This window comes from Dromiciops gliroides, chromosome 3 (assembly GCF_019393635.1).
Source record: "Dromiciops gliroides isolate mDroGli1 chromosome 3, mDroGli1.pri, whole genome shotgun sequence".
Taxonomy (NCBI): domain Eukaryota; kingdom Metazoa; phylum Chordata; class Mammalia; order Microbiotheria; family Microbiotheriidae; genus Dromiciops; species Dromiciops gliroides.
Genome location: NC_057863.1, coordinates 270,620,265 through 270,692,353, shown reverse-complemented (window position 1 = coordinate 270,692,353; position 72,089 = coordinate 270,620,265). Strand labels below are relative to the sequence as shown.

The window sequence follows — 72,089 nt, the reverse complement described above, 5'->3', positions numbered from 1 at the left end:
CAGAAAATAAATCAAGCTCATCATTGGCAATATAATTTATACTGTGCATCACTGCTACCACTATCAATGTGGTCAAGCTAATACAAAGAAAACTGAAACTTTCTATACGGCCATATGGATATACTTATCTATCATGTTTTACATGTAAGAGAGCTGTTTAAAAAAGAATACTTTAAAGGACGATCAAAAATTTGGAATAAATAATTCTGAAATCATTAAGATGCTGAACGCTAAAAATTTCTGGAAAAAAATCAGAATCAATATTGTTAGAAACAACGAGACTAACAAGACAATGAAGCAGAGACAGATAAGGAAGCACTTGGAGAAGTTAAACATGAAAGTATATGCTGGACTGCTGTATACTTTAAATCATATCCCATGCTGTTATGTGAACTCCTTAGAAATTCCGTAAATTACAAGCATGCTTTGCACCTCTTGATATAGAGATGATACAGAGACGTATTTTCAGACATGGCCAATCTGTCAATTTGTTTTACTTGACTTTATTTGTTAGAAGGGAGGGTTTCTATCTGTGAGTGAGTGAGTGAGTGAGTGAGTGGAAGAATGAAAGAAGGAAGTTGGTGAGTAGCAGTGATTGAGATTGGACTGGTGTTTTTATTGATGCAGGGAACTCCCTGATGAGAAAACTCTCTCTACCAATGCAAGGCAGCATCTTCTCTGCAACTTAAAGTCTTAGAGATTTTCCTAAGACTCTGAAAGGTCAAGTAACCTGCCCAGGGTCACACAGCCAAAATTCATTAAACATGTGACAACTGAGATCTTTCTGACTCCATGGCTAATTCCCTATTATTATACCAAGTTGTCTCTACAGAGAATGAAAAGGAGGAAGAAGAGGAGGAGGAAGAGACTGATAAGACAAACAACAGAAGAAAGTTCAGAAGGGGGCACAGACAAACATGTCAGTTTACTTTCTATTGTGTTAAATAAACTACAAAATGGAAGCTCAAACTTTTATATATAGTCCTCTTTTCTGCTCTTTATATATTAAAACGTTCATTTTTGTTGGTGTTAAGTTCCTAATTTCTTTTAAAAAAAGTTTTTAAAAATTTCTTAAGGTCCTAATACAAAACTTTGCTGTGCCAAGAATTCAGCTAGTCTGCATATCAAATCATGTCTTTCACATGCAGAAAAATTCACAGAACATTTTCCCCATGGTAACAAGGAAATCCTATAATGTTGGTGTTATCCTTGTCTCTTCCATACCAGCAGTAAAACAGGCTTTTACTATATGTTTTAAGCCAAACAACAACAAGAAACACACACAGAAAGAGGGAATAAGAGATGTCAGAAGAATGGAAAACAAGGAAATGTGATACAAGTATAAGCATACTTTCTCCATCTGGCCTGTGGCATTGTTTTCTCCCTGCTCACCCACTCCTCCCTTTCCCCATATGTGCTATCTCATTTAGAGGGCCAACTCTTTTTCTTTGTGGAAGTGGGAATGGCAGAAGTAAGCAGAGGAGGATGGGAGTAGTAGAAGGGATTTCTCTATAAAGACAGATAATATTTAATGCAAGTCCCTGACATTATGGGGTAAAACAGGAAAAATATGGTTAAGGTAGCATAGAATCCTCTCTAATTATTTCTACCACAGCTCTCCCTCCCCCAGCCCAACTCATGCTTGATGATACACTTATGGGTTGGGCAGGTTTCAGGGGATAGCTGACTACTACCACTGCTCTCAAGATTTGAAGGGTGCTGCTGTGGTGATAGGCTTCCAAGATGGCAGTTAATGAGCCCCCATTGGTGAGGTTTCCATTAACAGGCAGTCAGTAAACTCACTTAGCTTTTAGAAAAATGTATTTATTAGAAAGGTATAGAAAGAAAAATGTTAGTACAAAACATCCCCCAATGCACCCCCCAAAACCTCATACTTACCCTCACACATTTAAACATCCCTTCTCTGATTACTCCTTCCTCCTACTCCTGGTAGAGATGCAAGGGTTTGACCATACCAAGTATTACTGAGCCTGGGATCTTCTATCACTAAAACCCTCACTTGATCCTTCCAGGAAATTCAAAATTTTTCCAGGGATCTTTGAAACATAGGGAGTTGAACTGAATGTTCAAAGTCACTTCTCAATAGGACAAGTAGACCAATTTAAAAAGAAAAAAAACCTTCAAAAATTCCCAAAGAAGTGTGGGGCTCCCAAAAGGGATTAAGCACTTGGGATTGATTAGTTTAGGTTTCAAGGTCAGCAAGAAAACTTTATCCTATGCACCTGCTATCCATAAAAATATTAGACTAGCTGTCTGAATTTATATCACAATAAGGCAAGCAGTTTAGGGCTGTTTAAAAGTAAAGAAAAGAGAAAAGAAACAAAAATGAACATTTATGAACCAGAAGTATACTCTAGAGAAATAGGCACCAGTATTTTAGGGATGCAATATCCATATTACTGATGTTAGCTATCATTTTCATAATGGATATAATAATACAAAAGCTATTAGTATATAATCATTCAAAAAGCAAAAAGTTTTCTTTAAAAAACCTATCTTATAAAGGAAATAGACTGTCTAATTATAGTAAAAAACTAGAGAAATAAATAAAGTTTTCTCCAGTGGATACCTGCAAAAAATTATAGTGTACAAGGACAAGAGTCCCACATGGAGAACTTCTCCATCAGGTTCTAGTAAATGTGAAGGACACTCACACTGTACCTTGACCCCCAAACAGTGGTATAATTTTGGTCCTCTTCAAGAATAAAGGACAGCAACCACTAAGGAATATTTATTTCAAAAGTATAGTAAGAACAAAAGTACAGATATTTCCCTCTAACATTGCAGGGACACCTTTTCCACTATCCCACCTCTATCTCTGGAGAAAATTAGCTAAGAATTAGAGGCAGAAAACCAAGACCCAACATTTGAACTTTGGAGAGAAGGGGTCCAAGTTCTCTCCCTTTGCATCATGGTTTCTCACCAGATATCATCAGCAAAGGAATCAGACCAAGAGCAGAGGCCCATCAAAGAGAGCCAACTAAGGCTTTTTGAAGGCACTCCCAATTGCATCTCTATATCTGCAGCCAATTAAAAAGGCTGTTATTCATTTTGTGATTAGCAGACTGGAACTAGTAACAGAATGTCCGCATATGATCCAAAGTCTCTCCAAGGTACTTCCATTTACACCCTCTGATGACTCTCCCAGAAGCAAGCTTCCCAACCTCTTAAACAGAGGGAGTTGCATCACATTTATCATCTCATTTGAATCTCATGTTTATTTTGTGGGGTAGGTACTACAAGTATTATCCTCATTTTACAACTGAGGAAACCAAGGCTCAGAGAGGCTAAATGACTTGCTCAGGAAAAATATACTGGGGAGGGGGGGCAGCTAGGTGGCACAGTGGATAAAGCACCAGCCCTGGATTCAGGAGGACCTGAGTTCAAATCTGGCCTCAGACACTTGACACTAACTAGTATGTCACCCTGGGCAAGTCACTTAACTCTCATTGCCCTGCCTCCCCACCAAAAAAAAAACTAGACTTGAAATCATGAGATCTGGGTTAGAATCCTGGCTGTAATGCCAGCTATATCATCATAGGCAAATTATTTCAACTCTTCAAGCCTCAGCATGTTTATCAATAAAACAACAGTTAGAATTATTGCCTTTTTCAAATTGTTGTAAGGAAAGAGATTTATAAAGCTTAAATACTATATAAATACTTTGAGATATTCTCAACAATGTAGATATAACCCTCTGAAAGTACTTTTTTTGGCACAGAAATGAGGGTTAAGTGATTTGCCCAGGGTCACACAGCTAGTAAGTGTCAAGTGTCTGAGCCCGGATTTGAACTCCAGGGCCTGTGCTTTATTCACTGTGTCACCTAGCTGCCCCCTGAAAGTACCTTTTTTTTTTTTGTAAGTGAGGCAATTGGGGTTAAGTGACTTGCCCAGGGTCACACAGTTAGTAAGTGTTAAGTGTCTCAGGCTGGATTTGAACTCAGGTACTCCTGAATCCAGGGCTGGTGCTCTATCCACTGTGCCACCTAGCTGCCCCGAAAGTACCTTTTTTAATTCACTATTTGAATGGATGGATGAGCTATCTCCCCAAAAAACTTCCATGGAAGAACTATCTAATTATTTAGAGGTCTTCTTCCAGGTCTTTTAACTTTTTGTGGGCAGTAGTGTGGCATTCAAACCACTTATCTCTTGTCCCTTACTCTCAGACCATAGGTGGCCTTCCTCCTTTTCCTTTCATAAATTTCCTTGCTCTTTTGTGTTATATCACCATGATTTATTACTGTTCCCTAACTGGTCACTATCAGTACAATTTCTTTTTTTTTTTTTTTTTGGCGCGGCAATGGGGGTTAAGTGACTTGCCCAGGGTCACACAGCTAGTAAGTTTCACGTGTCTGAGGCCGGATTTGAACTCAGGTACGCCTGAATCCAGGGCCAGTGCTCTATCCACTGCACCACCTAGCTGCCCCTAGTACAATTTCAATACCAGCTATGAAGGGGGAAAACATTACGAGGATCCAAAGAGAAAGGAAGAAGAAGAAAGGAGGGAAAAGAAAATGGCTGGGAAGCCAAGGAGCTCCACATGTGCTTTGCCTTTTCTTCCTACCAATGTGAGGCTTTGTGGCATTGGTGCAGCAGCACTTCTACAGACATTGAAACACTTCTCCATGTGTGCTGATGTGAGATTTTGGATTTGACATGGTTGTACCTTGCCAACTTTTTGAGATTTTGCCTCTTCCAGGTGCAAAAGATTTCTGAAGAATCTCCAATCAATAGCAAGACATAGAGTAGCATTGTTTCTGAACTTCTGATGGTCAAATTGTTAGCCCACTGACACAGGATCCCTTAGATTGGGTGCCAGGCTGATAGCAGGAGGATAGGATCAGGCCTGACTGAAGTAGAAATCTTCTATTTTGGGGGTAGTTTGACTGAGGTAATAGATTATGAGAATGTTTGCTGTTCAATGTATTTTCCTGATATTTACCTTGAATTTCTATTTTAAGTAAATCGTCCTTTTTTTGGTACTACCATAATACACATCATGTACTTAACACTGGCTGGTCCTGGCTGGGGATGGAATCCAACAAAGGGAAAATGGAAACTTGGAGCAGTAATTGGAGTAGGTATAAATTCAAACTGGGTAAAAACATTTGGAGGTAACCTAAAGGGATATTGGATAGATTGGATAGATTGGATGGATGGATGGATGGATAGATAGATAGATAGGTAAGTAAAACTATATGTGGTCACCCTTGGGGTTTAATCATATATTTGTTATATAGAAATTAGAGGTTACTGCACCAGTTTGGGGGCATTGAGCATTTATTAAAGCATATTAAGTATTAGTAAAGAAAGCACACATGGATGGCTCTGAAAGATAGGAAAGCCTAGCTAGGAGAGAGAAGAAAGAAAATGGGGAACCCTAGTGGGCTGTATCTGCTCTCAAAGTTTTCCCTGGACAAAGAGAGTGTCTTTGCAAGCTTGCTGCAGTCAGGAGGAGACCCCACCCAAAGACATTGTTAAAAGCTAATTGGCTAGCCTAACTCAAATCTATTGGTTGACTGGATTTGAGGGTGGTTCAGTGCAGTCCTGCTCAGAAAACAAATCCTCTGGTGGGAAAAAGGCTTTCGGGTAGGTGTGGTTTTGAATGAGGTAACTTCCTGAGTCAGGCCCTGCTCTCTCAGCCGGGATCCCTGGGAGTCCCAAAATCCTTATTATTAATAATTTGCTTATAATACACACCACACACACACACACACACACACACACACACACACACACACATATATATATATATATATATATATATATATACACTTAAATGCATAAGAGTTAGGCTTAAACTGGCTGGTTACTCTTTCTACAAAACTTGGCCCCTTGAGACAAAACTTACCTTTTGGAGAGAGGGAAAGCTTGTCAATATCAAGACCTTGAGAACTGATAGACTATTCCCATGGAGCAAAAAACCAGCTATGGTTTATTTTCCTAGTCTGATACTAACTAGGTGTTGTGAAGGGCTTAAAGAACCCTAAACACCTCATACTAGGCTCTCTGAGCTGCAGACTGAATGGGATATGGAAGAGCCTCTTTGGGTGGGGGGGGAGTTACACTTCAGTTGAGCACTCCAGCTGAAGTCAGTAGTTGGAAACAGAAGTTCTGCCTATCACATATCATAACCCAGCAGAGGTGGGTTAAGAGCAATGAGCAGTAACCATGGAACCAGAGACCACCAACAAGCAAAGACCACATGAGGTCAACAGGGAGCAACACCCATTACCTAGAAGACATTATACCACTAGAACACATTACTCACTCCATAAAACAAGCCAGAAGCAGGCCTGAGGGTGGTATAGAGGTAGAGAGGTCAGCAGGTCAGTAGGAGAATTAGGTATATTTGACCAGTGACCAGATTAACTTACAAGGTTCTAGGGGAAACTGAAGAAATGGTTACACGTGTAGTAAGATGGTAATACTAAAATTTACCAATGTAGCATGTGCCTTGCATGTGATTGCATGTAGACAAGCAAGAGAGAGGATGGAGAAGGAATGTAAGCTGGATCAGGGAATTGATGTGGCATGGCTCCATGTGACCTGTATCTATGGAGGCCAAGACACTGATGACAGATGTGGCCTGAATAGACTGAGATGTTATTGAACTAATTTCTGTGGACTGTAGGTAGCAAATTCTACTTCTCATCCTGGATCACCATTTTGGAGTCATCCTTCTATCTACACTTTATGGAGAACTGAAAGGATTTGCCTACTGATAATGCATAGAATTTGAGACCCAAACCCTCAAGTCACAATTCTAAGACTAGTGCTTTTTTTGTGGGGCAATGAGGGTTAAGTGACTTTCCTAGGGTCACACAGCCAGTAAGGTCAAATGTCTGAGGCCGGATTTGAACTCAGGTCCTCCTGAATCCAGGACTTGCACTTTATCTACTGTGCCACTTAGCTGCCCCCAAACCAGTGCTTTTTAAAAAATCACTATATTCTGCATTAATTATATAATATATATTTTTGTGTTAATATAAATAATAATTAATCAACATTATATTTGTATGTGTATGTATATATGAATATACATGTATGTGGATATATATGTATACATATACAGTGTCTACTGTATATAGAGTACTATTAGGCACTGGGGGAGATACAAAGTTGAATTATCCTATAGTCATCTCAAAATTAGCTTTTCCAAAAGAGAACTCAACATCTTGCACCTTGCTCCTTCCTAACTCTGATGGTTATATCTCCCCCCTTTCTCCCCTGTGTCTAGTACAATGCCAGGCACATAATAAGAGCTTGATTTGTGCCTATTTCTTGATTGCTTGATGGACAAGGAAAATGCATTTTATTATGGTACAAAGTAAGGGTAAAGAAACTGAAACATGAATTTTATTCATCCAAGAAATACTAAATGTACTAAATAAATGGACTAAGTGGATGGAAATCTTATTATATATTAGCTAATGCAGCTGAAGAAACTTTTATCCTAAAGGTCAACGGAAATGAGTTTCCCCTAATTCATCCATGTTAAATGAGAATGATACGAATGATACAGAAGCTCAAATCAACCAATGTATATAATTCCTAGTATGTGCAAATTCCATACTACTGCAAAATCCAGCATAGGATATTTGTAGAAAGGACATTTCAATTTTAATTTGAAGTGGGGAAGAGTACAGGATCTAAATTAATTCTAATATACTTTGTAATATATTCATCATAATGAATTCAAAGTGAATTTCCATTTTTGCCCTCCTCTCAGTAACGTGACAATGTCCTGTCTGCAACTGCCCCTGGGTATAAACAATCATTGTGTCATTTAATTAGATATTCTAGATGCTAGTGTGAGGGACATATGTCTATTCCCTATAACAAATAGCAAGAGCCTGCCACATGCTTTCATGCTCCTACTATATTGAAATAAAAACAGAACAAGTGCAAGCTCTCCCAAGGACCTGTGGCCCTTGGACCGTTTGAATACAATCAGCCTGTATTCATGGATTGGTTACAGTTTATTAACAGCCTATGAACTTCTCATCTGCTCCTGGAGACTCGTTAGGATTGTCACCTGCAACTGCTGGACCATAGTTTCATCGCTCTTCAAAAATAAATCTGTGTCAGAGCCGATTTGCACATACACACACTTGTATTTTTCCACCACAAAGAGCACTGTATTTTGGAAACAGCAAATGGTTCATATTGAAAGGCAGATAAACTTTTCAACTGATTGGGATTGTTTGGCACCCATTTAACTCTCAGCATTGGGGGTAGGGTAAGGTTGGAGGTTGGATTAGAAGCAGAGATTAGCCCATTGAACTGAGCCAAACCAAATTTGGCTTATTTTAACAGATTCAGGTTTCCTTTTAAATTTTTGTTCAATGTAAGCAGAGAAGGCAAGGTAACAAATAAAATTAAAAGGAAAAAATAAATTTTATCTCCATTTTATTTGCTATTTAAAGATTGTTTTTTAAAATGAAAAACAATTCATCATTTAATGACTATTGTTTACTTTCTGAATGTTATGGGTAACTTATTTTACCAGGTAACATTTCTTAGGAAGTCCATAATCTTCAAGTGATCAGAGCAGCTCTTTCCTGAACAGCCAAAGTCACTAGTTACTTTCATTTTTGTGTATTATAGGATTTAGAACTAAAAGGGACCTTAAAGATGATCTAGTTCAACTGTCTTATTTTATGGACAAGGCAATTGAGGCCCAAAGAGAGGACATGATTTGCCCAAAGCTATGTAGGTTGTGAGAGAGACAAGATTTGAACCCATGTCATCTGACTACTATGGTCTTTCCTGTATACAATACCGCTGTCTACTTTTAGGATTGAAATTGGAATTCTTTCCATTGAAATAATGCTCATGATTGATGTAAAACTCACTTTAAAATGCCACCACCAGGGGCAGTTAGCTGTCACAGTGGATAAAGCACCGGCCCTGGATTCAGGAATTCCTGAGTTCAGATCTGACTTTAGACACTTGACACTTACTAGTTGTGTGACCCTGAGCAAGTCACTTAACTCATTGCCCCACAAAAAAAAAAGCACCACCATTTAAGCAATTAAGATGGCATCCTTATGTTTTATTAACCCATTGTGTTCTATTGATATTTCAAAATGATGAGAGATTCAGATTCACTCACTAGTTTTCATCAGTGCATTACAGGCATATGAATTTAAATTTGAGATCATCAAGTCAAATGTCAATAAAGGTCTCCTTTCCCTACACTAAAAAGAGTAAAGAAAAAGATGGAATCACAAAATCTTAGACCAGGGAAAAACTCTTACCTGAGGTTCAAGTCTCCTCTACAACATCCCTGAAAGGGATCATTTAAATTCGGCTGGTAGACCTTTAGAAGTGGAGAAATCATTATCTTATGAGTCAGGGCACGCTATTATTCTCATTGTTAGGAAGGCAACATGTTCTATTAAAAAAAGGGTTGGAGGATAGAGCACCGGCCCTGGAGTCAGGAGTACCTGAGTTCAAATCCGGTCTCAGACACTTAACACTTACTAGCTGTGTGACTCTGGGCAAGTCACTTAACCCCAGTTGCCTCACTAAAAAAAAAAAAAAAAGGGTTGGAGTCAGAGGCCCTGGGTTCCAATTTTATCTCTACCACTCACTACCTGTGTAACATGAGTACTCCTGAGGTATCCCAAGTATGAGTTATCCCTTACATTGTATCATGACCACACAGTGCGTGGTTGTCGTTGTCCTTGTTGTTGCTGTTATTGTAAATATGTCCAGATTATGAAGGAATTCAAATGCCAAATAGAAGATTTTATATGTGATTCTAGAGGTGATAGGGGACCACTGGAGCTTACTAATTGTCAAAGTGAGGGGATTAACATGGTCAGATCTGAACTTTAGGAGGATGGCTTTGGCAGCTGATTGGGGCATGACCTGGAATAGGAAGAGACAAGGCAGGCAGACCGGCCAACGGGCTATTGCTATAGTCCAGGTGTGAGTTCCGAAGTCCTACACCAGGGTGCTGGTAGTATCAGAGGAAAGAAAGGAGCCTATCTGAGAGATGTCATAAAGGTTAAACCAACAGGTCTTGGCAACAATTGTACACAAGTGGTGAAATTGGGGAATCAAAGATGACTCATGTTTTTTCCAGTTCTCCAGGTCTCACACATTCCCTATATTTGTATTCCTTAGGTGTGTCCACTCTTCCTAGTGATGGTATGTGTATTTATGGGAAACATTGACCTAGGTTAATGCAGGGAGGGGAATTTTCTATTGCTGCTTTCTTGGTGTAATATTTCATTAATAGGGGCAGCTAGGTGGCACAGTGAATAGAGCACTGGCCCTGGAGTCGGGAGGATCTGAGTTCAAATCTGGCCTCAGACACTTAACACTTACTAGCTGTGTGACCCTGGAAAAGTCACTTAACCCCAATTGTCTCGCCAAAAAAAAAATTTCATTAATAGATTATATAATATTATATGTAATAATTATATAATAATGCAATAATATTTTATTATATGAATAATATATAATACATTATAATAAATATTATACTAATATTTATTGTTTATATTATACTTATCTACTGTGAGAAAATAATAGGGTTTGGGGAACACCCAAAGGCCCCCCCCCCAGGGGATTGATTAGATTAAAATTTATTGGATTGACTGACTTCCCTGATTAACTCACGTAAAATTAATTCAATTAAAACCACACCTGCAGGGGCAGCTAGGTGGTGCAGTGGATAAAGCACTGGCCCTGGATTCAGGAGAACCTGAGTTCAAACCTGACCTCAGATACTTGACACTTACTAACTGTGTGACCTTGGGAAAGTCACTTAACTCTCATTACCCCACAAAAAAAGAAAGGGATGGAAAAAAATATTAAGAATGTAAAAGAGGGGCAGCTCGGTAGCCCAGTGGATAGAGCACCAGCCCTGGAGTCAGGAGGACCTGAGTTCAAATCCAGCCTCAGATACTTACTAGCTGTGTGACCCTAGGCAAGTCACTTAACCCCAATTGCCTCACCAAAAAAGGAAGAAGAAGAAGAATGTAAAAGTACCTTTGGGGCAGCTAGGTGGTGCAGTGGATAGAGCACCAGCCCTGGAGTCAGGAGGACCTGAGTTCAAATCCAACCTCGGACACTTAACACTTACTAGCTGTGTGACCCTGGGCAAGTCACTTAACCCCAATTGCCTCACCAAAAAACAAACAAACAAAACATACCTGAGTGGCCCTCAAGAGGGTATGTTCTCAGAGGGTGTGAACTCTGACCTCAACACAGAACCACCCTCAAGTCCAGTGAACCAATGGATTTGGTTGTTGCTAGCCAATTAGCTTGAAGCAGTGTGTAAGGATGGCCTTTCCTCTGGACCCAGAAAAGGCTTCCACAAGCAGTTACTCTCAGTTAGACTCTCTCAGGTGCTCCTGATGGCAGAGGACTCAGACGAAGAAGCAGGCCAGGCTGAGCTCTATTTTTCCTCTAGGCTAGATAGGCCTTTTCTGAATTTTCAGAGACATGTGCACTCTCTTTACTAATATTTAATATACTTTAATAAATGCTTAATGCCCCAAAACTGGTGTTAAAGCTTCTAATTTATAAGTAACAACTATATTAGGAACCCCAATTAATTTTCCCCAAACTTAGGACAGAAATAAGGCAACCACACATATACATACCAAATGTATTTGTGATTTATAATATAATTATATATTATATCTAACAATCTATAATATAAATTCATTAATATTTCATAAATTGTTTTTAACTGCCAGACCCTCTGACTGATTGAAAAAAAGTAAACACTTCAATGGGCCTTATGAACTATGATCCTGAGTGACTATGGATCCACAAAGCACTGTGAACTTGAAAGTACCCTGTCTGAGGTGGCCCATTTGGGGAGAAGACAGAGGTCCCAAGTATTACACAGAAAAGGCTTTAGAAATCAGACTAGATGCCATGGAGTACCTATAATTTAGAAATAATAATTGACATTCATATAGTATATAAAAGTTTACAAGACACTTTATATACATTGTCTTATTTGATCCTCAGAATAGCCCTATCAGGTAAGTATTCTTGTACCCATTTCATAGATGAGGAAACAGAGACCCAAATGGGACAAGTGAATTGGCTACATCATACAGTCAGGCCACATAGCTGGAATCAAAAATTGGATTTGTAACCCAGATCTCTCTGGACTCTTCCCTTTACATCAGACTACTCTGCAGGAAGAATAGTAGCATTTAAGTGGCCCAGAAGTCAGTAATAAGATCCATGATCTTAGATATCAATTAACTACACTGCAGCCCAGCTTCCTCATCTAATAAAATGAGTTGAACTAGATGTCCTTAAAGGTCTCTTCTAGCTCTAAATATATGATCCTATAAATTCTTATGATCCTATGGATTTTCCAGCTTTGGGTCCCTATACAATCTAGGGACAGGCATGCTATTATTCTCATTGTGGACAGTATGAAAGCCTGGAAAGTATCAAATATTCAGCCCATATTTGTTAGTTCTATTTTATATGCATTCTTGGTTCCCTTTTATATGCTTATGTATTCCCATACTTTGTATGTACTTTTAATTCAAGTCTTTGATGGATCTATGATCTTACTGGTATTGATTGGTAACCTCTTCATTGGTACAGATCACAACTTATCCATACCTTCTCATCCTTTGTGATAATGATTATGTTCTCCCATAAACACTCAATGAAGGATCTACTCATTGCACTGGAGACCTTCTTCCAGATCTTTTAAAATTTAATTGATATTAAAGCAACATTTGAGAGGCCCATTTGTTAACCCTGTTTTTGTAGACTCATCTCTTTTGTGATCACACATTTCCTATATATTATGTCACTTCTTGGGCACAGGGGATTGTTGGTAATTTGTCTTCACTGTATAAGGGTGGAGTTTAAGCTACCTCCTTTTAATTCTGATACCTTAAGGTGAAATTACTTTTCAATTGAGTGTGAACAGGGCCTATACACTTCTTTGAATCAATCAAAGCCATTGGGTGAGAGACTGGGTCTCTCACGCCTTTAGTTATTTGTATAAAAAGAAGAAATCATCTTAGGACTAAGGAACAGAGATTCTCAGGTTCTGGATTCTAGAAGTAGAAAGAGGCATGGCCGTTCCAGAACACCTTTGGGGAGCAAAGGAAGGACTGAGTGGTGGAAGAAAAGGGAGAGATCTAGAATACTGGATGCTAGACATCTCAGAACAGAGGATTCTAAGGTAATTCTCAAGAAAAGGTAAACTCTTTTGCAGGTCCTTAGATACCTGTTTATTCATAGACTCTATATAAGCTACTGTTTTATTACCCAAATATTTCCAGTAAACCGAATTTAGTCTCAGCCAAAAGAGTCCAAGGATTAACTAGAGATAGATTTAAATGTAAGGTTAGTCAGAAAGCCCATCTCCTATCTAGTTAGGAATTTTTCTAACTAGGTACACAGAGCAATTTTGACTTAATTCATCTAAAACTTTTCATCTAAAATAAACTCCCTAAAATTGAAGAGGTAGGAACCAAGTTGACCTTGGCAGGGCATCATACAGCACCTTAGGCTGAAAATTAGCTAATTATTATAATGGAAAGTTACAAATTGGGGATAATAACTGGTATCACCAAGCCTCCTGACTCCAACAGAGGTTGCCTTTTATTAGATGTGAATGATCCTTCACCTTCTCACAGGAAGTCTAGTCTCACCTGTAAGAAGCCTTTCCCAGTTTACCTTAATCTTAGTGCCTTCCCTCTGAGACTTCCCCCAATTTGTCCTATATATGTATACCATTTTCATTCATAGTTGTTTGCATGTTGTCTCCCACTTAGATTGTGAGCTCCTTGAGATCAGAGGCCCTTTTTGCCTTTCTCTGAGCATCCTCAACATTTATCACAGTACCTGGCACATAATAGACACTTAATAAGTGCTAATTGACTTGCAACATAGGAGAGTTTAAGGAAAAGAATGAACCAGAATGCCTCTTCTTTTTAAGTAATGGAGCACTCCACCCTCCTTCTACTATTACGGGGCAAGGGACCATCCAAAGTTTATTTTATCATGCCAAAGTACCATTGCTGAGCTAAAACATGGCAAGAAGCATTTAGTCATTTCCAATGTGCCCAAGTGCTGACTAAAACACGTGGTCTGTTGGAAGCAGGAAGGACAACTTTTCTCATATCCTGTTCAAAGCCTGGTTACACAAAAATAGACTGGAAAGGGGAGCAACTAAAAGCAAAGAGCTCTTAGAAATCTATTATAATTATTCCAGATGAGTAGTGATGAGGCACTTAACTAGGGTGGTAGCCATGTAAATGGAGGGAAGAGGATATACAAAAGAGATGTTTTGGAAGTAGACTGGGCAATACTTGGCAACTAATTGACTCTAGCATATAAGAAAGAGGAAAATGTGAAGAATAATTACAAGATTGTGAACCTGGATGATTGAAAGGATGTAGTACCCTCAAGAAAAATGGGGAAGTGTGGAAGAGGGGTTGGTTTAAGGGGCTGGTCATTTTGAATCTGAGATGTTAGTGGAACATTCATTCAGGTGAAATAGCCAACAGGGAGTGGGGAATATTGATAAGGGTTTATTGGAATCCATGAAAGAAGTTAGGGATGGATACACACAGATGATAGATAGATAGATAGATAGATAGATAGATAGATAGATAGATAGATAGATAGATAGATAGATAGATAGATAGATAGATAGATAGATGGGTGGAAGGATGAATGGATAGATGGATGTGTGGATGGGTGGGTGGATGGATGAATGGGAATAGATAGAAGACAGATATGTAATGGAGAAGTGGCATATAGTCATAACCCCTTGGATGCTACTCTCCACATGGAAGAGGCTTAGGACCTTGCTTCTGGGAGTGTCATAATGATGTGCAATGAAATACATCTTGTGTAAACATTCAGAAACTCATTCTGTTTTGCTAACTACCTGCAGCTATGGAACTGGAAATAATGGTGCCTTCAAAAGAACTTAGCTAGGGGCAGCTAGATGGTGCAGTGGATAAAGCACCAGCCCTGGATTCAGGAAGACCTGAGTTCAAATCCAGCCTCAGACACTTCACACTTACTAGCTGTGTGACCCTAGGCAAGTCACTTAACCCCAATTGCCTCACCAACAAAAAAATCAATAAATAAAAGAACTTAGCTGACCTCTTTATTTTTCATGGTTGGATATCTAATCTTGGGTTTGATTCCTTCACTGATAGTAGCCAATGAGAGGCAATGGTTTAATGGGAAAGACCGTGGACCTTCTCCTCCAAAGATGACATATGACCCCCATGAATAAGGGCTTCAGTCTGTCAATTCTTTGCTTGCCTTGGTGTTTGTTCTTTCATTTTGTGTAAAGTAGGTTAATCTAGAGACTCTAACATTGTGCATTTCAAAAGGTCAGGAGATTGATGCAAGGTGAAATGAACAGAACCAGGAGAACACTGTGCACAGTAACAGAAATATTGCAGGATGATCATCTGCTATTTGCTATTCTCAGCAAAACACTGATTCAAAGCAATTCCCAAGGACTTATGATGGGAAAAACTATCCACCTCCAGAGAAAGAACCAATGAAATCTGAATACAGATGAAAGCATTTTTTTAAACTTTCCTTGTTTTTCTTGTTTTTGTTTTTTCATTTTTTGGTCTGTATTTTCTTTTTTATTCTGGGGCGATGAGGGTTAAATAACTTGCCCAGGGTCACACAGCTAGTAAGTGTCATGTGTCTGAGGTCAGATTTGAACTCAGGTCCTCCTGAATCCAAGGCTGGTGCTTTATCCACTGTACCACCTAGCTGCCCCCACTGTGCTTTCTTTTGCAACATGGCTAGTACAGAAATATATTTTGCCTAACTGCACATGTATGATCAATATCTAATTGCTTGCCATCTGGAGAGGAGGGGAGCAAGGAAGAGAGAATTTTAAGCTCAACATTTTTTTAAATGAAAGTTTAAAATTAATTTTACATGTAATTTGAAAAAATAGAAAGTAGACCACCAGGAAAAACAAAAAAGGTCAAGAAATTAAGCCTACAGGGGTCCAGACCTGGATCCCAGAAGTTCAGGAGTCTGGGATTCAAGGCTATAGCAGGTTTTTCAGCCAGTCTAACATTAGTACCCAAAGTAGAGATCTTCAGGATCTGGTCCATTGGTAACTGAGAGGAGGATTCATCTGGCAGTAATGCTGCATATTAATATAAACAGTGGGAACTACGGTTAAGTAAAAACTGTGCTGTTTAAGTCCATTGTCCCCAGAAAGGGAGATAACATAGCAGAGAGTATGCTCCAAAGGTAGTAGAGGTACTTCTATTCTTCCCATATCTTTCAAATAAATATTCATTTGTAAAAGCTAATTGGCAATTATTCACTAAATGGGACTGAGGTGCTAGTGACTCACTAAATACTAGGAGTGATGGGGGAGTGAACAACAAAATGGTAAACAACATATTTTCTCCAATCCCCACCTCTCAGACCTTTTCAAAACAGAAATTATGTGCCAAAGATAATGTAACTTTAACTGTTTTCATAGTCTAGGATACCCAGAATCTAAAAAGAATGTTTTAAAAAAAATAGTATGGACACTCACTAATGCTGAGCTCACTCAGCACCCATTCCCCACCTGTGAGACTATACTATAAGATCCAAAGAAATGACACAGGTTTACATCAAAACTTACCCTGTATTCTGTTCCTCCCTCCCTCTTTTCAGTGCTCTAGAGATCCAGGCTCAGGCCTTTATAGTCAACTTGGACACAACACTTCAGCCAGCCATTCAGTCCTCTCACCAGACCGTGAGCTTGGTTCTAGAAGACGCCAGTGCTGCAGCTGATTCAGAGGCTCAGGGGTAAGTTTCTTCCTTGGCTCTGATCTCTTCAGCCACCTCTGTCCCTCTCATGCAGAAAAGGCAGAAGCCTAATGGTCTTATCTCTCTTGCTTCAAGGTATGTCTCAAGGAGAAGACTCATGTCAGCTGGCCAGGTTAAACTTTAATAGTCTTAACCTGGTAACAACACCATTGCAGATTCCATTTGATCTATTCTGTCCATATATCTGCTACAAAGGACATAAATTTTGCTCTCTTAATCCTGGCTGGGGCAGGGCTGGTGGTGGGGGGTGCGGGGAGGGAGGGTAGTCTACAGGGGTATATGCAGGAGCTAAGGGGAAATTTGGATGTCCTACCCCAGTGGGGAACCAGGAAGATACCTTGAGCAATGGTGTCCCAGGTGGGGAAGGGATGCAGCCTCATCAAAGTTAGCAACCAAGGCACATAAACTTTACCTGCCTGGTTGATTGGCAAGTTGGCCTGGGGTTATCTGTGGACCAGAGAAAGGGCTAGGTGAATGAAGAAACTGCTCCTCACTAAATCATAACACCTGGTACCACTTGAAGCGTGGGACAGTATAACCTGGAAGCAGGACCCCACATTAAGAAGGAGTTAAAAGTCAAGTAAAGGGGTGGCTAGGTGGCACAGTGGATAGAGCACCAGCCCTAGAGTCAGGAGTACCTGAGTTCAAATCTGGCCTCAGACACTTAACACTTACTAGCTGTGTGACCCTGGGCAAGTCACTTAACCCCAATTGCCTCAATTTAAAAATAAATAAATAAATAGATAGATAGATAAATAAATAAATAAAAGTCAAGTAAAAGATGGGCAAGATGAGCAGGCAGAGAAAGCTGCAAACCACAGAAAGCTTCTTTAGTGACAAGAAAGATTGAGATGCACCCTCAGAAGAGGATAGCAAAGTTAGGGCTCCTACACCTAAAGCTTCCAAGAAAAATATGAATTGGTTTCAGGCCATAGAGGTGCTCAAAAAGGACTTTGAAGATAAAGTTAGAGAGGTAGAGGAAAAAATAGAATGAGAAATGAGGGTGATGCAGTAAAGTCATGAGAAAAAAGTCAACAGCTTGAAAAGCCAAATGGAAAAGGAGATACAAAAGCTCTCTAATGGAAATAATTGCCTAAGAATTAGGATTGAACAAGTGGAAGCTAGTGACTTTATGAGAAACCAAGACACAATAAAAAAATCCAAATGAATAAAAAAGATAGAGGGCAATGTGAAATATCTCCTTGGAAAAACTGCTGACCTGAAAAATAGATCCAGGAGAGATATTTTGAAAATTATCTGTCTACCTGAAAACCATGATCAAGGAAAGAGCTTAGATATCATCTTCCAGGAAATTGTCAGGGAAAATTGCCCTGATATTCTAGAAATAGAAGGTAAAATAGAAATTAAAAGAATCCACCAATCACCTCCTGAAAGAGATCCCAAAAGGAAAACTTCCAGGAATATTATAGCCAAATCCCAGAGCTTCAAGGTCAAGGAGAAAATATTGCAAGCAGCCAGAAAGAAGCAATTAAAATACTGTGGAGCCATGGTAAGGATAGCACAAGTTCTAGCAGCTTCTATATTAAAGGACTAGAGGGCATGGAATATGATATTCTGGAGGGCAAAGGAATTGGGTTTACAACCAAAAATCACCTACCCAGCAAAACTGTGTATAATCTTTCAGGGAGAAAAATGGGACTTCAATGAAAAAGAGGACTTTCAGGTATTTGTGATGAAAAGACCTGAGCTGAATAGAACATTTGACTTTCAAATGCAAGATCCTAGAGAAGCATAAAAAGATAAACAGGAAAAAGAAGTCATGAGAGATGTTAAAAGATTAAACTATTTACATTCCTATATGAGAAGATGATATTTCTAAATCATTAGAGCCTTCTGAGTATTAGGGCGGATGATAGGAATAAATTTAGACAGAGGACACAGGTGGGAATTGATTATGAAGGGATGAGATCTGTAAAGCATTTATTTTTTGTTTCTCTTTTTTTGGGAGGGCGCAGTTGGGGTTGATGAGTGTCTTGCATCGTAGGCTGAATTTGGGCTCAGGTCCTCCTGGGTCCAGAGTGGCTGCTTTGTCCACTGTGTAACCTAGCTTCCCCATGATGACATCTTTGGGGTAAAATTGAGGGGGGAGAGTAATATACTGGGGGAGGGAATAGGGGAGTCACAGAATGGGGTGAAATTTCACATGAAAGAAGCAGGAAAGGGTGTTTGGAGTGGGGGGAGAGATAGGGGAGGAGTAGGAAAGTGAAAGAGCCTTGCACACATCAGAATTAGCTCAAAGACCTTAATCTCATCAGAGTTGGCTCAAGGAGGGAATAACATACACACCTGATTGGGTGGAGTAATGTATCTAACCCTGCAGGAAAGTAGGAGGGGAAGGGGATAAGGAGGGAAGGGTGAAAGAAGGGAGGGCAGAGTGGAGCTGGAGAGGAGCCAGTCAGAAGCAAAACACTTTTGAGGAGGAATAGGGTAAAAGAAGATAGAAAATATAGTAAATATCATGGGAAGGGAATAGGATGGAGGGAAACAGTTATGATGATTGATTAATGATAATGGCAAAATGTATGGTACTTATTTTGCTGGGCTATTGTGAAGAAAGTTCTTTGTCAAGCTTAAGGTACTATATAAAAGTCATCTATTACTGTTGTTGCAATAATCAACCTCATGGGTTTATTGTAAGGAAATCTCTCTTTAAAAGTACTATATAATTGTAGCTTAATATAAAAAAATGATGAGCAGGATACCATCAGAAAGACCTGGAGGAACCTGCATGAGCTGATGCAAAGTGAAATCTACTGTATACAAAAGAACAGTATTATTGTGAGATGATCTGCTGTGAATGACTCAGTTGTTTTCAGCAATGCAATGATCCAAGACAACTCCTAAGGTCTCATGAAAAATGCAGTCCATCTACAGAGAAAGAACTGATGGTATCTGAAAATAGATTGAAGCATAATTTTTTTGATAGTTCTTTAATCTGAAGTTTTATTTTTGTCTGTTTTCTTTCATGACCTGGCTAATGTGGAGATGTTTTGCATGACTACTCACATATAACTTATATTGAATTGTTTGAATTCTTTGGTGGTGGGGGGGGGGGTGGCGCAGGGTGGGGCGGTGCGGGCGAGGAGGAAGAGAAATTGGAACACAAAAATTTTTTTAAATGATGTCAAAATTTGTTTTTACATGTAATTTGGAAAATAAAATTCTAAACAAAAAATAAATACATAAACAAATACATAAATGGGTGACTAGATGAATGAACGAATGAATGAATAGATAGATACAATTAAAAAAAATTTTTTTAAACAGATTGGAGCCACTTCTTGCCCAACTTCCTACAGCCACCACCAGTGGGGGATGGTCCTCCTTTGGGCGAAAACCTCCAATAGAGGAACTTTCAACCATCAGATGATCACCCCATCAGACCACCCTTCCCCAGCCCCTAAATAAACTATTGTCTTATTCTATTGGATTTGTGTGCAAAGAGGAATCCTTAAGGACCCAAACCCCTACCCCCATCCCAAACCCCCTACCCTACTTCCCCACAACAGTCCTCTATAAAAATATTTGCCTGTCTCCTTCTTGGGGAGATAGATATCTCAGAAAACCATGTCTCTGTTCCATGCCTTCTCTCCATGAGAAGAAGTCCAAGGATTTCTTTCTTGGTTTCCTTTCCCTAGTGCCTAAATGAAATATTGTTTTATTCTAATTGGATTTGCGTGCAAGAGAGTGTAACTCTTTAAATAGGAATTCCTAAGAAATCCCTACCCCAAACCCCCTACCAATTTCCCCCACAACAGTGTACCTCACCAAAGAAACAAAAGAGAAAATAATAGATGGGGAATGCAAATACACAGATGTAGAGGACAACCTAGAAGAAGAGAAACAAAAAAAAAAACATTAAAAAAATATGCAAGGAAAATATACTGATCTTGGAGACAGGGTGTATAGAGACAGGTACCTAAGGACCATCAGTCTTCCAGAAGAATATGAAAGGACAAGAAAAAACACTTTAAAATGTGAATGAAGGAAGTAATAGAAGAAAACTACCCAGAGCTTCTGAACCTAGAAAATGAAATTCCTATTGAAAGAATTCACAGCTGCAAACACCAAGATACATAATGGTTACATTTAACAATTCGATTCAGAAACAATAAATTCTGCAAGCCATTAGGAGAAAGACCTTCAAATTCAAAGGAAAGGACATTTGAACAATGCAATACTATTCTGCACCCACTAGAAAAAGGATTGAAGGGAATGATGTGTTCCAAAAAGCAATGGATCTCGGGGGCGGCTAGGTGGCACAGTGGATAAAGCACTGGCCCTGGATTCAGGAGTACCTGAATTCAAATCCGGCCTCAGACACTTGACACTTACTAGCTGTGTGACCCCGGGCAAGTCACTTAACCCCCATTGCCCCACAAAAAAAAGGAAAAAAAAAAAGCAATGGATCTCAGGACACAGGCCAGGATTACCTATTCTGCAAATATGAGCTTAATCATATAGGACAAAATATGGACATGTAATAATAAAGAAGAATTTTAACACCTTTAGAAAGAAAACCAAAATTGTAGAGATCATTTGCTTCTCAAACACCACAAACAATAGAAATGCAGGAGGAGTGAATAAATGCAGACAACCACAGCAGAGCAACATCAAAAAGACAAGCAAGTGAATTCTTTATAAATGTTCACAAGAAGACAGAGGAAGAAGAAATATGGTAGAAGTAGCCATGAAGAGGTGAAATGGGTCATTGTAGACAGAAACTAGTGACACTGCCCACAGGGGAATGCTTCTTTTGTGAGACTACATTATCACATGGGAGGGTACATGAAAGTGGAGAGAGAGCAGAGGGATAGAAAGGAGTGAGTGGTGCATTGAAGTCAACTCATGGACTAGCAATAAGGTAGAGGTGATCTCTGTGGTCTCAGAAGAAGAACCTACAGGGAAGTCAGTGGGGTCGGGGTAGGGGAGATTGAAAAGGTGAGGGGAGGAAAAGGAAACCTTACTTCAAAAGTAAGAGGGGTAAAAAATTAAAAAATAAAATAAAAGTAGGAGGGGTTTGCACTGATGGATTCTATGAGAGAAGGGAGATGAGGACCTTATCTCAGATAAGGCCTGGGGGATTTGGTGCCTGAAATGTCTATTTGTCTTGGGAGGGTGTGATAAAATAATGGGATTTAGCAGACACTCAAAGACCCACCTGGAGATTAATCTAAACTGATTGAATCAAGTGAGAGTGATTGACTGCTGATTAGCCTACTTCAAAATTAACTAGATTGTAATCATACCTGGCTAGCCCTTAATGGATTTGGAGGATGCCAACCAATCAGCTTGAAGCAGTGTGTAAGGACTGCCTCTGTTCCAGACCTATAAAAAGCTTCCACAATCAGTTTGCTAAAGAGTTCCTGATTAAAGCAGGCTCATGGAGGAGGACTTGAGGAAGAACCCAACCAGGCTGGAACTCTATTGGAGATAGGCCTTTTCTTAACTTTCTGAACTCCATGTTAATACCTGTATGTTTTAATAAATGTTTAATGCCCAAAGACTGGTGCTGAAGCTTTTAATTTAAGGCGATCACACAATATAGATTTTAAACATCACAGTTTGGCGTCCATGAAGGAACTGCTGAACCCCTCAACCTTCTGATCTTCACATTGGGTAAGAAATTTTATGTTTGTAAGTTTCTCCTATTTTCATTGATTTTATGTGCTTGTCCCTTTAAATTTTCAATTGGGTTTCTTCTACCCACTAAGTACCTAAGTATCTCCTAAGTATCTCCTTTCCTCTGGTTAATCTGACAAACAGGGGATAAGATCATGTTAATGCTTCATTTTTGTGGATTTTCTATTTTGATTTTTCTTTACCTGCTTTCACCTTTAACTAATAACTTTATAAAGCATTGGTATTATGAAAGAGAAAATAAAGGGGTTGAAGAAAAACAAGAGAAACTTTATCATCATCATATTTCAATAATCTGCTTCTATTACCATAAACTGGGACATATTTTGCCGAAATGCAGAAGTAGATAACAAGATATTAATATGAGATGTGGAGATTTTAGACATCGAAATAAAAAATGCTCTAAATTCACTCAGAGAAATAATGTCAGTTCAAATGTTACATAAAGGTTTCCTTTTTATGCCATTGTATCTACATTTTGAAATTAATAGTATAAGTTTGTTTTCATAGAGATTTTCATTCTTTTAAGATTGTGGGGTTTTTTCCAACTGATTATTTGATCAAATTATATAAAGTATTTCCTTGGTAAATTGATTACTATGACAAGTGTAAATTAATTCTAGAAATACTATTTTTACAAAAAATATTATTTGGAATCATTGTACATTGTAACTTATATTCTGAGTCAAAGCAAATTCACATTTTTTTTGCGGGGCAATGGGGGTTAAGTGACTTGCCCAGGGTCACACAGCTAGTAAGTTTCAAGTGTCTGAGGCCGGATTTGAACTCAGGTACTCCTGAATCCAGGGCCAGTACTTTATCCACTGCGCCACCTAGCCACCCCCCAAATTCACATTTTTTGTGATCATTATTATCCTAAAATTTTAAATCCATATGAGACTTGGATTATGGGAATTTACCATTTAAGACATTAATTGCCTTCACTCATAAGAGGAATACATAAAGAGCAGACACTGAACTCTCACAGAAGGGGAGACATGTATGAAGTCCAGGTACTGAAATGACTGATGACTGGAAGTTTTCATCCCACCTATCTCATTCTATACCTGGCTTCTATTCCCCCTACGATATGCCTGATGCCATGGATGTCTCAATCCCATGCATCTGATTAAGCCTGACTCAGTTTCCTCCAATATGTTCAGTGGCATGGATGTATATCCCATCCACCTATTTTAAGCCTGGCATACTGCATGGGTTGTATATATTGCTCAAGTGTAGGAATGCTCATATCCCATCCATTCTCTATTCTTTTATGGTAATCCCCATAATTATTGAGTCTCATAATGGCATGAGGATAATTAGGCAGATGATACAAAAAGTGATGAAATGAAGATTTAAAAAATTCTTGTCTTCTCAATTCATGTTTTTAAGAACTTTCATTGTTTGATTTGATTACTGGCAAAGCTCTTTAAAGTTGTGTTAAGCTCAATTTTGTAGGAAACTTTTCCTAGCTGATTACCAGCATCTACACATTTGAAACACCTGAAAAGACTTCCATTCCATGACTACACCCAGAGGACATCCCAAGAATCATCTGAGAAAAGACTTTCAAAGACTTAATTATTTTTTTACTGTTTCATCAAGGAACACCTATTCCTAGAAGAAACAAAGAGGGGAAATGTAATAAACATTACAAGGGGAAGAGTTTAAACCTTTGGGAGCAAGTGACACCTGGAAGAGGGGGAAAGGGAACACAGGGAGGATTTTCTGGCAAATGGGGTAGGGGAAGTCAACAAGAGAGAGTACAGATAAGTTGGGGGAGGGGAAAAGGGGGGAAGGTGTTCTACCATGGGGCAGTGTTCTCTCCACCACCTGCAATAATTGGCATTGTTCTGAGAGAAAGGCACAATGGAAAAGGAGAATGCATAGAGTAAAGCCTATAAAGCAGCTCCAGAAAGCACCTAGAAGGAGGAGCCTAGAATGGATATCTTGGAAGTTTTGATTGTGTAAAGAATACAGAGACCAGATGATTATAGGGGTTATGGATCAGAGAATGAGGGTCTAGAGTAAGCAGAAAGAGAATATGGATAATGAAGAGAGTGAGAGAAATTCTTTTTGGAAAGGAAGGCAAAAAATGGAAGTGAAAGTAATGAATAGGACTAGCTGAAAGAAAGGAGAGCAATGAGACGTCTCCTTGACTAACTGGGAGGAAAAAAGAGGGAGAAGAAATTTATAATCAGATAACAGCAGGAGAGAAAAAGGAACTAATAAATAAAACCCTAAAGAGAAAAGGAAACAAATGAGAAGTGGGCATCAGGGCTGAAAGGAAGAGGGCCAGTGCAAACAGGGCCACCTTTTTAAAAAAAGATGAAAGTTACTAAAGGAATATGATATTATGTTTATGGCAGAAGAGAGGAAAATCATAACTTGAAAATAAGCAATTTTAGAGACAGAGGAAAATATAAACCTAACTTTTTAAACTTTAATATGAGTAGACTTTTTTCTTTTCTAAAAAAATACCATTTGTCATATAAGATGACTTTCAGGGAGGGGGAAAGGGAGGGATACGTGGGATACTATGGTAATATAAGGAATAGAATATCAATAAAAACATTTTTTAAAAACAGTGAGGGGCTGTGTGACCCTGGGCAAGTCACTTAACCCTCATTGCCCCACTCCCCACCCCTTCAAAAAAAGACTAGCTGCAAAAAACCAGTGAGGGGGAACACAACTTGTGGGAGCTTGAACCAATAACATCATAGAAGAATGCCCAACCCCTCTTGGGCACCCACAGAATCCTGAGAGGAAGATGTAACCTGTGAAGATAGTGGAGCAGAGAGTGCTCACTCCATTTAGATATTTGAAGTATCTACATAGAGATGATAATTGATCCTATGGGAATAGAGGAAAACATTTAAGAAAGAATAGAGAAAGGAGATCAGAGGGTTCATAATAGGAATTTAGTGGAAACCCATGTTTTGGTTTGGGGTGAAAGGCAATGATCCAGAAAAGGTCCAGGGGAAAAAAAGATCCACAAGGGGAGGAGGTGTCAGACAACTAGGAGAATCAAGAAAAAGCAGCATCATAGGAGCCAAGGAAGAAGAGATTATATAGGAAGAGAAAGACAGGGGAAACAGTATTGACATGGGGCTTAGGATGACTAGATAACAGGACAAACATATCAAGAAATTAAGGGACTATTAAAGTTTAAACTGACCAACTAGATATCAGGACAGACACACCTAAGAAGTAAGGGGAGATAAAATTCTATAGCAGGAAAGTCAATTCAATGTGGCTACTACCTGACCCGAACCAGGAGAGAGAGATATTCCTAAACAAACAAACCCTCAACTCTTAGGAATGACAAATGACAAGCATCCCACCCCCAAAAGGAACTTTCCGTTTTCAGGTGGTCACCCTATCTATCCTCTATAAAGCTTTTTGCCTTCCTTCTGTTCTGGGAGGAGAATGTTTTCAAGCTCTCCTCCCCTTGAAGCTAAGTTTTCAACTTCCCTCTCCAACTCTTTCCCTATCACCCAATAAAGGACCATTTTAATTCTAATTGTATTGTGTGTGGGAGTATAATTCTATACAGAGGAATACCTAAGGACCCCCACCACAATTTCCCCTTGACAGTATCATAGGGTAGAGCATGAATGTCTTCTGTATATATTTGTTCTAATCCAGCAATTCTTCCTGATTTCACTACTTTCACAACCCTTGGGATGATCAGCATATTTGGAGCTCACCTGAAGCTCACTGCAGTCTCATTTTCCCTCCTTGCTTTTTGCTATTTTCCAAAGTGATACTATGCATAATCTTTCACCATCCTCCCCTTTAGTATTTTACAAACTAGTTTGTACTCTAAACTGGTTTTGCCTCTGCCTGCCCCATGTCTGTGCTTAGCAAGTTAATCAAGGGTATGAGCTGAAACAGCTTCTATTAGGTTCTTTTGGTCTCCTCCTTGTGGCTACTACTTTACATTGATTAAACTTCTTGAAGAAATTGTGATAATCAGAGATTATGCCTAACTTTGGCCACTTTCATTTTTTTCAGAGTGAACAGCATATTTGAGTAGGTCAAATTGTCCCTCTCTTTATCCTTTTTTCTAATTTGGTATTCATTTTTTGCTTTTGTTCAAACTTGTTGATGATCTGATTGCATGTAGCCAGCTAATTTGGAAATAAATACCAAGTTAGTAACCAATCCTTCCTGTCTGATAAGATATTGTTGATTTCATTGTGTGTTTGTGATGTTTTCCATACTCAGCATCTTCCAACTCTCTTTTTGAAGATAATATTTATAATGCACACATATGTGGCTTTGGAGTAGTCAACAAGCCTGTAGTTTCTTTCATTTTTAAATCCTAAATCTTGTTTTCCAACATATTATTCACCATCCTTTCTTGTGTCCACTTTTACATGAAAGTCATTGAGTGCTACAGTTGACTTAGATTTGAAGAATCCTTTCAAGTTCTTCATAGAATTTTTCTATTTCTTCATTTTGTGAAATAGATGTTGGCATAGAACGTGTATTTGTTTTCCTTGTAGTACTTTTATTGGGGGACAGGGCTGATCACAAGCATTGTAAAATAAGATATGTGGTCAAGTATCTCATGAAATAATGTTTCAGAAAAAAATAAGAACCAATGTTTCACATGATTTCACACACACACACACACACATATACATATATATATATATATATATATCTTATTTCTGATTGCTTTACTGTTTAAGGGAAGGGGGAATAAAGGGAGGGAGAGAGGTCTTGAATCTGGAACTCTAAACTTTTTTTAATGCTTACAAATTGTTCTAGTATGTAATTGGGCAAAAAATAAAATATGTCAAATTTATAGAGATAATAATGTACTTCTGAAATTGTATTTCTGAAAAGTAATGAAAAAATTCTACTTCTATGTCTCATTGAAGCAAGGTAGTAATGTAGTGTTGATTAAAGAGCAAACCCTCTTGCAGATTCTATGTAGCTATAAAAGCTTTAAATACATCTCCAGGGAATATCTTACCTATATATGGTGGGGCTGATCACTAGTAGGTTGGCCAAGAGGTGATGAATTCTTTAGCTATAGCAACTTACCGAAAAAGAAAAAGAAAGAAACACCAAATACTAAATGTCTCTGAGTTTTCTGTGATCCTCTACTACTGCTGATGCTGGTCACATGGTAGGAGTGGGGAAGAGGATGCTAAGAATCATACCATTTTTAAACTATCTATAAAAATTAATTTAACTATTTCAGCCTAAATGTGAAAGATATATCCAATGTCCAATGATGATATACTTTTGGGGAAGTTGAGTTACATTGACATTGATATTCTTGCTGTAAACTAAACCAGAAATCATTCAAAATTGTAGTTAAATGGAAAGATAACTTGTGGGTTCTCTTTAGAGAAGCAAATAAAGGAGTTTTCATCATATGGCAATAAGAAACATAATTTTATGTTATGTGGTTTCATTAACTTCCTCTCTCATATATGTGTATGTATGTGTATATTTATATTAATTTTTTTCTTTGTAAAGAACCCTCTAGAAAATGTATCTTTGTGGTATGGAATGTATGGCAGAAAGAGAAGATTAAGAGGAGCAGATGAAGCCAGCACAGCCAGGCTGGACCCAGACTTTCAAACCCCTAGCCATTTCTTTTTCTGTCATAGTACCTCATTTCTGCCCCACTGCCTAAAAGAGGTTAAGCTTGCTAAAATTTGCCCATATATTTTGAAGTCATTCATCTTATTTCTAAAGAGCACCATATTAGTGAAAGATAAGTTTCCAGTCATCATTCTTTAATAAAGGGAGGTGGTCTTAGTAGAGAAAAACAATACAAATAAGTAGGCATCTCAACTTAGTCTTACTTAGGGAAAGTATCTTTCCCTTGCCCTCCCCACCCCCCCCCCCTATGATATCAGGAGCACAGTGAACCCCTCTCCTAATGATACTTTCTCTGCTCTGGGCTTTGTTGTTGCCTGAAATTCCACAATTAGAGAGAACTTCATTATTTTGTCTCTTGTCAAAATACAAATGCCTCTGGGATTGGTAACACATTGCCAGTTATTTACACCTTGGGAGACAGCTGTGGTACAATGGAAAGAGAGCTGGATTTGAAATCAGAGGACCTGTGTGAACCTGGGCAGGATACAAAATCCATCTGGAACTCAGTTTCCTCACCTGTAAATTAGGGGCTTGGATTAGATCTAAGGTTGATCAGGCCTAGACTTTGTATCTGTTATCCTGGGACCAGCCCAGGTGGGTTTGGGAAAGCTCATCATCAGACTGTTGGCCATTAGGTGATGATTAAAAAAAAACAACAACAACACAACAGCTCATTAAATCATCTACTAAGATGAAGGAGTTCCAATTTGTGCCAGTGGAGGGAATACCCACATCAGTGAAATCACAAATTATTTGCCATAAATAGAAGCACATTAATTTTCCATAGGATCATAGAGTGGGCAAAAATCATTGAACTTAAACTTCATTTTACAGATTTAAAAAATAGGTTCATATAGATGGTTTGCCTTTTCTAAATCTGCATTGATCATTAATTATTGGCAGAGATAGGACAAGAAGTCAAGTCTGCAACTCACTAACTACATATATATGCATGTATACAAACAAACACTCACACATAGAAATGAACAGGAGGAGATCCAGAGTAATAAAAGATTCAGGAAAGGTTTAAGGGTAGTCTAGGAAGTTTTGGTGTTGTTGCTGTTCCTGTTGTCCTTTCATCACAACCACCTCACACTTCCATCCCTCTCTCCTCAAACTATACTATAACATAGGATTCAACCCAGCTTCCAAGATGTCTGGCACCAATTGGTTTGCTATGTCTTGGGGCTTTGCCTAATGTATCCTTATGTCCTTCTTCCCCCCCCCCCCCCCCGCACAAGGCAGAGTCCTGGACTCACTCTCTTGACAGAGATTTGTGACCCAAAATCTAAGGTCTCCCTCCACAATCTCCCCCAACCCAACTACAAAGTGAATTGATGGCATCTTTTCTGCTGCTTGCTCTAGGCATCAGAGTTTCTAGTTATGACTCTGCTATAAACCCATAGAATTAGGAAAATTCATTTTCTCCAATAAGCATCAGCTAATAAATAAGAAAATAGCCCGGAAATGCAACCCCAAAGTACTCAGTCAAAGTTAAGAGAGGCAATTAGAGAAAAAAGTGCGTGGATAATCCACAAACTGAAAGATCAGCCCCAGGATAATTAAATCAACAGTGGTGGGGATTTATTTGCTGGTGTATTCTCTGCATCTGGGGGGGGGGAGAATAATACATCAAGTACCCTGTATAGCATTGAGCAAAAAGAGCATACTCATATTATTTGAGATCTTTTCTACAATGCCTGCCCTGTTTCAAGACTCAGCTCAAGAGTTACCTCCTACCCTGGGCCCTTTCTGAACCTCCCAACAAGTGCTACCTACTCTCACCCAATTACTTTGTATTTACTCTGTATATATTTTGTACCTACTTTTATAGCATGTCCCAAAAGTCTTAGTACTCAGTGCTCTAATAGTTTAACTAGCCTTAAACTTTCTTTAAAAGCTTAAAACTCTACTAAGGGGGCAGCTAGATGGCGCAGTGGATAGAGCACCGGCCCTGGAGTCGGGAGTACCTGAGTTCAAATCCAGCCTCAGACACTTAACACTTACTAGATGTGTGACCCTGGGCAGGTCACTTAACCCCAATTGCCTCACTAAAAAACAAACAAACAAACAAAAAATCCTCTACTAAGACTTTGGGACACCCTGTTTATTTTTTATTTGCATATTGCTTCCCCCCATAAAAAATATGTTTTTGTATCTTCAGTATCCGACACAGTGTCTAGTATGTACTAGGTGTTTAATAAATGCTTGTTGATTGATTTTTCCAAACTCCAACATGTTCCAAGCATAGTAATAGCAACAGTTGTTGCAAAATGTAAACAGTAATGAATAAGCCTCAATATAAGAAAGTCATATAGATGAGTATGCTATTTTTATCAGCTTCCTGGCCCACTTTCCTTGTTAAAGACTGTATAGCAGGGTCATGAGCTCTTTATAGCTTTTGACTTTGAAAGAAAAATTTAAGGGAATTTCCTAAAAATGATCAAGTCATGTAAACACCTAGCTTGTCTATTTTAACTTCCTTACATTTAACAGAATTCTAATGAAGAGAATATATTATGTTGTTTTGTCCTTTGTTTTCAAAGAGGACCAGTGTAATGTCTTGACTCAAGCATGAATTGGATTCAAGTGAGGCAGAGTTGCACAAAGTCATCAGCCTCACTCTCTCTTAGAGTCATTGGAGGCCAGTGGCAAAACAAAAATCAGGATGGCTGGAGATGGCCTGGGATTGGTGCCTTACACATCTAATCAAGGTCTAAACTCTTTTCAGTACCTGCTTCAGCTGCTTCCATGGCTGTTGGAACTAAATAGTTAACAACAATAAGGATAATAATGATAGCACTTATTTTTGTTTGTTTATTTGTTTCGGCAGGGCAAAGAGGGTTAAGTGACTTGCTCAGGGTCACACATGATAGCATTTATATAGCACTTAAAGGCTTGCAAAACATTTTACAAACATTATCTCATTTAATCCTCACAACAACTCTGGGAGATAGGCAGGATTATTATCCCCCTTTTACAGATCCCTTAACCGAGGCAGACAGGTGACTCCACACAGCCAGGAAGTATCTGAGGTCAGCTTGAACTCAGGGTTTCCTGACTCCAGGTCCTGTGCTCTACCCACTGCAATATGGTGACATGAATTTCAAATTGTTAGGTAACATTTTACAATATGCCTTCTGAAAGATTCTGTTTTTATTTCTAGTGCATTGAATGCATGAAGGGAAATAGGAGGAGGTAAGACTGGAAATGTAGATTGTTAAGTTGTGGAGGGTCTTGCATATCAGGTGAATTGGGGGAAAACATTGGATTTGGTTTCAGAAACTTTGAATTGGGCCCTACATAAAGAAATTATCAGAGGCAGAGCCAAGATGGTAGAGGAAAGACAGTAAGCTCTTGGAACTCACAATACAATTGCTCCAAAAAAACCTCCAAATAATGCCATAGGACAATTCCTGGAGCATCAAAACCCACAAAAGAATGGGCTGAGATCATTTTCCAGCCAAAGATGACTTAGAAGGTTGGAAGGAGGGAGCTGCTGTGCTGAGGCAGGAGTGGAGCCCAACCCCAGTCACACTGACACAGATCCAGTCCTAGGCAGACGGAGCCATGGAAAGAGACCCCCAGAGCCTCTGAATCAGCTGCAGTGCCAGTGTTTTCTAGAACTAAATTCACAGCCTGGTGAGAGGGCTGAGCAGTTGGAAGAGGGGAGATTAAAGGTGTCTCCGATGTCACTGAGGCTGAACTTGGGGTTTTCACCCCTGCTGGGAACCAGGAAGTAGACTTGAGTGGCAGTAGCTCAGGTGGGGGAGGAGCACAAGCTTGTTGGAGCTAACAACCACAGCTCACAAAGTTTTGCTGATTAATTAGCAAGTTGGCCTGGGGTTATCTATAGACCAGGGAACAGGCCAGGAGAGTGAAGAACCTGCCCTTCCTTAAATCATACCACCTGGGACCCCCTGAAGCTTGGGACAGTGCAGCCTAGAAACAGTGCCCCACTTTAGGGAGTTAAAAATCAAGTAAAAGATAGGCAAGATAAGTAGACAGAGAAAGGTGAGGACCATAGAAAGTTTCTTTAGTGACAAGGAACCCTCAGATACTCTGAATTGAAGTCCCTCCTTTATAACTTATTACCTGAGTGATCAAAACAAGTCACAATTGCTTTGAGTATCCATTTCTCCACTTATAAAATAAGGTAATTGTACCAGATTAGAAGTTTTCAAAATTTTGGCCTCAAGGTCTCTTCTCATTCTTAAAAATTAATGAGCCCCCCAACAAGCTTTTGTTTATATAACTTATATCTATCAATATTTACTATATTGGGAATTAAAACTGATAGAATTTTTAAATATGTATTTATTTTTGAAAACAATAAAAACTAATTATATGTTGGTATGAATAACAAATTTTGATTTAAAAATAACTATTTTTCAAAACAAAAAAATAATGAGTTGTATTGTTTTGCATATTTTTAGAAATCTCATTAATGTCTAGCTTAATAAAAGGCAAAATCTGTATTCTCATAACTATTTCTGCATTTACTCTGTTGTCATGTTGTTTTGGTTGAAGAAAATCTGGCCATACACCTAATGTAGTTGGAATATGCAACTAATGTCTTTGTATTCTTATGAAAGTAGTTTTGACCTCATGGATCCCCCTGAAAGGGTCTTGGTCCCTAGAGGACTGAGGACCATATGACCCCACTTTGAGAACTGCCATGGGGCAGCTAGGTATCGCAGCGGATAAAGCACTGGCCCTGGATTCAGGAGGACCTGAGTTCAAATCCGACCTCAGATACTTGACAATTACTAGTTGTGTGACCCTGGGCAAATCACTTAACCCTCATTGCCCTGAAAAGACAGAAACAAAAGAGAACTGCCATAGTAGATTATCTAAATCCCAGGAAATCTCTGACTTCCAGGCCAGTACACAGTTCTATATCACCATCAGTTTCAGACCTTCCACCAGGAGCATATTTTGAGAGGGTGTAAGTAGAGGGAGAGAGGGGGAGAGTATGAGAACCCTAGAAATAGGAACAGCAGAAATGCTGTTCAGAGTAGGTGAAAATAGAGGCTAGATAATGGAAAGATAACTTTTTATCTGCTTTACAATTTTGTTCAGGAATAGCCCCAGAGATAAGTGTTTCCTGTAAATACAGAGCACTATATTTGAAGGTTTGAAAATATATAGTATAGTCCACAATCCCTGGCAGGATAACTAGTCTTACTCAAAAAAAAACAAAAAAGGCAACCTACAACAAAGATTCCCTCCAGTGGGAAAGGAAAAAACCCCCAAAACTTCTCTCTCCTTTTTATTTTCCTGTTCCCCGCCTCTATCCCCCCATATACATACATTCACTGCTTTCTCCCTCCCTTCTAGTTGAATATTTGAGTGCCCATCGTGTGCATAATTGTGGGTCTCATCTGGGCATGGGCTGTCAATTATCCACAGCTGTTCCAGATACCTTCTGAGTCTGGCCATATTCACCTGGGGAAACATGGTATGTGGCATTGTTCCGTAGGGGGCTGTTTGTTTTCTGTGGAAATAATCTGCAGCAAAAGATCCTTCTTTGAAAGAGTCACTCAGCCTTTACAAAGCGCGTTGTTCAGTTCAGTCAGTAGCGTTAGCTTTCAGTTCTCTTCAAGGAACCTCCAAATGCTCTGACGCCCTAACCCATACCTTGCCAATAGTTTCAGAAAGAGGCTGTTGGAGTGAGCAGCCTATCTCAATGCAATTCCTATTGAAGCAGTGACGCATGTGCTTGTGTGTGGGGAGTGGGAGGGGGGGGCGGGGAGAGGGGTTATGCTGGTGTGAAAGGCTATTCTCTCCTTTCTCCAACCCATCTTTAGTGAATGCTTTTACTCTTTCCCAATCACTTTCTTAATTCCTCCTTGGGGGTGATGTTCTTTCTCTCGGAAGTTATGAGTTTCTTTCAAACCTTGGGGAAAACAAGGGGAGAGGAAATGTCCAAGGTGCTAGTACTCATACAAGTCATCCTCCCTCCAGTCAAAGCTATTAAAATCATTGCCTAGGAATGTCTTGGCCTAAGTTTTTCTCCCTGTTATAGGAAGTTATAAAAATGAATAAATAATTCTCTTTTGTTTGTTTCAGGAAGTCTCTCTCATCTCTCTGTGTGTGTCTCTCATTCCATCCTTGCTGCCTTTCCTTTGCGTCAAACTCTTAGGAAATGGAGATGGGGGATAGACACAGCTTTGCTGAGAAGGGAGTGTGGGAAAGAGAAAGGACAAAGAAGTGTGGAATCACTAGCTCTGTTCTCAGCAGCCTGAATGGTTCCCAGAAACTGTTTTGTGCAGCTTCTGCATAGCCCAGTCACATAGATATTGCCTCAGTGTTCCAACATTTGCTCCTCCTGGCTCCTACTCTCTGGCATGGCCACAGGTCCTGGTGGTCAGCACCTCCCTTCATACTGTTGGTTGCAATGTGTGGTAGGCTTATTAGAAATATTGTTTCCAAGGAGATCATTTCCTTTCCCACAGAAGGATTAACAGGGAATATGAACAAGAATCAAACAGGAAAATCGGTTTGATCTACTTCTGTGGAATTGTTCATAATACTAATAGCTAGTATTTATATAACACTTTAAAATTTGCAAAGCACTTCATTTGATCCTTACAACGACCATGTGACATGAATGTTATTACCATCCCCATCTTATAGATGTAGACAATGTGGCTTTCTGGCTCCAAATCCAGTACTCTACTACCTAGATACCAAACCAAAATACTAGAGTAGCTCCTAATCCCCAATGCTGTGTTCTAAGTATTGAAAGTATACCATTTGGGGCAGCTAGGTGGTGCAGTGGATAAAGCACCAGCTCTGGATTCAGGAGGATCTGAGTTCAAATCCGACCTTAGACACTTGACACTTACTAGCTGTGTTACCCTTGGCAAGTCACTTAACCCTCATTGCCCTGCCCCCCCCCAAAAAAGAGAAAGAATAAATTAATTAATTAAGAAAGACTGGTCATCTCTCCAGTTTCCAAAATCATCCCTTCAAACCTAAGATGAAAGCTAAGTTGAGTGGGTCTTTTTAAAAAAAGAAAGAAAGAAATATATCATTCAGGAAACATATGCAAGTCACTGTTTTCTAGGGCTACAGAGACAAAAATGACACCATTTTTTACCTTAAGAGCCTATATTCTGGGGGAATCAAAATAATACAAAGTAGGAAATTGAGTTGTGGAGAGAAATGAGATGAAATGGTCCAGGAATATTTAAAGGAGAGAGGACATTAATGTTTCAGGGTATCAGTGAAGGCTACACAAAGGAAGTGCTACCTGAACATTCTGATTGTGGAATTGAGGAGCTAAGGGCCCCAGCCATGGGGGAGGGGATGTGCAAAAGCCTAAAGACAGGAGGCATCACCCCCAAGGGAAGCCACAGAAAGGTTTTGAGTAGGGATAGGGCTTAATCAAACCTTTGCCTAGAGACAATTATTTTAGCAAGGATTTGGAGTATGGATTGGAGAAAGGAGAGAATGGGGATAAGAGTTTGCCATAAAAGTTTGGGCAAATGTTGATAAATGCCTGAATTAGGCTAGTGGCTCTCTAAGCAGAGAGAAGCAGTGCAATGGGAGAGATATTATGGAAGCAGAACCAATAGGACTGTGCAATAGATTTAAAATAGAAGATGAGGAAAAGGGATGAGTTCAGTATTGCTTCACAGTAGAGTACCTGGTGATTGGAAGGATGGTGGTGTTCCTTCACCGAATTCCAGAAGTTTTGTGAAGGCAAGTATGGATGTAGTGAGGAAGAGAATTTTCTCAGTTTTAGACTTGTTAAATAATATCCCATAACAGGATAGTCATCAGGCCAAGGAAATTGTGGGAAGTTAGAAGGTGTGGGGGTGTGCAGCATGTGCCCATGTTGGGCAGAAGGCACAAAAGAGATAGCCTTTAATGAACAATATCTTGGCCCATGTAGCATGGACTACCCAGAACATGAGTTGTTGGAACATTTCCATTCTGCTTAGCTGGTAAGCAGTCAGAAGGGTTATGTAATCATGAATCCCAATCATAGTACTCAGGAAATATTGAAGAGAGAGGGAAATAAGGCCCTCCTACTCTTCCATTCTACTAGAATTTCCATTTTGAATGGAGAGGGAAAAAAAAGTGTCAGCCCAAATGACTGTAGAAAGAAGGCAATATTTATTGACTAGAATTAGATTGAATGTAAATTTCTCACATGGTTGATTCTAGGTTTTGGAGAAGAGGAACAGGGTTGTATTGTAGACTATGATAACTCAGCATTTTTCATGTTGTAAAAGGAGAAAATTAATGGCCCAGGATATTGTCAATTCCTTGAAGAAAGGGACTGTTTTTGTTTTGTTTTGAACTTCACATCCCCCATTTGTAATTTGAGATGAATTGTTGGAAAGTAGTGATTACTTCCACAATTTAGTCCCAATAGCATTGCCCATGCTTATGTCATATCAGCTCTTTTATGCATCATGAAATGGAGAGTAAAGAGAAGATGGGGTGGGAAGAAAATAAATTCATGAGTCCAAGCAAAATGATAATGGCAAAATTCAAAGTGGCCAGTAGGGGACAGTATATCATACCACCCTGTGTGCATACAGCTTCATTTTCATATTCCTGTGGTACCACCATGTTAATAACACCCTATTGTCAACATTTCCTGTTCCTATAACTCTTAATACATGTGTGTTTTCTTATCTGTACTTTAAAGCTAAACAATTATAATGATAATGAGCTCAATTCTTTCCTTTGTTAAAAGGAGCAATGAATTCATCATTCACTAATCAACTTTGTACTTAAATGGGGCCCATGGGGTTATAGAGAATACAACAAATCACTACTACCCTCTAGTAAATGAAATATTTGCTCCACAAAATCCTACGCACCTGAAATTTTATGTATTTTTAAGCTAAGTTTAACAATAAATGTTGTTGATATTTATATTTATAATTAATAATTGTGATTACTTCCTTCTCATCTTGGCAGCTGCTATGTTCTAGTGAAGTTAAGGTCAGAAAGTGGAGAAAAGAGCATGAAATCAGCCCTGACCTTAGTCTCTGTTTGAATGTGGGAAGCAGTACCAGGTGTCACAGCTGCATCCCTTGTCCTCCCATCGGTAGAAAACTGATGGGAAACAAAACTTAACCCTGGGAAATTCTAGTATCATTTGGATTTACAGAAGCCCCTGGGTAAAATGGGTCCTATCCTGGAAAGACATTGGCTACTAACTAAGAAGTTCTTCCCTAAGGCTTCTATGGGAAGTCCCTGACAAACTTCTCTTTCCTCATCCATGTCCATATTCATGACCTTTTCATTCATATCAACAAGAGAGAAGATAAGCAATAAAGAAAAAAGCAAGTCATCCTACCAGTAAATAGTTATGCAATTTATAGTTGGAAGGGATTTTTATGATCAACTAGTCCAATCAACTGGCTCAACATGTAGCTAAAGATACCAAGTCCCAGGGAAGGGAAGTGATTCATACAATTGGTGAGAGGGCACTCAAGGTGGGCATGTTTTGAGTGTTGTTTCTGTGTTTTGGATGGGGAGAAAAAGAGGGGAAAACATTGTACTTTGGAGTCAAGAATCTTGTGTTCTAGTTCTACCCCTGCCATTGACTCATTGTGTGACTTTAGACAAGTCATTAAACCTCTCTAATCTTCATTGTTCACATCTTAGAAATGTATGACTCTCATTCCCCAATTGAGAAATGGTCAAAGGATATGAACAGGCAGTTTTCTGATGAAGAAATCAAAGCTCTCTATTCCCACATGAAAAAATGTTCTAAATCACTATTGATTAGAGAGATGCAAATTAAAACAACTCTAAGGTACCACCTGACACCAATCAGATTGGCTAAAATGACAAAAAAGGAAAATAATAAATGTTGGAGGAGCGATGGGAAAATTGGAACACTAATGCATTGCTGGTGGAGCTGTGAACTGATCCAACCATTCTGGAGAGCAATTTGGAATTATGCCCAAAGAGCTACAAAGCTGTGCATACCCTTTGACCCAGCAATACCACTCTTGGATCTTTTTCCCAAAGAGATCATAAAAAAGGGAAAAGGACCCACATGTACAAAAATGTTTGTAGCTACTCTTTTTGTGGTGGCAAGGAATTGGAAATCGAGGGGATGTCCATCAATTGGGGAATGGCTGAACAAGTTGTGGTATATGAATGTAATGGAATTCTATCGTGTTGTAAGAAATGATGAGCAGGTGGAATTCAGAGAAACCTGAAAGGACTTGCATGAACTGATGATGAGTGAGATGAGCAGAACCAGAAGAACATTATACACAGTATCATCAACACTATGTGTTGACCAACTGTGATAGATTAGATTCTTCTCACCAATCCAATGGAACAAGAATGTTCCAAAGGACTCATGATGGAAAAGGCTCTCCAAATGCGGGGGCGGGGGAGGGGGGGGAAGGAACTGTGGGATATGGATGCTGATTGGACCATACTATTTCTTTTGTTTTGATGCTGTTGGTTTTCTGATTTCAGGTTTTTCCTTTGTGCTCTGATCCTTCTCATATATGATGACTAATGCAGAAATATGTTTGATGTTATTGTGTATATTTAACCTATATCAGATTGCCTGCTGTCTAGGGGAGGGGGGGAGGGAGGGGAAGGAGTGAGAAAAATTTGAAATTTGAAATCTTATATAAGCAAATCTTGAAAACTATTTCTAAATGTAACTGGAAAATAATAAAATACTTTTATTTAAATTTTTTAAAAAGAAATGTATGACTCTAATCCCCTCTCCTACTCAGTCACAAGCATGTTGTCAGAATAAAATGAGATGATAAATGTGACAACCGTTTTTGGAAATAGTGTTGCACACAATTAGGGTTATACTTGATTTAGAATTCAGTATATATGTCAAGTCCAAAGATTGACCACAGATATGCTCAGTCACCCAACATCTTCTTACACAGTTTGATATGATGCTTGAGCATGTTGGGCAAGAGTATATTATTGCACATTTGCTTTTTTAAAAATCTGAGTGATTAATAAAGAAGAGGAAGCAAACTAAATACTGTCACAATCCTTCTTAGAAGAGTTTTTAGAGGGAGGCAGCTAGGTGGCGAAGTGGATAAAGCACCAGCCCTGGATTCAGGAGGACCTGAGTTAAAATCTCGCCTCAGACACTTGACACTTATTTGCTGTGTGACGCTGGGCAAGTCCCTTTACCCTTATTGCCCTGCCCCCCCCCCAAAAAAAAAGTGTTTTTAGAAACACCAACTATTTTAGATACGATAACATTTAAATGTAACTCAGTGGGGGGCAGCTAGGTCGTGCAGTGGATAAAGCACTGGCCCTGGATTCAGGAGGACCTGAGTTAAAATCCTGCCTCAGACACTTAGACACTTACTAGCTGCATGACCCTGGGCAAGTCACTTAACCCTCATTGCTCCACAAAAAAAAAAGAAAAGAAAAGAAAAAGAAAAGGTAAAAAAACTGTTAACTCAGTGGTACCAACAAATAGTAGTTATCTGGTAGGAAAAGCATTGTTCTACCCCCTTGATTTATGATTGTCCTATCTAGAAACTTTTCACTCCAACTAAATGAGTATTCTCACTGTCCCCAAACAAATTTTATTTTCCAACCTTCAAAATTTGCTCAAGTTGCTCTCTGTCATTTGAAATTCCTCTATCTCTCTTACCTCCTCTTAAAAGTATTTTCCTTCCAGCTCCCCAGAGGTGACCTCTGTAGTTAGCCATACCATTCAGAGTAGTCATAGGATTTTAGACCTGTCCATCACTGGTTGCCCAATGTTAACTTTTGTGTATTTATTCTGTCTTCCAAAAGCAATTGTAAACTCCTATAGGGCCAAGATTTCTTTGTTTAGACCTTCTCCTCCCCTTAGTTCAGAGCTTAGTTGAATGCTTTGCCCATACTGTATTACGTACTTTGTCAATAACTATTGTTAGAGAATTACTTCTCATCTTACAACTAAATCAGCCCCTCCCTCCAAATATCCCTGGTCATACATCTCCTGCAATTACCTATGAAGCCCCCTGCTCTCCATGGTAGACCTTGCTAGCTAATGCAGCTACTGAGGAATCAGTCCCAGCTTTTTCCTTTCACTAACTGATAAAGCTCATTTGATCACTAATCCCTGGCTCAAGAAACAGAGTTCCCCACTGACCTGCCTGGTCTCTTTGCGACTGATTGCTTCCTTGGGTTTGTGATCAACTGTATCATCATTTGATCCAACCACTCCCAACTTATACATCTCTCTTCTCCTTCTCAGTTAAACTCCTTGAAGAGGAGTCTATATGAAGTGTTTCTACTTCCTTTCCTTTCACTTGATGATAAACTCTTTGCATTCTGGCTTCTGTTGTTATCATTCAACAAAAACTGCTCTCTCCAAAGTTACCAATGATAATTGTCAATTACTCTATTTTTCTGAATACTCTTTCTCCTCTGGGTTTTCATGACATAGCCTCCTGGTTCTTCTCCCACTTGTCTATTCAGTTTCCTTTGTTGAATCTTCATCCAGGTCATACCGAGGAATTCTGGGTGTTCCCCAAAGGTCTGTCCTGCACCCTTCTCTGATTTCCCTCTATTTGATCTTGCTTGATTGTCATAGGTTCAGTTATCATCTCTGAAGATGCTTCCTTAATCTCTCTAAATTACAGTAAACAATGGGCTACCTTGAACCTATCTTTTGCCATTGTGCATGTCAGTGCCTGCTTGGGCTTAACTGTCCTGAGCTGGGCCAAGCATAATCCTCTTAGGTTGGAGCCTGACTCTTCCTCCCTATACTGTGACACAATATTACTGTGGCCCTGAGCTCTCTTGCACTGCCACTGTTGGGACCTGACTCTATTCCTTCTATGCCAGGCTTGACTTTGTTGGGGAAACCACTGTCCCCTTCTATTAGGGGCATATAAGTGGCACAGTAGATAGAGTGCCTGACCCAGCCATTGACACTTACTAGCTGTGTGACCCTGGGCAAGTCAATTAACTGCTATCTGCCTCAGTTTTCTCATTTGTAAAATGGGGATAACAATAGCACCCAACTCCCAGGGTTGTTGTGAGGATTATGAGATCATAATTGTAAAGTGCTTAGCACAGTGTCTGGTACATAGTATGTGCTATATAAATGTTATCTATATATGTTTGAGCAAGTGTTCCCCTACCCCATACCTGTGCCCCACTCTGCCCCACTGTACAGAGTATTACTGCTAGTCTGCAGTGCAACTGCCCTCCTATATTTGGCAGGAGTGTTGCGGATGCTGCTATTGCTCTCGCCTGACTCTTCCCCTCTTTATTGAGGCTGGATGCTGTAAGCCACAATGTCACTGTACCTAGCTGCTCCACCCCAGTTGGTGAGGACATGAACTGCCCTCTGAGATGGCCCAGGTAGCTCCAAAAAGGGAATAAGCCTTTATGTCACACCTACTATATATCAGATACCATATTGAGAGCTTCCCCCCCCAAAAAAACCCCCACTATTATTGTATTTGAGTCTCACAACAACACTGCAGGGTAGGTGCAAAAGATTCTGGCTGGTCATGCCAGGGCTTGGGTTCCCCTTCTTGTCAGTATTCACCCCCTCCAATTCAGAAAATTACTCCTGCTACCAGCCAGCCCCAACTGAGGGACTCGGCAGATCCTGATCTCTTGAAATCCCAACACCAAGGCTATCAGCAAGATAAGGAACATCTGGCTCGGGATTGCCCACCTATAATGTTATCAAATTCCCAAAAGATATTCCTAGGTCTTCAGGATTTAGGAATAAGGAATCAAAATTCCTGAGAATTATTAGAAATTCCTGAAATCATGTTATTCTATATTTTTCATAACATTTTATTTATATATTTTTAAATAATAATGTATGGTCATAATAATAAACAGTAAAGCATTTTTCTACATTAAAGTTATTTTTAAAGTTTGTAAGTTTATAAAAGTTTCTGTAAAAAAAGTTTTATGTAAAAATATAATAATAAATATATGGTTTGTCATTATATATCATGACCATTATTCAAAACATCTAACAATGAACTGATTTCCTTTATCTTTCATAAAATACAACATTTTTCATACTCTTTATTCATTATGCTGGAGTAATAATCAATAATTAATGAATAAGAAATATTCGATTTAGCAGGATTTACAAAGAGTTGTAGATTTATATTCAAATACTGGGAAATATAAGCAGGCATTACTAGGTTGTATACAAACAATGTAACATTCAGATCACCTAGAAAGGTTAATCATATGTGAAAATTACCAATTTACAAAAATATTGTGTTTTCCAAAACTTATTTCCTGGAAAACCTCTCATACAATTTTTTTTGGTGGGGCAATGGGGGTTAAGTGACTTGCCCAGGGTCACACAACTAGTACATGTCAAGTGTCTAAGGCCAGATTTGAACTCAGGTCCTTCTGAATTCAGGGCCGGTGCTTTATCCACTGCACCACCTAGCTGCCCCCACCTATCATACAATTTTGATAAAATATACTATGTTTATAAACATTAACATTTACCTTATTTGTAAGAATGATTCAATGATAACATCAGACAGGGCCACAGACACATGATTAAGTTAAAAGTTAAAAAGTAAGATGGCAAAAGTTAAAAGTAAGATCAACTGATTACATTGTGATCACTTCTCTCCTACATGCTCCAGTTTTGGTTCCCAGGAAATGTCAACCTTAAATGACATCAATAGGTTCCTTCAAACCAAAACAAGCCAAGTTGATTGTTAACATTTAATTCTCATAGGAAGACTATCACACTTCCCTTCCTATTTCCCTATTGGGTAAGATAGATTTCTATACATGACTGAGTGTGTGTATGGGTGTATACATCCATACACACACAAACATACATATATGTGTCTGTATGTGTATATGTGTGTATATATATGCACATACATACATACTGTACAAAAATATTATTAACAACTATATCTAACCTGGAAAATTTATATAATTGGATTTATGAAAAATTATAACTAAATGAAAAATTATAGGTTTAGAGAAATTATCATTGGATTCTACGTCCCTTCGTGGTCGCCATTAAAATGTGAAAATATTTTTGAATTGACTAGCCTGATTTGGGGGGACTAAACTGACTGGAGGACTAATCTGGGGACTTTTGACTATTTGGCTATCTGACTGCTATTAATTTAATGTGGGCCATTTATAAAGTTCCACCACACTGCTCCACTCCCAAAATTGATAAGCAAAATATTAAGAAGCCTTTTAACCAAATAATCAAAGCAGAGTTTATTTATGAGATACTATTTAAAATTAAGAATACAGGGAAATACAATGTACAACCTGACTGTGTTGTGGCACATCTCTTTCCCACCTGCTGTGCTTCGAACTTCTTGAATACAATAAGGGCCTTAGCTGCAAGAGGCCTTAGGGCACTCAGGTCCTTTATTCTAACTCCAAGCCCCTTTCACTTTGTAAATCCCCCTGCTTCTAACTTTCCTCTCCTTACTGCCACCACTGAACCCCTGTGTTTCTCTCTCACTGACCTTCTGTCTGTCTGCTCTGTCAGTCTGCCCTTCGGCCTCTCTTTTCTCTATTCCTAGTCCTTCTCGTCTTCTCCTGCATCCTTGTAGCCCCCTGTCTGTCTTCTCCAACCTTTGCCGTCTCCTCAGCAGTCACTTGACTTCTTCTTGTCCCCCGAACCTCTTCTTAGCCTCTCTCATCCGCCCCCCCCACTTGCTGTCTAACTCCCAGGTCTATATATACCTTTTCTTCTCTCCACTCAAATCTCGGGGCTTCCTGCACCCCCACAGACCAAGCTAATCCTCCAGCCAGGGCTGTGGCTGGTGTGGGGGGGGGGGGTGCACTGCAGCTTCACGTGCCTCAGCACAGGCTACGCCAGAGCCCAGCATCTCTCAGATACCTCCACTCAGGTCGGAGAGAGCTGGGGGCTTTGTCCCCCCAGCTGTCTGACCTGGCATCTTGTACAGCTCATGGGGCTTTTTGGCTCAGCTGAAGCTAAGGAGGAGGGGCATCAGCCCCTCCCACACAGAAGAGACCCTGAGGGCCTAAGGCTTTCCAATCTCAGCCCAAAGGTAGGGTCCCCAAATCAAAATAAATTTCCACAATACACATACACATATATTCTTCTCTCTTTGAATCAATTCCAATGAGAGTAAGGGGGGATGGGACAGCTAGGTGCTGCAGTGGATAAAGCACCAGCCCTGGATTCAGGAGGACCTGAGTTCAAATCTGACCTCAGACACTTGACACTTACTAGCTGTGTGACCCTGGGCAAGTCACTTAACCCTCATTGCCCCACAAAATAAACAAACAACAACAACAACAAAAAAACCAATGAGAGTAAGGTTTGAGCATGGTCCCCTCCCCCGTTTTTCCCCTCCACTTATAAAAGCTCCTTTTCTCATACCCTCATTTATGTAAGAAAAATTTTCCTCATTCCACCTCTCCCTTCCCCACCTTCTCCCAGTGCATCTCTTTTTCTCACCTCTACATTTTTATTGGAGATCATTCCAACATAGTTGACTCATATCCTTGACCTCTGTCTATGTAGCCTCCTTCTAACTGCCCAAATAATAATAAAATTCTTAGGAGTCACCTTCCCATATAGAAATGAAAACAGTTTAATTTTAATGAATCCCTTAAGATTATTCTTTCATGTTTATCTATTTATGCTTCTCTTGAGTTTTGTGTTTGGATGACAAGTTTTCTATTCAGCTCTGATCTTTTCATCAGGAATGCTTGGAAGTCCTCTATTTCACTAAATATCCATTCTTCCCTGCAGGATTATACTAAAATTTTTAATTAACATTTTTATTTAAAGTTCTGAGTTTCAAATCCTATCCTTCCCTCTTTTTCTCCCTCCCCTCCCTGCTCTCTGAGGTGGTAAACCATCAGATATAGGTTATACATGTACAATTATGTAAAACATTTCCATATTTGTCATTTGGGGATTATACTAAATTTTGCTGGGTAGGTTATTCTTGGTTGTAATTCTACTTCCTTTGCCTTCTGGACTATCATATTTCAAGCCATCCTTTAATGTGGTAGCTATTAAATCTTGTATGATACTGACTGTGACTCAATGGTATTTGAATGGTTTCTTTCCGACTGCTTGCAATATTTTCTCCTTGACCTGGAAACTCTGGAATTTGACCAAAATATTTCTGGAATTTTTCATTTGGGGGATCTCTTTCAGGAAGGGATTGAGGAATCCTTTCAATTTCTATTTTACTCTCTGTATCTAAGACATTGGGGCAGTTTTCCTTTATAATTTCTTGACTTTATTTTATTGTTTCTTGAAGTCTCATTTAGTCATTAGCTTCTACCTACCCAGTTCTAGTTGTTAAGGGAATTCTTCTCCTCAGTGAATTTTTTTATATCTTTTTTTTTTCATTTAGCCAATTCTGCTTTTTAAGGAGTTCTTTTCTTCAGTGAATTTTTCTACTTCCTTTTCCCATTTGGGATATCCTGTTTTTAAAATATTTTGTCTTTGGTGAATTTTGGGGTCTCTTTAACTATTAGACCAATTCTGTTTTTACAGTGTTATTTTCTTCAGCATTTTTCGTATCTTTTACCAAGTTGTTAATTCTCTTTTTATATTTTTCTTACATCATTCTTATTTCTTTTCCCAAATTTTCCTTTACCATTCTTATCTCTTTCTTTACCTCATCCAGTGAGGCAACATGTTGGATGGACCACCTATAGTGAATTTATGGGAAGACATGGATCAGAGCAATATGGGATGGGCAGGCATGCACAGGCTGTAATCTGTGTCATATTCAGCTTGATAACATCGCTAATCCATTGGATTGCTCATTTGAATATGTTCAGAATCTGGTACAATATCTTGCACATAGCAGTTTGTTAATGAGTGCTTAAATGGAATCAAATTGTGTGACTTGCTCACAGCCACAGTTTATAAATAAGAGAGTAATGATTCTGATTCCAAGTCTAAAGCACTTGCTACTTCCAAATGGTTGCCCGGATATCCTGGAAGGGGGAAACACATAGATTAAATCCCTTCCTGAGAAGTAGTTTTTAAGGGAGGAGAGAGAGAGTATATCATTGGGTACTCGAGGGGTGGCAGGAATAGGAGGAAAATGGTGGGAGAGGAACAGAGAAGGGCAAGAAAGAGCTAAGGTTGAAGGGCATAGCATAATGCAAAGGGTCCTTAACTTCATCAAAGGAAACCTAGGATCCAACACTTAATAGTTGTACGATCATCACTCAGCTGAGTTTTCTCATCTGTAAATGGGAAAAATGAGGGAAGGGAGAAAACATTAAATTTTGAGCCAAAGTATCAAGGTTTAACCTCCAACTCCACTATTTATTATCCATGTTAGTTTTCTAATCTGTAAAATGTTCTTGTTGGATCTCTAAGGGCCCTTCCAACTGTAAATTTATGATTTGATGAACATAATATTTTTCTAGTACCCATTTCACATGGTTATTGTAAGGATAGGATATGATGGTTTGCATAAAATTAAATCACTACCTAAATGGCAGCTAGTATTTGAATAACCTAAGAAAAACTTAACCAAATACATAGTTTTTCTGTTTTCCTTTTCCTTCTTTCCCTCTCAAGTATAGAGAAAGGATAAAAGCAGTTGCTAACTCCCTGCTAGGTATTTAGGTAAAGATAAGTATTCTAGTATCACAGAATTCTGGAATTGGAATGAACCTCAAAAGTCACCTAGTCCAACTCATGCACAAAAGAACATTTTCAAGTGGAAGCCAGTGAGGCATAATGAACAGAGAGGGGGTCTTGGAATCATGTAGTCCTGGGCTCAAGTCAAGGCCCTGGGACATAATAGTTATATGACCCAGGACAAGTTTTGAATGTCTCAATACCCCAAGGCAACTCTCTAAGACTATAGATTGCTGATCTATATTGTCCTTGGGGGTTCTCAGACTGGGAGTTCCCTACATTAATGAAACCACACTTCTGCACATACCCAAAAAGAAATGGGAGTTGAGGCATATTTCTCTTGCTCCTTCTCTGACAGCCAAGCCCTTCCTCTCCTTCCCCAGAATTTCATTCAGTGCTAACCAATGATGCATTAAACCCATACTTCACTTAATGACAGTCCTCCCTCCCAGTACTAAAGAAATCCCCTACCAGCTGATGAAAAAGTGTGTTGCTAAGAATGTGAGCCATTAGCTCCTGCCTTCATCTCTAAGAGATGATCTGGGCAAGGCATGGGAGTGATATGGTAGATGAGCCCTGAAACAGTCCAGGCTGACTGCTCTCCATTATCTAAGTTATATTTCTACAAGTTGTCTTTAGGGAAGAAAGGGAAAGAGTTGGGAAACAGTTCTCTCCTTAACTGTTCTCTGGAAAGTCTTCTTCCTGTCTTTCTCTTTCCTCCTGGTGGTCTAATCTGGAGTCATGCTCAGCCATGAACTATTAAAAATGGCTAAGAACTTTGAGCCAAAAGGGAAAACAACAGGTGAGATTATGAACAGTCCCCTTCTGTGTCTACAACAGGGTGCCTAAATGGCACAACGGAGGGGGAGCTTTTGACTTAGAGAACCCCCTGCCTTTGCACGGTGTTTTAGGGGACTTGGCCACAGTGCTTCAGTGACCCATATTTTATTACCTTTTGGGTTTCTAGAATTCATCATTCATTCCTTTCTGAAAACGGAGAATGAAAGTTGAGCAGCTCACTGCCCCTGTCTCTTTCCATTCTCTCCCCTAGTACATTCGGCCTGTTTGTTCTCTTTCATTCCAGTTCTTCCTGTCGCATTTTGCCCATTCATTAGAGAAATAGTGAACCGGATGGCTGGACTCAGCACAGGGAAATGACTTCAGAGCTACCTTTGTTTTGCCCCCTCATTTCTCTGAGCACACTTGGCTGTGGGTCTCTATGAAAGGGCTTGTTTTAAACCGTTTGGAACATCCAGTAAGCAAAAGATGCATAAGCCAGACTCGCTCACATCTTTTCAGGTTGACTGGAGACTGAGGTTAAACTGCCAAATTTTTGCAACCAAAACTAACCATGACATTGGACATTGTGTTATAAATTAGCCACCAGCCTTCCAAGCAAAATTGGTCTCTTTTTATTGTATCAGTGTAAGCTTTGGGGGCATTTGGCTTCAGCTTACTGACTTCGGGGAGGCTCAAAAATATTTTGTTCTTCAGAAAACCAGCTCTTGAGACCTCAAAGGGTATGTGCTAATATTTGAACTTTGTTTCAGAATTTTTAAATAAATGAAAATATTTATCCTTACTACAAATGCCTTTATTTCCATTTTCTTTCTCTGAATGCCAATCTGGCATTTACTTTTGCTGTGAATTAAATTATTTCCCATCTCTTTAGAAAACAAAAGCACATACTTCTCTTATGAAAAATGCTAATCACAAAATTTACTTTGATGCTTGCATTAAGTAGTATGCACTTGGGAGTCAGCAAAGGGCTAGATTTATAAACTAATTTTCATAAAGCTGCAATGATATGTAAGAGGGTAACATGTAGTACCCTGACTAGGAATCCCTAGAAGAAGGATAAATGTAATAGCTTTTGTTAAAATACAAAAAAAAAAACCCAAAACCACATGTTAAAGTACACTAATCTGAATTCAAACTCTCATTTTAAAAATATCTATAATATATACACACATTATTTATTAAAATGCATACTACCACGCCACCATGTAACAGGTTTTAGAATAAAAGGGTCACATTCATGATGAAGTAGGGGGAAATGCTATCTTTGGGGTCATCGAGCCAATCCAAACTTACAGTGTAACTTTGGGACAAGTCATAACCTCCCCAGGGACCTTGGTTTCATCTATAAAACAAGAGGTATGTACCAGATGACATTAAGTTCCCTCCCCACTTTAAATCTGTGATTCTGTGATTGTTTGTCCTTTAAACCAGGACCTAATGGGGAAAATCTATTATTTTTTCTCTTATACACTAGAAACAAGACTGGATGGTAGCTTTCAAAATGTCCTGTAGCTAACATACACTTACTTTACTCACCCTTTGGAAAGGAATGAAATTAGAACACTTTCCAATTTTGCCCCAAATACATTTTCATTCTCTTTGGTTTGTTTGCAAGTCAGATTTATAACAAGGAAAACAGTGCCCACAACGACTTGAAAACCAATAACTGATAGGGACTCAGAGCTACTCAATTAAGAGTTCATTCCATTCAAAGGGAGACCAAGGGGACTAAGAAGTCAAGGGCACTTTGCCTTTCTCCCACTTAGAAAGATGCCTAAGATCCCTTCTAGCTCTACAAATTTGATGAGTGAATCTTCCCTTTCATGAAACTTCTTTCAGTGAAAATGTCTACCTGTTCCCTATAGACCCTATAGAGGGAGTCCCCATAGAAATAAAGCCAACACACATCCCTACTTCTCATTTCCCACTAGGCTGACTCTTAGGGTAGTAAAAAATGTTATTTGAAGGACCTAGGGCAAATGTAATTTATGAATAATATATTTTCTATTGATGCCTCCATCTCCAAGTGTTTTGCAATAAAGTTTAGTGGTTTATAAAATAATTTTTTCCTTTCTTAGAAAAAAAGTAGAGGTTTGGGGTTTTTTTAATGAATATTATTCCATTACATTCTAAAAGAAGAGCAATCTAAATGGAGGGAGGGGAGTCATGAAGAGAAGGTGTTTGAGTTGCTTGGCCTTTTCAGAGACACAGTCCTTACTTTTGTGCTTGAAACCTAAGGTGGATGGGAAATATAATTAAGATACTAATACCACCCTCTCCCTGACTGCCAGCCTCTCTTACCAATGCTACAAGTCTTCCATTCTCTTTAATATTAAAAGTTCAAAGTTCCTTGGCCAAAGCTGGAGGGAGGGCAGAAAGAGGAAGTACTTTAAGTTTCTTTGGAAAAAAAAAGGAAAAACCGACAGGCCATCTCCTTTGGGGTGAAAAGCAGCCACCACTAGGCATACAACAGCCTTTAGGCAAAAACAACAGTGGTTGTTATGGTGGATGTGAGTAACTGAGAAGCAATGTGTCTAGTACATGAAGGCCCAGCAGCTGCTTACTGCTAAACAAGGCACATGGAGCATCTCTGTCAGTAGCCACAGACTGGTCTTTAACTCCTGTCAGCTGTCACACTGTATGTTACTTGGAAGCAGGGGCATATACAGGAGAGACCTCCTGCCTCTGTTGTTCTCTCACCTTCCCATCCAGAAGTTGCTGCCATCTGGGTTACACTCCACCCCCTCCCCCAAAAGAGTTTGTTTCAAACTTCCTCAGATGGACTCTCATCCAATTCTCTCAGATAGTGAATCCCCTCCCCTCACTCAATTCTTGTTCAATTCATCCAAGCTTGGCCTCACCAGCACCCTGGACCCATTCCATCTGCTATTTCACATAAGCTGCCTCTGCCAGGCTTGTATCAATTCCATCAAATGCTTCCTCTGCCCCTGTGCCTGCCTGTATAGCCAAGTTCTGTTGGAAAGAAAAATCTAGTAGCTCAGTGCACTTCATTGATTACTGGATGAGTATGTACTAACTTTCAAGCATACAGTCCCTCCATCAATCAGTCAATCAGCAAGCATTTATTGAGTGCCTATGTTCCAGTCAGTGTGCTAGACAGTGGAGATATAAGTTCAAAGCATGAAATGATCTTTACTCCCAGAGAGATTACATCCTGATGTAGGAGAAAATCAGTAATAAGTATATACAGCATAAATGTATTGTGGATAAACATATACAATGTAGTTAGACTCGAGGCAATTTGAGAAGGAGGGCATTAACAGTTGCGGTGATAAGTAATGGTGACTGGGGAAGGGAGCTTTGGTCTAGGCTGTTTCAAAGATTGTGGATAAAGCAACAGGACAGTCAATTGTCATCTCTCCAGTGGCAATGTTAATAATAGTAATTGAATTGTTATTCCTTGAGCAATAGAATATTCAGCAAAAATGCAATTTCTTTGAGAGGAGGGTCTGTTTTTCTCTTTATATGTAGGACATATAAGGTAGTACTTACCTCACAAAGTCATTGTGAGTATCATATGAGACAATATTTGTTAAGTTTACTTAGCACAATGCCTAACACACAGCAAGTGCTTAGTAAATGTTGAATTAAATGGTTGGATAAAAAAACCACACCAGTTGCATAAGGATTTTACATGAGATGATATATGAGCTGCACCATAAAGGAAGAGAGAGAGAAACTGTGAGTTGGAGGTAAGGAGAGAATGTATTCTAAGTGAAATCAGAGAGAGAGAGATGGGAGATGGAATGTCACATGTGAGAAACAGAGGGGCCAGTTTGTCTGGATTACAGTGTTGGAAAGAGGGAGTAATGTTTAAGGAGGCTGAAAAGATAAGTGAGAGATAATTGTGAAGGGTTTCAACTGAGGACTTGATATTTTATCTTAGAGGCAATGGGAAGCCACTGGACTTGATTGAAGAGAAAGTCATATGATCAAATCTGCCCTTGAGGGAAAAATATCTTTGGCAACAGTGGAGTGGATGATCCAGAGTAGTGAGAGAATTGAGGCAGGAAATCCATGAAAAGCCTGCTGCAATAATCAAGGTGACAAGTGATGAGGACCTGAACTAAAGTAAAATAGTTATATGGATAGAGAAGAGGGGTCAGATGCAAGAGGGGTTATGGAGATAGGAAATGGTAAGATCTAGCCAACTGAATGGATATGTGCTGTGAGGGAGAGTTTGGAGTTAAGGATATTGCTAAGGTTATGAACCTGTGATATTGGATGCTGGTGCATCTGACAGAAATAATAAAGAAAAAGGGAAGAGTTTGGGGAGAACAATCATGAGTTCTGTCCTTACTGACTGTTTGAAACTGTCATATGCTACTTCCTTAATAGTGCCCAGCATGCTGTAAGCATTCAATAAACGTTGTTCCCTCTCCAGTTTCTACAGTCTCAAGTGCATTTCTTTTACCATTAGACCTTCCCTGTAAGAACTCAAGTCAGGAAGATCTCTACCCACTTCCCTCTCCTCTACACCCACTGGGAGGAAAAGGGATTCATGCACTGGGGTTCAATTGTCATTCTATGGCATGAAAAACACATTTTATAAAGCCAAAATGAATGGGAAGGGGAGAAAAGGAAAGTGACACGTATTGGAGTTAAAGAATAGTAAGAAAAAGAAGTTTGGATCTGGAAGACACCCAAGAATGGATGAAGGGAAGGGTTCCAGCTCTGGCTGGAGTGGGAAGGAAGAAAGCTTACTATATTACTATAAAAGAGGGAAGGTGGGGAGGAGAAAAGGTGCTGCTCCCCAGACTGGGAGAATTAAATAAAAGAAGCTCAACCAAATGATTATCTAAAAAAAAGATATGAAAAAAATTAAGGACTTTATACAATAACCAATCCTGGGCCCTAGGCCATGTTTGTTTCCCATAGTATTAACCCTTTATAATCTTTCCAGGGGACTCTTTTGACCACAAAGTTTTCACTAATTACTACTTTCTCTGCCCTGGAAAACTTAATCAAACACTCTGATTCTCATGGACTTAACTGTCCCAGAATCTAAGGTAGTTTGGACTCTGAAATCTGCCATGACAAATCTTTCATTATCTCTACTCCTTCTGATCTTGGTGACCAGTTTTCCCCACCTATTTCCATCTATAATTTCTGCTAAGGGCAACACTCCATTTCCAAGAATTCATTCAGAATTCAATTTAACTAACATTTAAGTGCCTGCTCTGCAAAGCACCCCTTAGGAGAGGAAGCCAAGAATGACACAGTTTTTAGAGAGTCGATACATTTTAATTTGACTGTTGGTACTCTAAATGCATGATCCTTGTCCTGTTGATGGAGGAGGCTGAACCACATTGATCTTGATAATCTTGATATAATGAAACAAGAAAAAAGGAGCAAGATTCCATTAAGTGGGAACGATGTTTACAGGTACTCCTTGGAAAGGCAAATAAAAGAAGTGGAGAAGTGAGCTTTACCATATGATCAAAGGGATCCAAAAATATTATTTCATGCTATATTTAGTCATCGTTTATTGCAATATTAATTTAAATAATTTGCAAAAATCACCATGAAAAACAGTCAGGCTGATGTACCAAAATAAATTGCTAATGAAGTTAGAAAAATTCCATGAAAAATGCAATACAATTCTCCAATTAAGTTAATATATATACTCTAAAAACTTGAATCCTTAAGTTCAAAGGGTGCTGATGGGGAAAATGTATGAAAAAGCACAGTTCAGAAAATCATAAACACTTTCTTTGGACAAAGAATAATTGGATATAGCAAGCATTGAATAATACTACAAAATGAAATAGTTTTCTATTATAACAAAACAAGAAAAGACTTATGTTGATGTGGGGTTTATCCAAAGTCGACTGTCTGTGTACAGGCAGGTCATTTATTTGTCAGATATAAGGAGGAGGGGGAGGGGGAGGAGGAGGAGAGGAAGAAGAAAAAGAAAGAAAAAGAGAGAGAGAGAGAGAGAGGAGAGAGAGAAGAGAGAGAGAGAGAGAGAGGAGGGAGTAGAGAGAGAGAGAAGAGAGAGGAGAAAGGAAGGAAGGAAGGAAGGAAGGAAGGAAGGAAGGAAGGAAGGAGGAAGGAAGGAAGGAAGGAAGAGAAAACTAAATTCCAAACTAGTTAAACAATGGATGACTATCAAAAATGGAGAAATAGCCAACATATGACACTGAGCATAGAAATGTCATTGAAGCTAACTATAATAACTTTATCCAGAAATGTATCTAGTCTAATTTAAGGAGATGATAAAAAGCTCAGGAAGTGCTTTAGCCAGCAAACATATTACTTAACTGGCCAAACTAAGAGAGATGACTGCCAAAGGCAACATTGTATGAGAGTATTAAAATCATTTGTAAAGTCTTCTAAAGAAGAATGATAATCATCTATTAATAGTATCCTCTCATAAAGCAGAGAGGAATAGTAAAACTTGTTTAAGAAAAGTTTGGCAATAAATCCAACTAAGCAAAGCTACTGTAAAAGTAACAAAGAATGAAAATGTAAAGGACAACAAATATAAGGAAATGTGGAAGAGATTCATTAAAAACCCGCTTACACAAAACTTTTGTTTCCATCAAGGACAATGGAACCACTGCACTTGGAGCTAATATCCTATACATGTTTTATGTGGGGAATTAAAAAATGTCACTAAAGAGAACAAATATGGAAAAGAAGTTGGCCTTTGGGCCAAATGTATACAGGAGAGGAGCTATGCGGGAGGCAACACAATTTTAATGGGTATTGGGAAATCTCCAAAATATTTGAATCAGGGGAAGGATATCAAAGATATGGGGGTGAGGGTAGGGAATCTTACTTTCCAGTATTAATTTTGTTAAAATGTGACTAATAGAACATCAGTAACTATTGATGTCTATCCCAATTCTCCAATCTATAAAAATATTTATGAATTATATAGACATAAATTCAGGGCATCCTTAGTGGGGATAGACAACAAGTGATTATTCAACAATGGACTACATATTCGCCATTTTATAATGAAATGAAGGTATAGAGAATAATATAACACTCTACTTATTGTTTGTTTATTATGAAAAAGAGTTTGATCTGGTAGAACAAAATGCCTATTTGCAGGCTGTTTCACAACAAAGTTTCTCCCACTCATATATCAAAATAATTCAACTTATTTGAAATATAGAACAATAATTTTGTTAATGACTGTTTGATCATATACATCAGGTGAGGAAGATATGTGTCTAATACTGTGATGGAAGAGATCTAGTATAGAATTCAAATTGAAGAGGGAAGTCCTCTAGACTAGAGGTGTCAAACACATACTCCCAAGTGCTGTTTAAACCAGATTAAAATGTAATTGAGAATATTTTTAAATAAATTAAATACCATAGGTCATAGTATTAATATGTGGGTTTTCTAAGTCAACATGCAGCCCACAGGGATCCTTAGGTACAAATTAGTGATTCTATTTCTATTTGACTTTGACACCACTGCTCCAGATATTCCTATTGTAGATGACATTCTGAGTGCATTAAGCCCTAGAACATTATAGAGCCTCCTAGCAGAGAATTATAATTATTCAAAGGCAATTTGGCTCAATCATCTATCCAAGAAAGACCAAGTAGATAGGCATCTGTAATAACAAACTAAAAAGTTTATCCATCAGCATATATATTGTACATATGTATGTATGTATATACAAGCATACTGGAGCTATTGCAAGTTGGGTACCAGACCACTGCAATAAAACAAATATCACAATAAAGTTAGTCCCATGAATGCTTTGGGTTTCCCAATGTGTATGAAAGTTATGTTTACACTATAATGTCTATTAAATGTGCAATGGTATTATGTCAAAAATATACATACCTTACATACCTTAAAAATACTTCATTGCTAAACAATTGTAAACATCACCTGAGCTTTCAGCTAATCAAAAACCTTTTTGCTTGGTGGAGGGTCTTGCTTCAATGTTGATGGCTGCTTACTCATTAGGGTGGTGATTGTTTAAAGGGTCAGAGTGGCTATAGCAATTTCTTAAAATAAGACAACAATTAAGCTTGCCACAGCAATTGACTCTTCCTTTCACTTGAACACTTAGAGGCCTAATTTCAATATTGTTGTGTCTTAGGGAATAGGGAGGCCTGAGAAGAGAGAGAAAGATGGGACAGCTGGTCAGTGGAACAGTCAGAACACACACATTGAATGATTAAATTCTCCATTTTATATGGGTACGGTTTATGGCACCCCAAAACAATTACAATGATAACATCAAAGATCATTGATCACAGATCACCATAACAGATATAATATTAATGAAAAAGTCTGAAATATTTTTGAGAATACCAAAACGTGACACAGAGACATGATATGAGCAAATGCTATTGGAAACATGATGCAATAGACTTGCTCAGCATAGGGTTGCCATAAATCTTCAATTGTAAAAACTCAATATCTGCAAAGTGCAATAAAGTGAACTATGTCTGTATTTATGTATGTTTGTATCTGGATTAGACAGTACAAGTAGGTGATGGACAGGAGGAGGAGAGATGGTTGGATTCCCTTCAGGAAATGCCAAACCTCCTATTAATGTCTCCAAGCTTCCCATGAAAACAAAGGCCCTATATTTTTAATACACCATTCTACTAGTGTTACTCTATGGCAATAAGACATATTCTCTGAATAATTAAAAATTAATACAATGAAAAAATTGAAGATATGCACAGTAGCTGTGAAAAACTGCAATATGCAACCAACGAGACACCCCAAACAAAAGGGGTCATAAAGAAATGTACTGTTTGATAGAAAAAGGAGGTTTACTCATCACATGAGAGACAGTTGTAGAGGGCCACAGGGCTCCATTGGTATTCTTGTGATGTTAGGAGAAATCAAGGAAGGCTTCAAGAGCCTTACCTGGATTCCTAGCAGTAACCTTGTAGAAGGACATGAACAAGATGTCTCGCAGGATGCTGTACCGTGTGAATAGTAAATAATAAGAGCTAATATTTATATAGCACTTACTATGTGTCAGGCACTGTGCTAAGTACTTCACAATTGTTATCATCATTTGATCCTCACAACAACCCTGTGAATTAGGTGGTATTATTATCCCACATTTTACAGTTGAGAAAAACTTGAGACAGAGTTTTGCCAGGGTAAAGCGACTTGCCTAGGGTCACTAGTAAGTGTCTGAGGCCAGGTTTGAACTCATGTTTCCCTGACTACAAGTCTTGGCACTCCATCCCACAGCACCACCTAACTGCCCTATCTAGAATAGATGGCTTGTAGTCTTCATCATTGGAAGTCAAGATGTGTTTAGTGACTCAAATGCAAATATGGAATGATCCTTGTTCTAAAGGATCACATAAAGGTATACAATATGAGCGTAGATAAATATAATATAGAGTAGGTAATAAAGGGATCTGAGGACAGATCAGATAAAGTGTTCCATGAGTATATGAGGAGAAATATAGTACTAGCAACTTGGGGAGTGGAGCAAATTAATGAAGTCCCTCAGCCCCTTGTGGTCCCCAAGTCTACTGAGTGGAGCTACTAGCAACCATCCTCTAGTGACCCAGCCTGATGGTTTCAGTGGGGCTGGGACAGTGAACTCAGGTCCTACAGAAGGAAAGTGAGACCAGAATAGTGATGGTAGTTGGAAAATCAGGGAAGATTGAAGGAGCAGGGGGTTGTGGTGAGAATAAAGAATAGGCTTAAGAATGTGGCAAACGGTGGGCAGCTAGGTGGCACAGTGGATAAAGTACCAGCCCACGGATTCAGGAGTACCTGAGTTCAAATCCAGCCTCAGACACTTGGCACTCACTAGCTGTGTGACCCCTGGGCAAGTCACTTAACCCTCATTGACCCACAAACAAAAACAAAAACAAAACAAACAAAGAATGTAGCAAAAAGAAGGAACGATAAAAAACAGAGATAAATTTTTAATGGACCAAAAACATGGAATTGTCACAATTTGGGGATGATAATGAGGCCTTAGGTATGGCCACCCCTGTCGGTACAAATAGAGATCATAGAACTTGAGGTTAATGAACTTAGAGGCCAAAAAAGTTGAAGGATAGAAATATGAATGCTGAAATCCCCCAAGGTCAGGATAGGGGTTGGAGTGGGAGACAGATTCTAAACCTGGCACTGAACTTCTTGAGAAAGGAATAAAAGAGACCTGGAGCTCAGTGTTATTGTTGTTGCTGCTACTCCTGCTGCTAGTTGTTGTTGTTTGTCCTTGATCTTGAAGAGGACCAATTTCATCAGGAGGGTGATATCTTGACTTGTGAGTGAATTGGATTTCAGTGAGGTAGAAGCTATGCAAAGTCATCAGTCTCACTCTCTCCTCCAGAGTCATCAGGAAGTGTGGGAGAAGGTTCCGTGTAAGCAAGAGAAAAGATTGACCTGGAGAGTGTTATAAGGGAAGAATACAGATTTTCCATGAGCACTGTAGGCATGTGGACTAAGGTGCTGGCATAGCCTGGAGGAACATTCTCATTGCCCAGACTAGTGATCCATAGGAATGCTTCATGAGGAAGGCCAACATGCCTAACTCATGAAGTTTTGCACACTCATGATGCAGACTGTGAGAGGAAGAAATCCAGGTTAAAATGCACTTATTAAGAGTATATTTCAGGGGCAGCTAGGTGGTGCAGTGTATAAAGCAGCGGCCCTGGATTCAGGAGGACCTCAGTTCAAATCTGGCCTCAGACCACTTGACACTTACTAGCTGTGTGACCCTGGCAAGTCACTTAACCTTCATTGCCTTGCAAAAAAACCAACCAAACAAACAAAAAAAAAAACAAAACAAGAGTATATTTCAGAAGGCACAGTAAAATAGCAGGCCAGAAGAGGATAGGGACTGGAAAGTGGTGGGACTTAGTTGGATTGGGAATGAAAGTCAATGGGGAAAAAAGGAAAAAAAAAAGAAAAAAGTCAATGGAAAAATCAGAGGAAAGTGAACCGCAACTCCAAATCCCAGAGATTAGGGGATGAAGTTTACCAGCAATTGGATAGGGGAAAATTGTAGTGGTTATAATACCCACTTGAACAGAATAGGGAATGAGAAGGTTGATGGCAGGAAGTGTCAGGAAGGCATAGTAATTATTCCTATAAATATTGTACCTCTTAAACTCACACTAGTGGAAAATTTGAGGTACTCTGGTATAGTGAAAAGAGTACAAGGCTTGAAAGACTTGGATTTGAATCCACATCTGAGACATCCTAAATGTATGATCTTGAGCAAGTTGCTTAACCTCTCTGAGTGTCAATTTCATCATATATAAAATGGAATAACAAAACTGTGATACCTTCCCCCCCAGGACTGTCATGGAGATAAATGAGATGAATGAATGAATATATGAAAAGTCATACATTAAGCAATTATTTTGTGCAAAGCACAGTCCTAAGCACTGGGAATATAAAAAGGAAAACAAGACCATTCCTGCTCTTATAGAATCACAAAATTACAAAATTTGAAAGTTTGAAGAAACATCAACCTATATGCAGAAAGAAGCCTCTCTATAATAAGTGGTTGTCTAGATTCTGTTAGAAGACCTCTAAGGAGGGGGGAAACCTACCCTCTTCTTCCTAACAGGCAGACTATTCCACTTTTGAACAGTTCAACTTGTTAGAAAGTTTTTCCTGATATCAAGTGGAAATTTGCCTCTTTATAACTTCACCCTTTGATGGCACCAAGAATTTCATCAAACTGTGTCAAGAACTTTGTTTTCCTGTTCTTTGGTGGCTGCAGTTGCTGGGGGGTGAGGGGCAGAAGGGAGGAGGGGTGAGAGGTAAGGAAGGAAATACCTGAAGAAGCTAGCAAGTCATGTCTCCTTAAGAGTTGCTTCTCTGGACAATGATTTCTGGAGCTGGACTGGACCTGGGTGGGAAATCTGGATGGGTGGAAAGTCTGGGAGTTGCTATTCCCAGGACTATCAGGCTTATGTGCCAATTGGTGGAAAGTGCATTAGGAAAGGGTAAACCTTCTCCACAAGAGATAATGCTTGAAAAATGTTCTGGAAATCTTGAAGTGCTCAAAGTGATTTTTAAGCATTTCTGAGAATTCTTAGCAAATAGGTCTTGGAGGTGTTTTTTTTTTTAAGAAAGTAAACTGTGTATTGAAATAAACAAAGATTCTGTCTTCACAAAGTACACAATACAAAATAAGATCCTGGCATAGTAAACCAAGGAACCTTGGTGAATTTCACATTTTCAAGGAGTTTCTGAATATAGTGGATAGCTCCTAAAATTGCAAATTTTTGTGTGATTTCTAATAATCCCCTTTGCTACTCATCAAAGGTCTTTTCATGCCAAGGGTGCTATTTTCTGCCTCAAAGAGTATAAATGTGATGGAAATTCTCTTCTTTCCCTTAGCTTCTTGAGTCATAAGGATACCTACAGATATAGCAGAACAGTCTGAACATGTATATGTTCTTTCCTTCAACATAATTCTCAAACATCACAGGCAAGTATTTTGCTATGAAAGAGTCTATGGTACTTTTAGACTGCTATCAAATGATGTAATGTTTAAAGGGCAGAGTGTTTATCTTCCACACCAAGCACATCTTACTAACCAGCTGGTTTTTATATCTCCTAGTTGCTGTTTTTTTCTATTGTATACTATAGGGTTTGTGTTTGTTTCTGTTTGTTGTTTTAACCCTGTAAATAGGCAACTTCAGGGCACACCCCCAGTTTAAGCATAAAACTGAGTGGCAAAGTTTGGTAACTATAGAAGATTAATATGCAAAACATAATGTCTGGGAAAACACAGATAATCGCACCCTTTCCCCATTCTTGAAAATCCCCCCCCCAAAAAAATAAAGCGTTCAACTAGACGAGCTCCAAGTCACCCTTCCGTTTGTAAATTCTACAATACTTTATAAGAAAAGATTGGAAGTGGAGAACGAAAGAAAAGAGATGCCACATTAAATGCTAAGGACAGGAGACCTTGTTGAGAAATAAGCCTTTTTCTGCCTCTTGGCAGGCAACGAGAGGAGGGAGGAAGGCAGTTGGGTATAAGCATTGGATTTCTGGTTCCAACAAGGAAATCATCTCTACTTTAACACCCCGACTCCATCAGGGGGAAAAAAGGGCCCTCTTCTTTCTCCTTCCTGGAGAATCGTGTCGCGTGATAGCCTGAACCCGGCAGAGAGAATCACACAGTTACTTAACAATAAACTATTTCAACGGTGCCAAAAATCACCTCTACACCCACCACCACCCCCTCCCAACCCACAGCGACGTATGCGCCGCAGCCAATGAGTGTTTGCCTCAGCCCAGGCTCTCGACCTAGTTGGTTCTTTTCTTTTCCCCAAGTTCAAGAGCTGGATTTAAAGGCCCTCTGGTCAGTACCCTTCTTCCCTCTATGCCCCTCTCCCAGCACCCTCAAGCAGCAACTCCCGCAACCAGATCTTGGGAGCGGGGAAGGTTCGCAAAACACGCCGCGAGTTCTTGAAGTGTGGATTCGTTGTCATCTCTGCCAGCAGCTGGGAAAATCCCCCGCGAGCGAAAACGCGAGTACACACACACACACACACACACACACACACACACACACGCACACGCACACGCGCACACGCGCGCAAACACACACGCATACACACGCACACGTTGCCACCCCCTCTCCTACGTCCCCTCTACTCCCTTTTTACTATGAAGGTTTCTACACTGGTTTGAAAGCATCTCTGCCTAAGAATGTTGAGGGCAACAACGCGCGGTGGATGTGCAGCTCGGGGCTTCCCCATATGAATTGGTGGGCTATAGGCAGCCACTGTCCTCTTCCTCTGCCACTGCTACGCTTCCTTCCTAAACAGTCCACGAGAAGCTGGAACCCCCTCTGGAGCAGCTGCAGCAGGGCGTGGGAAAAAATGCCAAGGGTAGCGGCGGCTGTGGCGAGAGCGGGAGCAACAGCAGCAGCAGTAGCAGCAGCAGCAGCAGCAAGACGGAGTTGAAGGAGGAGCAGCAGCAGCTGAGGAGGAAAAATCAACAGCCGGGAAAGGAAAAGGATGCAAGATCTCAACCTGGCCATGGACGCTCTGAGAGAAGTCATCATGCCCTATTCTGCCCGCTCATTGCCAGAGTTCCCCGGCAGGAAGCTCTCCAAAAATCGCTACGCTGCTCTCCTCGCCATAGAAACTACATCCTTCTCCTGGGCAGCTCCTGCAGGGAGTTGCGGCGGATCCTGGCGACATGAGCGGGCCCGGGCCGCGGTTGCTGCTCGCTGGCTTGCCCCTGTTCGCTGCCCCCGGATCCGTGCTGCTGGCCCCAGGGGGCGTGAACCACCCGGAGACTCTACACTCCAGCAAGTACCTGTCGCTGGAGGAGCCGCCGTGTGGTCAGTTCCCTCTCCCTGGCAGCCCTGGTCTCTGCACTTGTGCTATCTGCAAATTCCCGCATTTAATTCCTTCAGGCCTCGGGCTAGCTGCGGTACAGACACAGTTCTCCAAGTGAAGAGACCGGGCAGACCCCATTGCACCCTTCCGCCCCTTTCCCTCCCTAGCCTGCCACCCCGTCACCACCGCCCCACTGATAGCACTACCACCACCCTCGCCCCTTCTCCAATCCCGGCTCCCCGGAGCCAACTGCAGCAAAAGAACGCGGGGGTCGGGAGAAGTGCGAGAAGACAGAAAGGAAGAGATGGAGACTTTCTTTAAGGGGGGAGGGGGCGGGGAGACTCCCTCCAAGTACATTTGCAGTTATGGGGACGTGATGAGTGAGAAACAGTAAAAGATGTTTGTTTTTTGAATTCCGGTGGATCTTTTCCCGGTAGCTTTCCCACTTGCAAGAGGGTGGATTAAAATAAAAAGTGAGGCCTGATCCTTCCTTTCAGTCCTTCTACTCTCCGGACCCCTCCTCGCTTCCACCCCGCCCGCCCTGCAGGTGTAGATCTAGCTGACTTTTCCTTGTCCTTTTCTTTCCATCACTAAATGTCGGGATTGTTCACGTCTCTTGTTTTGCTTCTAAGAAAGCAACCCTTTCCTCGCCTCCAGGTAAGCTGTTTCCGGACGCTTATGTTATTGGGGGGGGGGTCAAGGGGGGGGGGTTCTTTCCCCTCCAGGAAGAGAGAATAGCAGTCTTTGTGTCTACTTTTCACTAGATTTGGACGGACTCTTCGAGGGGAATATATGTACGAGGATCGGATCGAGGAATCCTTCGGGTTTCTGAAGATCCCTTAGTAGAGACTTATTAATCACGGAATGCTCCATGTGAACTCACAGAGGGTTAGGCGGCGTTTGGGCTAAGGCTCGCTTCGCTCTCTGCAGAGCGTTGGGGGGTGGAGCACGCTCGATTTCTGGGTTCAAAAATCCAAATCTTTTTGGACATGCTGTTCTAAGACGACGTTTACCTTCGTTTGAGGCTAGCTTGTTATTTTTCAGGGAACTTTGTAGGTTTTTAAGTGTAATTTCTTTCGGGTTGATTTTTATTACCCCCGCCCCCGCTTCGCTATTCATCCTTTTAGAAACAGAAAGGAAGCTCTTTCCACTTTCGCCAGTTTTTTTCAGGTTAGCCTAATCAGCATTTGAGTTTGGTATACATTCATATAATGCCCTCCTTTCAAGCAACAGTTTTCTTAGATTACTGAAAATAGGCACACTCCTCTCACACTCTTGACTTAACAAGGGGGGGGGGGGAAGCCTCGATTAACTTTTATTTCTTTAAAAAAAAAAGACTTGAAATTGCCTTGAAGCAAGTAGTTAAATTCATCTTTTAATCATCAAAGCGATCAGTGCAGTGTTTTTTTTTTTAGGTCCATTCTGGGCATTGGATTCTAACAGAAGTTTTAATAAATACACAGCCTTGTTTCTTCCTATTCACCCCATATTAGACGACATAGATTTCAGGTCTTGATTTGTAATGGGCATTTAAGTATATTGTTTGTTTTTAATACCAGGTTGTGACTTTGGATTTTTATTGTTGGGGATTTTGTTTGTTAAAAAACCATTTTAAAACTAACCATCTTTCCCTCTTGTATTGTCGAATCATCACAATAAATAAATTTTAAAAACCCAACTACGTGACTTGTTTGTAGTTAAAGGCATTCATCTGGAGGTGGTTCTGACCTATGAAGTAAAACTGAATGGTAAAATGGCCGAGGATTTAACTCTTGCATTTCAAAAGGAAAAAACGAAACAAAATTTGTTTGTTTGGGTTAGGTGAGTCAGGTGAGAATTTGGCAGCGTGAAGAAAAATCAGGGCCAAGAAGTTCTAATCCCAACAATTCTATTAAATCATTGCCAGTTTTGAGCAGGCAGTCATTCCTCAAATGTTTTTCACCTGGAAAATTGGTGGTAAGGGTAAACCTATTTTCAAATTAGTTTTGTGTGCCAAATCTGCTTTATCTAAGTGGACAGTAATTAACTCTATAGACTAATTAGTGGTTTTCTTTTCTGTACCTTCATAACTATCTTTGACCAATATATCAATGAATTATAAACATTTGTTTTTCATTAATGCTTTTAAAGGGAGAGAGAAATTATTCTATCCATCACTTGGCGTATGTTACAGTTAACATTTATTATCAACTCCCAAATGTACAGAAACACTGAGGTATAATGAAGCAACTTAGATCATGTAGCAGGTTATCCATGCTGATATTACTAAGTCATGCTACTAAATGATTATTCTTTCTAAAGTTGTTTCTCTATTGGGCCAATTATAAAGGGTAATCTGAGCTTTACAGATTGGAAAAGGGTTAAGAGTAGGGAGAGATATCAGATTTACTTCCCTCAGCATGCTAACCAAGAACCACCTCCCTGACTAAATCAGAAAAAGGAAAAATGGGAAAGAATGTTAAAGCATTCCATTTCATTATCTCATTACCTTTTTCTTTAGAATATGGCACTTCTAATCACTCTGGCCAACAGAAATTACTATTTTTTAAAAAAAATTTAATTCTATCTCTTTAACCCCTTAAAAATTAAAAATTAAAATTAACCCAATGTAGCAGTCACAGAAACTGAGCTCAATAACTGAAGAAAAAATCAAACTGGAAAATAAAGAAATTTTTAACAATTAAATTCACATGAGGTCAGAAATGGACTAACTCTGACAATTCCAGAAGACATTTATTAAATGCTGAAATAATTGACTCACAAACAATGCATTTAAAATGGAGATGCAAAAAAATAAATAAGACATAGTCCCCACCTGAAATGATAAACTGATAGATGTTTAGTGGCGAGACATCATATCACTACAACCAACTCAGACTGTAAAGGAAAAGGAAGCTAGGGAGAAGATAAAATTGAGGTTGCCCATGCCACTAATAACTCAAAATAGTGAATGTGCTGTTTCCTATCTTATGAAACATTGGTATAATGTATTTACAATGTTTATTGACCAGGAAAACACAAATGCCACCACACTCAAGAAAGCTAAAGATTATTTTAGACAAAGATTAGGTAGGGTTAACATTTAAGTGTAAACAAATAGTTTTTTAGATCATTTGAGCAAACTAGGGATGTTCAGATCTGGGGGGAAAAAAAAGAATATTCACGTGGGGGAAGGGGAAGCAATGACTGCCATCTTGAAATATTTGGAAGTCTGACATTTATTTGAAAGAGAGCTTAGACTTGTTTATATCCCTGTAGTAGGGCCAGTTTGACTCAGGCTGCTCTGATGCCTTAGGTTCAAGACTGAAATGAAAGTAAGGATGCTGTAGAACATAATGAAAGGAGTTTTACTTAGCCGTAGCAAAGGAGATTCAGCAAAGAATGCAGTATTGATTTAGTTGAGTATAGCTTGCCTGCCTCTGTATTGCCTGTGGTGGTCCCAGGGCCAGAAGCCTGAAAGTGGGAGGCAAGTGATTGCTTCAGCACTAGTTTTTTTTCTTTTGGGGAGGGGTTGTACTTAGGGACCCCAGGAAGGCATTTAGATTTCCATGGTCAGAACCTTAGTCCCAGATGAGGCCCGGAGGGTAGAACTAGAAGCAATGGTAGAAGTTGCATTTAGGCTAACTGAGGCTTGATGCAAGGAAAAGCTTCAACCCATTTAGAACTATCCCAAAGTGTGATGGAATGGCTTGAGATGTAGTTTGTTAGCCTTCGTTAGAGATCTTTAAGCAAAAGTTGGATGACCACTTTTTGGGTATGTTGTTGAAAGGATTATTTTTTCACAGGCTGAACCAGACAACATACTGAGTTACCTTTCAACTGAAATCCTGTGATTCTATGGTTTATTAGCTGCTTGGTGAGGAGTGGCTGGACAAGATGTAGTACCATGAATGCAGTGGAATAGAAGCAGGGTAGTATAATGAATAAGATTTAGACCTATAGTCAAGAAGACCTGAGTTCAAATCCTGTCCTTAGATGCTAGTTATACCATGCTGGGCGAAATAATTTTCTATGCCTCAGTTACCTCATATATACACTAAAGGGGTGGACTTGTTGGTCTCAAGGTCCCTTCCAGTTTAAAATCTTCAGTCCTAATACTATTTGTGGGAAGCTAGGTGATGAAGTAGACAGTGTGCTAGAACTGAAGCCAGAACAACTCTTTTTCGCCTGGGTTCAAATCTGGCCTCAGACACTAGCTTGTGTGACCCTGGGTCCTGTTTGCCTTAGTTTTCTCATCTATAAAATGAATTGAGAGAAGAAAATGGCAAGCAACTCCAGAATCTTTGCCAAGAAAACCCCAAATGGGGTCATGAAGAGTCAGACACCAGTGAACCACAACAAACATGAATATCTGTAAGAAATCATTAGTGAATACAGAGGAGCCTAGAATGCTTCATGATAGATTAAAAAGTAGGAGAACTAAGCAAACAATATAACACAATGACTACAACAATTTTGTTGTAAACCAATTGAAAATTGATGTTGTGAAATTATAATGACCAAGGGTAGATTGAAGATGATATATGGTGAGAAGGTACCTCCTTCCATTCTTTGTAAAGTGTGGGCCCTATGAATTAGCAGTTAATGTCAGAATTTTAAATGAGTTGGTTAATTTTATTGAACTGTGCTTTCCCCCCTAAATTCTATGTGGTAAAGAACTTCTCTCTGTGAGGGTGAAGAGTGGGAGGTAAGGAATCATTGGGAAATGTACATGGTCTAAACAACAAAAGATGTCAATAAAACGTTACTTTAAAATTAAATTAACTGCTTAATATAACAAAAAAGAGAATATTGGATGTTGGAGGGGATAGTGGGAAAACTGGGATGCTAATCCACTGTTGGTGTAGTTGTGAATGGATCCAACCATTCTGGAGAGCAATTTGGAACTATGTCCAAAGGGCTATAGAAATGTGCATACCCTTTGACCCAGCAATACCACTGACACCCTCCCGAAGACATCCCCCCAAAATAGAAAAAGACCTATTTTCACAAAAATATTTGTGGTGGTTAAGAATTGGAAATCAAAGGAATGTCCATCAATTGGTGAATGGCTAAATAAACTGTGATATATGATTATGATGGAATGTTACTGTGCTATAAAAAAATGAAAAATAAGACGATTTAAGAAAGGACTGGAATGATTTATATGAGCTGATGTATAGTGAACTGAGCAGAACCAGGAAAATGCTATGTACAGTGACAGCAATATTGTTCAATGAAGAACTGTGAATGACAACTATTCTCAGCGATACAATGATCCAAGAAAATGCCAAAGGACTAATGATGAAGCATACTATCCAACACCAAAGAAATAACTGATGTTGATGGAATGCAGACTGAAGCATGCTATTTTTCTTTCTTTCATTTTTTCTTTTATTTGTTTTTTATACAAAATGACTAATATGGTAATGTTTTACATAACTGCACATGTATAACCTATATCTGATTGCTTAGTGCCTCAAGAAAGGGGAAGAGGAGGGGAGGGAAGGATGGATGGAATTTGGAACTCAAAACTTTAAATAAATTGATTTATTAAAAATAAATAAATTGACCCCCAAAAAAGTCTAGTTTTGTATGACAGGTGGCTAATACAATGCTTAATGTAATATATGTGTTTAATAAATTTTTGTTGAATGAAATTGGATGAATTTTTTTAATTAACTGCTTACACATGATAGTCTGTTAGGCATTATACAAAGCAATAAAAACTGACCCATTAATTAATATCCTTGTCTTTCTAGGAGATTATACCCTAAAATAACATCAGTGTGAATATTCAAAAATCATGTACAATCAAGCAGATACAAAGTACTTACACACTCTTTTCATAGTCAACAATTGTAGCTCCTAATACAGTATGTAGTGCAAGGCAGTATGCTCAAGAGTCATATGATATTTTTGGAAAATTTAAATGTATGCAGGTATTGCTGAGAATAGTATTGTAATTTCAAGTATGGTGCATAGGGTTACGCCCATGGATAGAGAAAGATTACTCATACTTCTCAAACTGTTATCATGAGGAAAAAATTGGATAATGTATGTAAAGCACATTGCAAACTGTAGGTTGATACATAAATGGGAGTTATTATTATGAAACTTTCATGGAGAAACTATAATAATAATAATAACCACCATACCTTCAAAGCCCAACCATGACATTGCAGGGGTTGGGGGTGTGTGCAACCAACAAAGTAAGCGAATGCCCACACAGGTGATATTCAGTAGACAATCTGTGTGCCCTGTGACTGCTGCAAAGATATGACAGGAACACCAAAACCTCGACCAATTGGACTACAGGGAGATCATCAATGAGGCTAACAACCTGGCCACTGCGATGTAACCTCTCCTGTGAATCTAAGAAATAGATGAAGCATCATAGGGTTGGAATTGGCCCTGCTTATAAATCATCATTATGAACTACTTTTCAGGTATTTTGCTACAGTAGGAAGGCAAAATGATCAGGAACAAATGGGAAAAGTCAATTCCTCTCCCACCTCCAGAAATGCTTCAGTGCAAATGGCGCTGACCATTAAAGCAGAAACATTAAGGTGTACCATAACTAAATATGTAATGGACTGAAGCTGTGAATGTTTTTCTTATGCATTCATTAGAATTACATCACAATTTAACCTGAAGACATTGAAAATCTGCACTTAATAGACACTCCAGAAGTGCTACCTAATACTGAAACATAATTGATCTATATTTGTAGGGGTCACTGATGTTCTCATCTTGTGGTAATAAATATATGACATCTTCTGTTAAGAACAATGGGAGGGGAAGCTAGGTGGTGCAGTGGATAGAGCACTGGCCCTGGATTCAGGAGGACCTGAGTTCAAATCCAGCCTGAGACACTTAACACTTACTAGCTGTGTGACCCTGGGCAAGTCACTTAACTTCCATTGTCCCCTCCCCCAAAAAAGAACAATGAGATCAGGTTTGGCTTGCATCAGAGATGGAGCTGGTAAAATGCCTTCTTGGTAATTCATGTGCCAGTATGAAACTCTATGCCATGACGGTGAAGCATTTGAACCAATAAACATGAATCTTACTTAGACCTGTAGCTTTCTAGTTTTGGAAAGAAGTTAAGAGTCTCAGTCACCATTCTGCTATTCATCATTTTAATGGTATACAAGATTTCTGTTCCTCATTTGATTGCAACAATCTTCTTTTGACCATATAGACAACCAGAAAATGTTCATATCCTCATTCTTCAGGTTTTGAGTTTGAACTATTCATTTTCTTCTTTACATTGCTTTGACTCCTTATTACACTGTAACATTTTAGCTTTTGCTTTTTTAATTGTTGATTAATTGTATGAAGGATTTCTGATATATTTTTTTTTCTGGATTCTATTCCATATTTCTTTTTTATTTGCCTTTAATTAAGTGAATGGTGCTCGGGTTTTCTAATGAGAACAACAATTAGATGTTGCTATAATCTTCTGATACCTTTCCATAGGCCTTCCATAGTTTTTCTAAGCTACTTCTGCCATGGTGGTAGCTGACATTTATATTGAGGAATATCCCTAGATAGCACCACCTTTCTTCCCATGGTTCTTATCAAGATATTAGCTATAGCATGTACCCTTTGGTTATGTCCTGAGCTGTTTTTATACTCCCTGTTAAATGTTGTGGGAAGATTTGTGCTGGTTATATCAGATATCACCTTTTATGAATCATATGAAAATTACATGCAGATTATCACTCAAGGCTGAGAATATCCAAAAAACACAACAGCAAAGTAATGCAAAAGAGCAACCTGATATCAGTAGGTCTATAAAACAACAGAATGTACTGAGGCATTTGTCTATATGTAGATATAGAAAGAGCAATTCAGAATAAAAGAGCATTTCACTTCATAACTTACAATTGATAACTATAATACTTACATAATACTGGTGTACTGTTAACCATCAAGAGCAAAATAATGACAGCAATGTAACAGAATATGAAGTAATTATGGTACATGAATAACCAGGTAAATACATGCAAAGCACACATTGCATGGGTAAACATTAGTATTGTCATCTGGCTTCATGTATAACCACTTCTCCAATTTCACCTATAGCATTATAGGTTGATCTGGATGTAGTTCAGATAGGAGTAGTTCTAATTGGTTGCTAATTTATCTCCCCCTATACCTGAACCAGTTGATGGTATGGGCTAATAAAAATCCTCATCAAAACAATAGTCCTGAGGGCAGCTAGGTGGCACAGTGGATAAAGCACCGGCCCTGGATTCAGGAAGACCTCAGTTCAAATTTGGCCTCAGACACTTGACACTTACTAGCTGTGTGACCCTGGGCAAGTCACTTAACCCTCATTGCCCTGCAAAAAAAACCCAACAACAACAAAAAAACAATAGTCCTGAATGCAATCATTCAAGATTTATTAAGTGCCTACTATGTACCAGGCTCTGTGTTAATCATTGAGGATAGAAAAAAGAGGAAAAAGACATTCTCTGCCCTCAAAGAGCTTACAACCTAATGAGAGACAATGCAAACAAATAAACACAAAAATATTCCCGAAACTTGAACATACAGAGTGTCCAGGCTGGTTATTTGTGTTCTTGGGCTTTGTTAAATGTCTCTCTATGGATGAAGTTCTAGCCAGTACTTGCTGGAATTGGGCCCAGTACACAATGTCTTCTTCACTGGAAATGCTATTTTCTAGGCCACTCTCTGGTTGAGACAGTCTTTGTACTGGTAGAAAGTAGTTTTTGTTTGGTTTTGTTTTTAGAGTTCACTAAAGTAAATGTCCATCACTTGTCTCCACCTGTTATATAATAAGGGAGTTCAGCTATCTCTCCTATGGGCAATAAGTAGTTGCAATAAGCAAACTCTCTTTACAGAGTTGTCTAGTATCCATAGCTAAGCATGCAGTTGCTTTCTATACCTGTCTGCTCTCTTGGATGTCCCTTGAATACTTCATTTCTTTCAACACTTATCTATTCATTGGAGGTCATATGAATGAGTTTGAGCATCATGCCATCATTTGCTTCAATCAGAGCTCTTCTGAGCTGAAGACATGGCTCACTGGTAGGCATCTTTCCATCTCAATCTCTCTCTCTCTCTCTCTCTCTCTCTCTCTCTCTCTCTCTCTCTCTCTCTCTCTCTCTCTCTCTCTCTCTCTCTCTCCCTGCTGAAATGTACTGTTGTGAGAATTTGCATTCTATCCATCCTCTGAGACTCCAAAGCACAAGTCTTTTGTGTAGGCATGATTCTCATCTGAACATCAGCAAGTATAATGTAAATCTTGTCATATCACTCATGGTAGAGTTGTACACTTGTACTAGGAATGCCACATGCTGACTCCACCCAGGTGTTCTAATCTCAGTGCTCCTAACATGTTCAATGTGTGTTTGACGCACACAAGACATGGGCATTCATGTAGATGATAAAGCACAGTTCTAGACATCATGCTTCTGAAATCAACCATGAACTTATGTGGTTTGCTCTCAAAGTTTCTGCCTTGGTCAGAATGTAGCTTTTTTGGGGGGGGGGAGGCAATTGGGGTTAAGTGACTTGCCCAGGGTCACACAGCTAGTAAGTGTCAAGTGTCTGAGGCTGGATTTGAACTCAGGTTCTCCTGAATCCAGGGCCGGTGCTTTATCCACTGCACCATCTAGCTGCCCCTAGGGTGTATCTTTTTTTTTCCAGGACAATGAGGGTTAAGTGACTTGCCCAGGGTCACACAGCTATTACGTGTCAAGTGTCTCAAGCCAGATTTGAACTCAGGTCTTCCTAAAACCAGGGCCAGTGCTTTATCTACTGCACCACCTAGCTGCCCCCGGTCAGAATGTATCTTAACCAAGAATCCATATACTCAGAAATACTTCCACAATACTTTTGCAAATCTGTATACTTTCTGGCTCCTGGTAGGGTATGGTTATGCAATAATTACTAAAAACATATATAACTCTTTTTTTTCTTTTTTTTTCATATATAACTCTTGTTGTTACAATATCCTTCTAGGGGAAAAATAGCAAAGAAGATCAATTCCAAAGTATTGATAGTGCTTACATTCTCCAAATATATAGTTTGAATCAGTAGCACCTTTCTTTGAACAAAATAAGCACAAGTGTTTCCTTTCTAACATCTGCTGCCATCTTGGACCAGTAAAATATGCTTCTTATTAGTTCCAAGGTTCTCTTGACCTTTTTGTTCAAAGCCATTACAAAACACTTTCATGGTCATAGAGCAATATATGTTGGGCAGCACCAACTACTTCCTAGTACCATTCATGGGATCATTCACACACT

The 72,089-nt window shown here is 39.3% G+C and overlaps 1 protein-coding gene across 1 annotated transcript; it reads left to right on the top strand.

Annotated features, from left to right (window-relative positions):
* The first annotated feature begins 13,100 nt into the window (after window positions 1–13,100).
* Window positions 13,101–63,505, top strand: OLIG1 (oligodendrocyte transcription factor 1). The gene is given in 8 exon segments (XM_043993465.1): window positions 13,101–13,210; window positions 16,693–16,827; window positions 60,876–61,012; window positions 61,198–61,472; window positions 61,474–61,560; window positions 61,562–61,624; window positions 61,626–61,674; window positions 61,677–63,505. Coding segments are annotated over 8 exon segments (1,125 nt in total). The 3' UTR covers window positions 61,946–63,505.
* The last annotated feature ends 8,584 nt before the right edge of the window (window positions 63,506–72,089 follow it).